The sequence below is a fragment of the Cornus florida genome, unplaced genomic scaffold (genome assembly GCF_030987335.1).
Source record: "Cornus florida cultivar Cherokee Brave unplaced genomic scaffold, ASM3098733v1 CherokeeBrave_3.0.0_Hap2_Chr05, whole genome shotgun sequence".
Classification (NCBI taxonomy): Eukaryota; Viridiplantae; Streptophyta; class Magnoliopsida; order Cornales; family Cornaceae; genus Cornus; species Cornus florida.
Window position 1 is genome coordinate 41,289,172 of NW_026775575.1, and position 72,089 is coordinate 41,361,260.

The 72,089-nt window shown below is 35.5% G+C and overlaps 2 protein-coding genes, 1 non-coding gene and 1 pseudogene across 4 annotated transcripts; 1 reads left to right on the plus strand and 3 right to left on the minus strand.

Moving 5' to 3' along the window:
- Positions 1-16,594: 16,594 nt before the first annotated feature.
- Positions 16,595-17,260, minus strand: LOC132309191 (probable 2' cyclic ADP-D-ribose synthase BdTIR). Its single transcript, XM_059807522.1, has 2 exons — positions 16,809-17,260; positions 16,595-16,703 (listed from the first exon to the last, which is right to left on the minus strand). Exons 1-2 carry the CDS (start codon positions 17,258-17,260, stop codon positions 16,595-16,597), a joined length of 561 nt encoding a protein of 186 aa, XP_059663505.1.
- A 2,914-nt stretch (positions 17,261-20,174) lies between these two features.
- LOC132310585 (small nucleolar RNA R71) lies at positions 20,175-20,281 on the plus strand. The gene has a single exon (XR_009482648.1). It is a non-coding gene; the product is annotated as a small nucleolar RNA R71 (small nucleolar RNA).
- A 7,477-nt stretch (positions 20,282-27,758) lies between these two features.
- Positions 27,759-38,327, minus strand: LOC132306351 (26S proteasome non-ATPase regulatory subunit 8 homolog A-like). 2 transcript variants are annotated; one of them, XM_059803711.1, is made up of 6 exons: positions 38,161-38,327; positions 36,700-36,778; positions 34,124-34,226; positions 30,957-31,220; positions 28,479-28,590; positions 27,759-28,165 (listed from the first exon to the last, which is right to left on the minus strand). In XM_059803711.1, the coding sequence occupies exons 1-6, from the start codon at positions 38,263-38,265 to the stop codon at positions 28,025-28,027; spliced, it is 804 nt and encodes a 267-aa protein (XP_059659694.1). In that variant the 5' UTR covers positions 38,266-38,327; the 3' UTR covers positions 27,759-28,024. The 2 variants fall into 2 exon arrangements, with proteins under 2 accessions (XP_059659694.1, XP_059659693.1); XM_059803710.1 differs by having other exon boundaries at positions 30,957-31,223.
- A 4,026-nt stretch (positions 38,328-42,353) lies between these two features.
- Positions 42,354-57,432, minus strand: LOC132306352 (outer envelope protein 61-like; annotated as a pseudogene).
- Between the last annotated feature and the right edge of the window lie 14,657 nt (positions 57,433-72,089).

Below are 72,089 nucleotides of genomic sequence, written 5' to 3' on the forward strand. Positions count from 1 at the left end.
GCAGATTCGTTCTAAACCCACAATTCTTATATCTTCGGGATCAGCCCAAAGTGTGGTTTGTTACCATTATCAGTAGCCGGGGTACATCAAGCCTCGCTGCCCACAGCTTCGACTACAGGCCAGTCAGACATCAGTGTCTACGAAAATAGGGCAGGGAGCTTGCTTCTATTACAAGGTTGTTGAATAAGTCACGTAGTGGCACAGATTCACAGATGGTACCGGCACAGTCTGTAGTGGTTCAGTCTGGTTTCAGAGTTCCTCAGGCACCACAGCCAGTGGCGCCAGTTAGCACTTATCCAGCTAGGGGCTTTGCACCTACTACTTCTTCACATCAGTCAGGCTATCATGGCAGTTCACAGTAGGGCTCAGGGGTGAGCCTATGCTCTTCCACAGGCGGATGCTTCCGTAGGGACCTCTTCAGTTCGAGGTATCTTTTCAGTTTTCAGTTCTTGGGCACGGGTTCTTGTTAACACGGGTGCATCACATTCTTTTATTTCTGTATCATTTGCATATTCATTGGGTCTGGAAGTCACACTTTGGGATAGTCTTCTCTGTGTTGACACACCAGTTAGAGGTCCAATATCTTTGGATCATGTTTGTCAGGGTTATGGTATTGAGATAGCTGGGTGAACCTTAAAGTTCGATTTCATTGTTCTCGACATGACGGGGTTTGATGTCATTCTCAAAATGGATTGGTTGTCATTCTTTTGGGCTACGATCGATTGCTTCCTCGGGAGGGTGTCCGTTTGCACTCCCAAGGGAGATTGTTTCCATTTTGTGGGAGATCAGAGCAATTCCCACCCGGTGATGGTTTTCAGCATTGGTGACTGGAGTCGCCACAAATCTTACTTGGCTAGTTTGCTAGTTGACGAGGATAGTAGTTTGGGTCGTGTTCTTCTGGCAGTTGTTGAGGATTTTGTTGATGTCTTTCCAGAGGAACTAACAGAGTTACCTCCTTTAAGGGAAGTTATTTTTGCCATTGATGTCATTCCCAATACAGCACCCATCTCTATAGCACCGTACCGTATGGCACCGGCAGAGCTTGATGAGCTGAAAGGTCAGTTGGATGATTTGAAAGTTAAGGGCTTTATTCATCCTAGTGCTTCACCATGGGGAGCACCAGTTCTTTTTGCGAAGAAGAAGGATGTGTCTTTGAGACTTTGCATCGATTATTGCAAGTTAAACCATGCTACGATCAAGAACATGTATCCTTTGCCTAGGATTGATGACTTGTTTGATCAGTTGAAAAGAGCGACATGCTTTTCGAAATTTGATTTAAGATCGGGTTACTATCAGTTGAGGGTTAAGGATGAGGATATATCCAAGACCGTTTTTCGTACACAGTATGGTTATTATGAGTTTTTGGTGATGCTATTTGGTTTGACCAATGCTCCAGTAGCTTTCATGGATTTGATGAACTATGTATACAGTGACTATCTTGACAGATTTGTGGTGGTGTTCGTTGACGACATTCTTGTATACTCAGCTTCGGTAGAGGAGCATGAGTATCACTTGAAAGTAATTTTTCAGATCCTTAGGGATAACCGATTGTATGCCAAGTTCAAAAAATGTGAATTTTGACTACCGGAGGTGAAGTTCCTTGGACATGTTGTGTCAGGGGCCGATGTTGCAATAGATCCGTCGAAGATTGAGTCTGTGATGGATTGGGAGCGTCCGAAGATAGTGTTTAAGGTTCGGAACTCTCTTAGCCTAGCCGGCTATTACAGGAGATTTGTTCAGGATTTCTCTCGTCTAACGACACCTATGACTCGACTTACTCACAAGGGAGTCAAGTTCATATGGAATGAGGCTTGTAATTTTTATCTTCAGGAGTTGAAGATCAGGTTGACGTCAACTCCAATTTTGATCATACCTAAACGTGGTTTGGGTTAGTGGTTTATTATGATGCTTCATAGGAAAGATTAGGTTGTGTCTTGATACAGACAGAGTGGGTGGTTTCTTATGGGTCTTGACAGTTGAAAACTCACGAGTTGAACTATCCGACACATGATTTGGAGTTGGTAGCGTTATCTTTGCCCTGAAAAGGTAGAGACATTATTTGTACGGAGAGAAGTTCAAAGTTTTCTCCGATCACAAGAGTCTAAAATATCTCTTTTCTCAGAAGGATTTAAATTTAAGACAGCGCAGCTGGGTTGAGTTCATGGAGGACTATGACTTTGAGTTGCAGTATCATCCAGGAAAGGCTAATGTGGTGGCTGATGCATTGAGTAGGAAGTCATAGAGTACTCTTGCTAGCATTTCTGTCCACAGATGGAAGATGCTAGAAGAGCGTACAGATCTTGGTTTACAGTTGTATGAGGATGTTTCACCAGCTATTTTATTTAGCCTTGTGGCTCAACCGGCTCTTGTTAGTAGCGTTATTGAGGCACAGTAAGGGGATGGGGAGATGAAGTCCATCCATGATCAGATTTCAAGCGGCGAGAATGTAGAAGGTTGGACCTTGCATTCAGACAGTGGTCTCAGGTACAGAGGGAAGATGTTTGTCCCTTTGTCTTGTTGTGACGTTGTTCTTCGGGATTTTCACCATTCTCGACTCGCAGTTCATCCTAGTGGCACAAAGATGTATCACAATTTGCAAAGATAATTTTGGTGGAAAGGCATGACACTAGATGTTTCTCAGTTCATGGCTAAATACCTTACTTGTCAGCAAGTAAACGTAGAGCATCAGAGACCGGCAGGTTTGTTGCAACCACTACCAGTGGCAGAGTGGAAGTGGGAGCATATCACTATGGATTTAATGATGGGACTTCCGAGATCCAAGGCAGGAAATGATGCCATTTGGGTCATTGTTAACAGATTGACTAAGACGACTCACTTTTTGCCTATGGCAGTGACAGATGACGCAGAGAGACTTAGTGGACTGTATGTGGGGCAGATTGTCAGGTTTCACGGGTTCCAGTATCCATTGTTTCGAATAGGGATCCCAGATTCACGTCTCACTTTTGACAGAGTTTTTAGGAGGCTTTTGATATGGGGCTTCATTTCAGCACGGCATTCCATCCTCAGATTGATGGTCAGTCGAAGCGTACCATTCAGATATTGGAAGATATGCTACGGACTTGTATTTTGGATTTTAAGGGCAGTTGGGAAGACTACTTACCCTGAGTTGAGTTTGCCTACAACAATAGTTACCAGACCAGTATTAGCATGGCACCTTTTAAAGCGTTGTATGGCAGACTTTGCAGATCTCCAGTGTGTTAGACCGAGGTAGGTGATGTAGTCGCCTTAAGTCCCAATATTGTCTTTGAGACTACAGAGAAGATTAAGCTGATTCGGCAACAGTTGGCTACAACTTAGAGCAGGCAGAAGAGTTATGCTGACAGGAGGAGGAGATCCTTGTCTTTTGAGGTAGGGGACCACGTCTTTCTTAAGATTTCTCCACGGAAGGGACTTTTGAGATTTCGGCAGACGAGTAAGTTATCTCCTAGGTTCATTAGACCATTTCAGATTTTGGAGTACGTCGGTGAAATTGCTTATCATTTGGCATTGCTGCCAGACCTGGATAGGGTTCACGACGTCTTTCATGTCTCTATATTCAGAAAGTACGAGCTGAATCCATCGCATGTTTTACGGTGGACAGATGTTGTTGATAAGGACGTGACCTACGAGGAGGGTCCAGTCCAGATTCTTGAATCACTGGAGCAGATCTTACGGACCAAGATGATTCCATTGGTTAAGGTCTTATGGAGACATCACGGCGTTGAGGAGGCTACCTGGGAGCTCGAATAGGTGGTTCGCTCTCGGAATCCCAATTTGTTCTCTCTTTCAGGTACGACTTGATTTCGGGGATGAAATCCTTTTAAGGAGGGTAGGTTGTAATGACCCGATCATTTTCCATCCTTTCTTTTTTCGGTGATTTTCTTTTTTTGTCCTTTTCCATATTTTGTCTTTTTCCCATTTATCGTTTTTCCTTGCATAACCTCACTTTTTGTGCTCAGATTTGATTCCGGCTTTCTATGCATCCATGATATTTGATTTCCATGATAATTGTATTTTTACTTTCGTAGAAAATACATTCTAGTTGCTTACTTTTTCGTAAAGGGCATGGATGCATACTTCTTATAATTATTCTTGATTTTGAGGTTTTAGTGTAATTATGTAAAATAATTATTTTTTATCTTGGGGACTATTTTGCAATTTAATTTGGGAGATATTTTGAAAAATGACCCTTTTGCAATTTTCAAAAAATGTGACAAGTGTCATATTCTCATGGAGCCACTTGTTGGCATTTGGGTGGGGAGATTTGGAAGCATAATCTTGTGACATTTGGAAGGTGGAGATTCACTCACTTATTGGCCTCGGATTGGTGCACTTGTTGGCTTTGATGGTTGACAAGTCTAGGCTTAGGATTAAGCCTAAGAAGGAGCCTTGGATTTGTGACAAGTGTAGGCTCACAAATGGGTCTTGCATTGTGAGTGTGTGTGAGGTAGTGTAAGAACACATAGTTAGTAGAGGAATATTAGATCCTCCACTCACCATTTTTTCACTTTCATCTTTTTCATTTCCTTTGTTCTTCAAAACCCTAGCCTAGCCACCATTGGAGAAAAGCTTGTTTAATAGCTTATTTCTTCATTTTGGTTTCCTTCCACTCACCTTAGACCATAAATCTTGGGAGACAAAAGTTTCCTCTCACTCTCTTCTTCAAAACCCTAGAATTGTTTTTCATTTTAAGCTTAGTTGTTTGGATTATAGAGATTCAATTCTCTATTGAGGTAGGGGTGGTAGTGTGTTTATACTTTAAGTGTTTTAAAATCCTTTGGGGTTTAATATATATTGTGTACATGCTTTTAATATTATAGTCTTGCATATTGTAGGAAATCCTCACATTTGACTTAGGATTTATTGATTTAAGCATATATGATATGTATTTATATTGTGTAGAATTATTGATGTCATATACAATTCTTATTGACTTGAATTGCTATATTTATTGAGATGATAATTCTACATAATCGTGGATTACTAATCGTAATTATTTTAGAAGCTTATTACTAAAATGTTAAGATTTAGTATGTAAAGTTTATTGTTGAGGCATAATTTAAATTGATAAGTTGGTGGTATTGTATTGTGCATAAAATCATAATGACGACTTGTCATTTGGTATGCCATTTTAGACTTGGAACCCTAAGACATGGTTTATGTGGTTTCAAAATACTTGTGCATTGAAGGTGGTTTATATGCCTTAATTATTGTGTATGAGTTTTGAACTTGATATATTTTGGATTCTCTTGGGACATTGTTACAAATGACATGGCTAGAGTTTGGCTCCAGTGCGGGAGGTATGAGTTCTCTCTAATTGAGATAGTGTGCAGTACGGTGGTCTTCCCAGTGGGTTAATGCCCAGAATAACCGTTTTGATCTTAGTTCATTCCAAGACGTGATGTCCAAGTCTTCCACTAATTGATTTCGCATTCAATTTCAAATTGACAACCAATGCTTAATTGTAACTTGTAATTTTTGCTATTGGCGAATTGATATTGTTAAGTACATTGATGTTGATATGTGTTTTTAAAGAATCATTTAAGTTAGCTTAGGATGATCTCTAAGAACACCTTGAACATAGACATTAAGTGGAATGCTCCATTTTATTCGTCTATATTGATCTTGCAATGATATTGAAACTTTAGGGTATACGCATATGCTTCTTCCTACGAGTAACTTGATTACTCACCCTAGTAGTTTGGGTTGTTTTACAAGTATAGAGACTATGTTCTTGGATACTCATCATCCTTAGGGGCTTATGAGCAATTTGAAGCATTTTTGTATATTGACATGCAATTGTTTAGCATGCTTTACTTTAAATGAAGTATTTTGTATACCATGGGTGTATGGTATTTTAGAAGTCAATGTAGCTTCCTTAATGTGTAATGATACTTAAGTACTTACTTTTGATACTATATATTGTCATGTATGTAATGAGGCCATGGGCCAAATATGTTTACTTTTGCACTTGTACTCATTTGGTGCCATATTTTGCTTCAAAAATATATTTTAACCAACTTGGGAGGTTTGCCATATGAAATTCTTGTAATTGACATGTATGAGGCCATGAGCCATTGTTTTACATTCAATTATTCATTTTATACTTGTTGACATGTTTACATGCTCAATCTTCCTTAAAAAGAATCAGTTTTTGACCTATGCATGTGGGTAGAATGAATCCTATAGATCCTATTGCAAACCTCACATGTTTAGTAGAGCTTTCAGCAGGATTCGAGGTGTTTCGATCGACCAAAACACCATTTCGGTCGATTGGTGCCTTTTTAAAATCAATTGAACAGTGAAAACACACGTTCTAGTAGCTAAAATCACTGTTTGGGCTCATTTTGGTCCACCGATGCCTTATTTCGGTCTACCAAAGTGACCTCCCCTCAAAAATTAGTTTTTAGAAAACTTTCTGTCTATTTCAGTCATCCGAAATTCTATTTCGGTCGACCGAAATAGCTCTCATACTCCAACCTTCCAGATTTTGTTTCAGCATTATTGTTCCGATTTCAAACGGTCATAACTTCTTTGTTTCTAATCCAAATGGGGTGATTCTTGAGCCTAAACTCAAGGATTTTGAGTCATCTTTCCTATGGTTCCAATTCCATTCTCAGATTCAAATCACAATGGGAGTTATTCATGTTTTAGTGAGGTAGTGTTAGTTTTTGCTTAAACTAGGAATGGGCTTTTTTGTGGGATTCTTGGCCAAAGTTCTTAAAACCTCTTGAAATGTTGTGAAATGATTAGATTAGTTTGTATTCACCTTGTTTGACTTGTTTATAGTCAATTTTCTCTTTTTTGTGAATTGACCATTTTGCCCCTTGACTAACGGATTTTGCCCATTTTAACTCTCGTTTGCTCTTTCGCTCTCTTTAAGTTCTATGACTTTATGGAATGTCACATTGTTGTCTTAAAGATGATTTATATCTCAAAGGACTATGGTTTTATCTTTCACTTTCGCATTTCGGATCCATTATCAGGTCAACTTTCGAGTCATCACTGACACACCGAGTTGCAAAACTTGGGCCATCACATAGTTGGTAGCTTAATGTTTGCAATGTTTTGCACTCGCCTTGATATTTCACATGTAGTCAGTGTAGTTAGCAGATATATGGATAATCCGGAAAAAGAGCATTGGCTAGCCGTGAAGTGGATTCTTTGGTATTTGAAAGGTACTGCAGATATTGGCTTAGTTTATCAGAAGAGCAGTGATGATTTTGGCAGTGTTATTGGTTTTGTGGACATCGACTACGCTGGTGATTTAGACAGAAGAAGATCTCTAACATGATACGTCTTTACTCTTTCAGGTTATGCAGTTAGTTGAAAAGCAACTTTGCAATCTACAGTTGCTCTCTCTACTACAGAAGTAGAATATATAGTGGCCACTGAAGCAGTGAAGGAAACCATTTGGTTGAGATGTTTGGTTAGTGTTTTGGGTTTGCAGCAAAGCTCAGCTGTTATTTATTGTGATAGTCAGAGTGCGATATATTTGACCAAAAATCAAATGTATCATGAGAAAACCAAACATATTGATGTCAGATATCATTTTATTCGAGATGTCATATTAGAAGGAATTACTACATTGAAGAAAATTGGCACAGCTGAAAATCCGGCGAACATGATGACAAAGTCCATTCTAGCTCTCAAGTTCAAGCATTGCTTAGACTTGGTTGGTATTCTGAAATGTTGAAATTGCCCTTAAGGGCTTAGTGGAGATGATAGTTTGTTTTGAAGAGATACGGTGGCTCATTTGAATTTTTTGCCAAGATGGAGATTTGTTGAATATTGTGGCTCAAATATCACCCATTACATCAGCAAGTGCATCACCCATGACATCATCAACTTGGCCTCCAAGAATTGTGATCGGCAGGCCAGCCTATGCTTGGTCACCAAGTTCAACAATGTTGTGTGATGATATTTTGGCTATAAATAGCCTTGCTCCCATAGTGTTTTAGCATCTAAAAATTGAGTGTGAATTTGCTCATAAAAGCAAAGCAAACTGTGTGAGAGTTTTGGGCGTAATTGGGTTTTGAATGTGAGCCACTTAGCCTTATATCTCTTTATTTCTATAGTGAAATATTTATTTGTCTTCTCCCCGTGGATGTAGGCATAGCCGAACCACGTAAATCCTTATCTCGTTTGTGTGTGTGTTTACTTTATTTTCTTGTCATTTATTTTTTTGCTCTTGTTCTCATAAAATCATATTTGATTCTTATTTCAAAACAATATTTAAAGTTAATTTGTACCATTTGAAATGATCTCCACCAGATGACCATAGGTTGAGAATGGTAGGCTTGGTACCTGGTGGTGGTTGCTAAGGGCGATTAATGTAACAGTCTACATATAAAAACAAGATATAGATAGAGAGAGAGAGAGAGAGAGAGAGAAAAGAGTTACTAGCTAGCAGTGACTGTAAGAGAAATGCAAGAAAGAGATAGACAATGAGCTTGGGGGCAGAGATAGTGGTGGCAGTGGTGGGACTATGGGCGGTTTGTTTACGACCGTTGATGATACGCTATTGGGGAGAGATGATGGAAGTGATGTGGTACGCGACGCGTCGGATCATGACAGGAAGGCCTTCTTTTGCTGTCTCAACTTATCTTCCTTACTCAACTTCTTTCCTTCCTGGCTTTTACTATTGAGCAGATCGATATCAGAGGCTGCTATATATATGTATATATATAGGTGGGCTATAAAGAAGCAAATTAGAATAAGAGCAGACGATGCTGAAAATGAAGAAATAAGAGAAAGCCCTTTTGGTGTTTATTTAATTTATTATGCTTACAAGCCCTTTTGGTGTTTTGATTTTCCATTTAGAAAGTTGGATTAATTAACGAACTGCAAAGTCCGCGTGTGTGTGTGTGTGTGTGTGTGTTTTGATGTAGTTTTTGTTCTGTTTTTATTATGTTTTTTGAGTAGAGAGGGAGTACAACCTATTGATAACTACATGCCACTGCAGTTAAAATATGTCCTTGTTAGTAATTAGCTCAAATTAAATATATCCGTTATATTATTTGTTATTTCACTTTCTCTTTAAAGAAGTTATTTAAAAGAAAAAAGATGACTGATTGGGAAGTTGTACAAGACACCCCCATGAAGAAAATTATAGATCCAAAAGGCTAAGGTACAACTTTTTTTTAGCACAATTTATGGTAACGGTCTTTTCTTTTTCTCTTTCTTTTTTTTTTTTTTTTGTTCTGTTTTTTTCTTATTAGGGTAAGCCGCAAAAAAACTCCGAATTATGTCGGAATTTGTTAATAACTTCTTTAAAGTATATTTTGTGCATAAAACTCCCTAAACATCACATTTAGTTGTAAAATAGTCCAGTGCCTTGACTATTTTTCATTAAATAATCATAATGTCATTTTTTATTGAATTAAACTTAATCTATTTTTTTATTGCAATAAATTATGAAAAAAATTTCATACAAATTTGATGGCATGCATATGCTCCATTAAATTTGCATAATTTTATTTTAATTTTTAAAATTAATTTTTTGAACTAAAATATTAAGTAGAAAATTTTAGAACAATTTAAGTAATTTTTTATGAATATATTGCACAAAAAAAAAAGTATTTTTTATTTATGCAATTTATTTTTTTATGAATATAATGTTGCTGTAGTGGTATCTGTGATGTACGGCCTGATCACTTCATACGGTATCCCACATTTTTCTTTCTATGGACCATGGGAATGTTTTGGATATGATTATGGATGGGCTAGTGCTTATCCCACTTACCATGGTAATACATTTGTGTTTGGAATAATTTATTTATTTATTTAGATATTTCGGCAGGGCTACTGTTTTATTTTTATTGAGTAATTCTTTTTCTTGGGACAATTACCCACTCACCAAAAACATTGGGTTCACGACAATCATCACTAAGCCCAATATTTGGTGGGCCACACGGGCCACTATTGCGAAAAATACTATGATTCTATTTTTATGTTGAAGACTTGATAATAAGAGTTTTGCTTTTGAGGGAGTTCCCGAGTTGCGCTCTTCATTTTGACTAATATTAAATAATTTTTTTAATTTTTATAAATTTTTAAATGTGAAAATATTCGGGAGCTCTCTCTTGATACCTTACTTGTTCTACAGATAAAATATAAATACGAATTTAAAGTATGATGCAATATTAGGATTCAATTGATTCAGATTTTATTGAAATATATATTACTCCGTATATATATGCATTATATTCTATTTCCTTTTTCCCTTCTTTCTTTATATATATGTATAGTATATTATATATATTTTTTGTTTCTTTTATTTTTTTACTTGATTTATTTCTTTTTGTCAACTTTGTTTCCTATATATTGTGTATCAATGCAAAAAATGTAGCCTAGTGTTTCAATTTTATTTCCTATATATTGTGTATCAATACGATATAAACGTATCAAGAAATCAATAAGAGAAATGTTAGCCTAGTGGCTCTTGATCTATTCATGTAAATTTTAGTGTCGAACCATATATATATATATTGTGTTATTTTTCTCTCTTCCATCTTCTTGGTTTACATTTTATATTTTCATATCATAAATTTAACAGATTTGATCTCAAATATTGGAATTAATTAATATCAAAATCAAATTTAGAACTGGTCAGACCCCATGGAGTCTGACTTGGTAAATCTATTACTTATATATACATATATATATATATATATATTTTCACAACATAAATTTAACAGATTTGGTCTCAAATATTGGAATTAATTAATATATAATCAAAATCAAATTTAGAACTGGTCAGACCCCATGGAGTCTGACTTGGAAAATCTATTACTTATATATATATATATATATATATATATATATATATATATATAATGTGTTATATAGGCGTTGCCTGCATTTGCATGTGCTTTTAGCCTTTTTCCCTTGGTCTGGTCAAAGCTGAATCCGCTTATGATGCACTATTCCAAAACTAATTCAAACTGGTCATTTTCCTCTTGACTCAGTTGAATAACATTAATGTACGTCTTGAATAATATGTATATATGTGGGTAAAAAAATAATATGTACTTTAATTCATTGATATTGCATGTTAATTTCACTCCATTAGTGTATTAAACTTTAAGGTAAAGTATAATGACACTCTTAAGGACTTTAGAGCAAAGTATAATGACACTCTTAAGATTTGTTATATGAACAACCATATATAAGTTGGCAAGTTTTTGGATAATGACACCTATGTTAGAATTGTCATCCAAACAAGGCCTTAAATGATTCGAAAAGACAAAATTGTCCCTTAAAATTAAAATCAATTTTATTATAAAATATCAAACATGTTGAAATGTCGAATTTACCCTTAAGTTAATATGAGCTACAAAATAGCGTCAATTTATTATGCTGAAATTCATTAATTTCTCCAAGGTATTACAATATTTTGATTACTATTAAATTTTTACCAAAAGTTCCTATGCATGTCTAGTTATTTTTTGAAATATTCCGTAATTTTTGGCCAAACAGATATTTTTTTAAAAATTCGACACCAGCTGCTGTCTGGAATTTTTTTTTTTTTTAAATCAAGTTTTTAATGTATTTATTTGACAGTCTTCTGGACATCAAATCATCACCAAAAATTCCATTTTTATATTTCTGTAAGTCTACTTTCCAAAGCATTTTTATTTGCTCCGTTTCGATTTCAAACGAATTTTTTATGGATTTTTTTTTCATTACTGTGTAGATTTTTCCTTCAACTAAACATATTAACTTTTCCTGCATCAAATGTTAATGATAGATAAATTGGTTCAATTCATTAAGATGTAAAGTTGTCTTCTAAATGATCAAATGACAAGTTGGTCGGTCTCTATGACAGGTGATTACAGAGTGTCTTTGTCAACTTTGTTAATAAAAATAATCACTTGCATATAACTACCTAAGAGCAATCGAGGTGCAAGCTCAAATTGACAATATGTCCATAAAGTAGAGAACAAGGGATGATGGCATGGGGCAAGAATTGAGAGGCTCGTTAGTGGACTCCACACACCATTCTCTCTCACTTTAATTTTTAAATCTCATTAAAATAAATTAAAATAATAAAGTAGATAATCAAATACTGAGCTGCACATTATAGAATTAAAAAAAATAAAATATTATATTATCATATTTTATTAAAATATGTCATGTGTCACTATACTTTACTTTTAAGTAGATAAATAACGTGTGCCAAGTACACCGGTTGCTCTAAAAGGGTTAATTTGCCCTAAACTTTAATTGCTGGCGGCTTGAATTAGTCAAATCTTTCTGGTCTTGTGGTAAATTTCCTCCCAACAGACCTGTAGGCCCCATTTGTACGTACTATGTTTCGTACAATATGATAATAGTTTGGCTTTTTTATTTTATTGCAAAATAGTTTGGCACTTTGGCCGGTTGAGTGGGTTAAAATAACAATTTTTTTGTTTTTTCTTCTTCTTCCACAGTAATTTGCTTGAATTAGAATATCGCTTGTCAGCATATTTAAGAAACGTCGATTTAACCGTTAAACTTTTGGTTGTTGCAATTCTTTAATTAACTGTGTATATCTAGATCTCACAATTTATTAATAAATAAAACAGACGTATTATTAGTAAATAAAACAAATTCATGGTTCACAAATTGTCTAAGCCTATTGTCCATTATTTTTACTTTAAAACTTGATTACACGTTGCTTTTTTAACTCTTCATAACCTAAATTTATACAAATTTTTTGACTTCCACTCTCAAAACCGATTAGAAAACTCATCTCGCACATATTAGTCATGTTAAATTGATTCAATTTTACCAAAACAACATTCGCACACATGTTTTCAAGTCACAAACCCAACAATCTTCTTTACCTTGGCTTGAATTCAATTTTCACACCCTACCCCTATACGTAGTTCCACCTTGATTGAAAATCCCTCAACCTTGAACCTAGCATCTACTTAATGCATGTCTTGAGTATATTTGTCCGTACAAAGATTGAACTTTAATTCCTTGCGGCTTAAATGAATCAAACCTTATTGGTCCTAGTCGTGTAATAAATTTCCTCCCGATAGACCGTAGGCCCTAGTTGTACGAATCAAGATCATTACGATCTATTCTTAATTGGAAAATAGTTTGGTCGTTTGGATGGGTTAAAATGGCAACTTCTTTTTTTAATTTGATTGAAATAGAACATCACTTTAAGAAATGCCGTTTTAACCGTTACAATCTTTTACGATCACTATATTTTAAGCAGAAATAAACCATGGGTATATAATTGATAAAATAAGTATTTAATAGGATGATCCTTTGCTATAGAATTGTGTTTAATATATTATTTGGATAATGCATAATTATTCACTGGTAAGTAGTTTTACTCTTTTCATTCTTTATGTGTTCTAATAATAAAACAACACATCACTCTTTATGTGTTCCAATAACAAAATAGTATATCAGCAGCTCTAATAATAAAATCAATAAAATAATAAATAAATAAATAAGTCGAATCGATCCGTTTTAATTAAGTAATCACTATTTCTCTTTTTTCTCTCACTCTTTCATCAATTTCCAAATCCACGCCCTCCTCTCTCCACCATTTTTCTTTTTCACCTTTTCTCTTTTATTTCTCTTTTTCATCGTTTCCCAAACCCACGCCCTCCTCTTTTTCCACTCTTCTTCTTCTCACCTCCATGAGACATCATCAATCAATGAGTGAACATATCTGATTCGTGTTTGGGTTCTTTTTTCTTTTTCTTCTCATGCTTTATTGAACATCATCACTCAACAAGTAAGCAAGAATTGTGGATTCAACTAGGTCTTGTAGTAGAGGTATGATTTAATTTTTTGCTTTGTACATTTAGGGTTTAATTTTTAGAATGGGCCTTTTTTTTTTTGGTTTTTAATTTTTGTTCTTGATGACCCAGGTTGAGTTTTACTTTGGGAATCAATGAAAGAAAGAGAGAGAGAAAAGAGGAAGGATGATTACCCAATTAAAACGGGTGGATCTAACTTTCTTCTTCTATTTTTAGCATTTATCTAATTTTTTATTAAAGCTGATTTGTTATTTTGTTATTGGAATACATAAAGGGTGAGTAGGGTGAAGTTACTTACCGATGAACTAAACATTATCCATATTATTTTTATGAACAATACTTGCCTACTCACCGATGAGTAGAAAATTTATACTCACCACAAATGTGGCGCATTACTAAACTGACAAGTGTCCTTACACTTAAAAAAATAAAAAATAAAATTTTAATAACTATCTAAGTTAAACCCAAATGAATATGAATCAAATTACAATTCTCTCTCCTCTCATTCTTTCTCACATTTGACAAAAATAGTGTTCTTCAGCTTCTGGATCAACCCAAATGAATATGAATCAAATTACAATTCTCTCTCCTCTCATTCTTTCTCACATTTAACAAAAGGGGTGTTCTTCAGCTTCTGGATCTTGGCTCATCTTTACCCTTATGCAAAAGGCGCTTATGGGAAGGTGAGGGAGGACCCCAACAATCGTGTTTGTTTGGTCAGAGTTGATTGCAATTACTATATCTCTCCGGCCTCTAGGTGGAGATCGACCCCCATCAAAAAAGGTTGGTAAATGCTCCAAGAACAGAAGGGTCAATTTTATTGTGGGAGTGCAATCCTCAAAGGGCTCAGTATACAACCCAGCCAAAAACTTTAGGCTCCAGATAGCTATTAAATTTTATTTTTTTTTAAATGTAAAGACACTTGTCATTTTAGTAATGCGCCACATACGTGGTGAGTATAAGTTTTCTACTCACCGGTGAGTAGGCAAGTACTGTTCATATTTTAGAACAATACTACTCACCGGTGAGTAGGAAATTTATACTCACCACAAATGTAGCGCATTACTAAACTGATAAGTGTCCTTACACTTAAAAAAATAAAAAATAAAAATTTAATAACTATCTGAGTTAAACCCAAATGAATATGAATCAAATTACAATTCTCTTTCCTCTCATTCTTTCTCACATTTGACAAAAGGGGTGTTCTTCAGCTTCTGGATCAACCCAAATGAATATGAATCAAATTACAATTCTCTCTCCTCTCCTTCTTTCTCACATTTGACAAAAAGGGTGCTCTTTAGCTTCTGGATCTTAGCTCATCTTTACCCCTATGCAAAAGGCGCTTATGGGAAGGTGAGGGAGGACCCCAACAATCGTGTTTGTTTGGTCAGAGTTGATTGCAATTACTATATCTCTCCGGCCTCTGGGTGGAGATCGACCCCCATCAAAAAAGGTTGGTAAATGCACCAAGAACAGAAGGGTCAATTTTACTATGGGAGTGCAGTCCTCAAAGGGCTCAGTATACAACCCAGCCAAAAACTTTAGGCTCCAGATAGCTATTAAATTTTTTTTTTTTTAAAATGTAAAGACACTTGTCATTTTAGCAATGCGCCACATACATGGTGAGTATAAGTTTCCTACTCACCGGTGAATAGACAAGTACCGTTCGTATTTTATGTGTTAAAATACTATTCAAGTATGTTGAAAATTTATAATGAACCTAACATTCTTACCTCCTCCTCCTCCTCTATTTTATTTTATTTTATTAGCATACCTAACTGGACCCACTTAATCCTCTCTTTATTCTTTGCCACGGTACTTTGATTTCTTTTGCCTATTCAATAATATATCCGTGTGTGTGATTGTTGTACTCTTTCTAAACGAATGCATACTACTGTATGTATGATGCTTCCCAGATCCATCCACATTACTTCGTTAAGAAATATGTACGACTGTACCTTTCCAATATATATATATATATATACACACACACACACACAACTGTATATATGGTGCTTCCCAGATCCATCCACATTACTTCGTTAAGAAATATGTACGACTGTACCTTTCCAATATATATATATATATATATATATATATATACACACACACACACGACTGTATATATGGTGCTTCCCAGATCCATCCACATTTCTTTGTTAATGCCTCACCAACGTGTTGGAAAAATAACTATAGAACGCTTTTGGACTTGGTATTGGTGGTGTGTGTGTGTGTGTGTGTCTTTTCATTACTTTTTACCATTATCTTAATTATTTGACTAAAGGAATTAAAGTATTCCAAAAAATATTAGAACAGCTTGTAATTAATTTGTGGTTAGTTTGGTTAATATATATATTCTTGAGTGTACAGAAAACAAGCTTGGTACAAATTAATAATGTATATACTTGAGCTTAAATTAATTGTGTAGTACATAGTACTACCATTGCCTGAGTACAGAAGATGAATAATTAATGAACAAATACGGGGGAGTTTCTGCATTCTTATTGAACAATAATCTACCTCACACCACATCACTCAAAGAATTGGCAAGTACAAATTAACAATATTACAATGTGTTGGTGTGTGCCTACACTTTTGTGCTTTTTTGACAAAAAGAGAACACATAATTAACAATGTGAATCATGTGATCCTAAAAGAATAATAAAAATAAAAGAGATTACATGTTTATTTATTAGCAAATTGAAGAAATGGAATGAAAAGATTGAGCAAATTACAGGTGATCGATATTGAAAGGAATGATCGATCAGGAGTTGGCATCTTGCCATCTTGTATAATCCTTCATTATTAGTTGATGCATGCAGCTCTCATTTAGGGATTTGAGGAATTTGGTGTTGAATTCGGTCTTCGTCCTGGATCTCTATCAAGCTTTCTGTCACAATGTCTGCAGCATTTGTTACCACATCTGACCAGTTCCTACATAAAGAATGGGAAAAAAAAAAAAAATTAATTAAGAACAAGAAATTAAGCTAGAATAACAAATAAACGTAAACATATACTAATAAGGTTGATTGATTTTACCCCTTAAGAGAGTCGAAGGCGAGTCCAACAGTGTACTTGGCCTCTTCAAGTGCCATAGTGAACTTCTCGAGGTCCTGAGGTGGACAAGTACCATTGTCCACCACTCGAAGCTCGGAGGGCTTGACATCACAGAAGATGGGTATAACCTTCTTCTTAGACTCCATCATGAGAGCCAACTCGTGGAGGCAGAAGTATGACTCACAATAACGCGGTGAGAAGACCGCCACGCCAATTTTACAGCCATGAATGGCATTGTTTATCTTCTCGAACAGCTTGTCCCCCGGTTTCATGTTCTTGTTGTCCAAGAAAGGATGGATATCGAGGCGGACAAGGTGATCATAGAGCAACGAAGCCACGGTTCGCTTCGTATCAATGCCTCTATGGTTAATGAAAACATCGCATGGTTTAATGATTTTTTTCTGTAGCATGTTCATGACTGCATGGCGATGCATGGCTTTGTTTTTCTTGGAAATCCTAATTAGATAGTACAAACTCTTTTGTTGATTGTTTTGTATTGATGATAGTGATATATGTGGGGATATATTGTACGAATTAAGTGAATTGGTTTGTGGGGCGTTCTATATATAGGAGTGTTTTTTAAAATAATAATAATAATAAATTCATGTTGTGTGTGAATCTAGAATTTTAAATTCACTGACTTTAACGTTGATTTTGGAAGAATTTAAGAAAGGACCATTCTCTAGGAAAACCTTGAACTGATGACCATGTGATTTGACACCCCAACAATAGCGACAAAGATCTTTGACGTTTTGACCTTTTGAATTTCTTTTCACCCTTCAAACACGTCCATTGAAGTCCGCCTCCTCGATGGCTTATGGTCCGTCCTTGTTACCAACCTCTATGACTTCGAATTAAAAATCAACTGTAAAAGCCTAAAGCAAAAAATTTCCTCTCCTCTCGTGAGAGTTCCCCTTTCTTACGAAACCTAGCCACTGCCGCCATCGCCATCATCAGCATCTCACATCTCGGAGGGTTTTGTTTGATTGGGTTGTTCCTTGCGTGTCGGGATTCTCTGTTTCTCTTTGTGTTTCAAAGATGGGTTTGTTTCCATGGGCGTTTCTATGTGGGTGGGTGTCCACTCTCGCTTTCCTTCGCCGCTCTTGCCGGCGGGGATCTGGTGTGCCGCTTGTGGGCAAATCATGTGCTTTGACTGCTAGACGGCTTCTTGGCCCATCCTTGTCGCTCTTTCCTTTTAATCCCGGTATTTTTCATGTTTTTTTGGTTGCCTTTTATGTCCTCATCTTCTCTCTGTGGTGCTTTGTTTTCTCTCCGCGAATCAGCCGCCCCATGCGTTTTTCCGTGGCCATCGCTTTCAATCACTGGATGGGGTTTGGTGGTTCCCATCTTCCAAAAGGCAGTATCCCTGTGCCTATGGTCTATGTTTTTGTTTGTGCGTGGGGGTGGTTCTATCTGACTCCTGGTGTTTCCTTGTTTCTTATGGTTGGCATTTGTGACCCTATGCGTTGTTTCTTAATGGGGGTTTTCGCCATGCGCTTGCAGGCCCCTTTAGTGGTTTTTCATGGCTCTGCTTACGCTGACTTGGGTAGTGGATCGGTTATGCTTCTGCTGTCTTGGGTCGATCTTTTTGATGCCGGCTTGCTACAATTTTGGCCGATTTCTGGGCTTCCGTTTCCGGTGAGTTCTACTGTGTTGGGTCAATCGTGGAAGTCAACGTCCAGTCTTGGGCTTGCTGTGTGTGGCGCTGAAGTTCCGCCACGTAGCTCCCAACAGTTTCTAGGGCATGTTTTCGCTGTTGTGTGGCTGTTGGTGCACCTTGGGTATTTGCCTAGCAAGGGCCACGTCTTGTGTCTTCTGGTGGGACATGTGTACCTTAACAATGGTCACGTTTTTTTGTGTTCTGTGGTCCGGATTTTTCAGTGTTGGTGGTTGTTACCAAATATGTATCCCTGGATTGGTGATTGTGCCTTTTGCTTTGGTTGTCTTTTTGTGGGTCTGTTTATTGTAGATGCCGTTAGGCTTCTTGTCTTTACCAATGAAAAAAAAAAAGTCTGCCTCCTCTTCCTCCCTCCCTCCCTCTTTTCTCTCTCTCATATTCTCTCATATTACAAACCTAGTGAAATGCTACCAAGACCTATTATTTACAGACAAAACTCAACATTTTCCAACTTACTGTCGGATGGCTGAAATATTTGTAGAGCTCTGATTTAGCTTTGCTTTGTTGCTTTTCAAAAGATGTTGATGCTTTCAAAGCATCCGGAAATGAAACATTTGGCTCAAAAGATCTTTCAAAAGCATTCTTTGAAGCATTCTCAACAATGGGATCTTTTACACTTAATGAAGAAGGAATAGAATGTAAAACGGGACAGGTGTTAATACTAGGTTGCACTGGTTCACTCTCTTCATTAGATTCACCAACTTGGTTGTCAATAACCTTTCCACTTCTCAAAGTGGTCACCGCATTTACATGTTCAAGTGTATGACCTTTGAAAGGGAAGTGATCTCCACAACAAATTGTTGCTTCGATGGGGGATTCAAAGGCATTTTTCATTTCTCTCTCGCATTCAAAGTGCTAGCTATTTGCCCTACTTGGGTTTCTAACTTTGTAATTGATTGAGAGTGAGAATAAAGCAATTGAGTATTTGCCTCCAAAGTACCGAAAGCGGATAAAACTTTCTCTTCAAATGTGGGACTTCTTGAATTACCTTGAGAATATGATGATTGATTTGGAAAATGAGAGTTTGAAAATTGATTTCCATTTAGTGCTTGGTAAGATGAACGATAACTTTATGAACCTTGGCTTTGCATAGGGGATGGAACATACTTGTTTTGGAAACCACTTTAGGGAGGGTTTGAGCCTTCCCCTTGGCTTTTTCAAGAGAAATTTGAATGGTTCCTCCACCCGGGATTGTAATAAGATAGGGATTATTCCCTTGATTCGCAAAAGTGGCATTCACTTGTTCATGGTGTTCAAACTGTTCACTATGCACATGTCCATGGGGACAATGGGAAGTATAATGCAACACACTAAAACAAGTCATGCAAAATTCATTGAAATGATGATGAATAGGGGAGGAAGACAGTTGATGAGTCGGATTTTGGTTGATCAAAAATTGGTCAAACCTTTGAGATAGAGACTTCACTTCGGCAACTATGTCATTAAAATTATCAACTTGATATAAGCTTGAATTCTTCCTTCCACCTACATTTCTACCATTTTTAGAAGACAATGATCGATGCATTGAGTTTTCACTCATACTCTCATATAACCGCCACACATCATCTTTATGTTTGTCTAAATAGGAACCTCCCATTGAGGAATCAACCATGCCTTTATGGTTATCCGACAAACTTTCAAAAAAATATTGAACTAATTGCCACTTAGGAATGTCGTGTTGAGGACATTTCCTAAGCAAATCATTCAACCGTTCCCATGCCTCATAAAACATTTCCCCATCCTCTTGTGAAAATTCACGAATTGAAGTTCTAATGGCATTGGTTTTAGACATGAGATAGTACTTTCTCAAGAATTCTTGTTGCATTTCCGCCCAAGAAGTTATAGAAAGAGGTCTCAAATTGTTAAACCAATAGTTTGTCTTATCTTTTAGGGTGAATAGGAAGAGTTTTAACCTCAAAATTTCTTCCGGCATGTCCATATATTTTACGGTGGAACAAACTTCAAAAAATTCATCCAAATGCTTATATGGTTCTTCATTAGGTAGCCCAAAATAATTGGGAAGCATTTGAATGGTTTGTGACTTGATTTCATAATGATGTGCTCTAAATGGAGGAAGTTTGATGCATGTTGGTGCATTATACTCATTAGTCACATAGTGATCTCTTAAAGCAATAGGAGGATTTGCAATTTGCGGCTCTACATAAGCCCCATGAATAACGGGAGGTGGAGGTGGCACAAAGAATGGCCTTAGTATTCCAATTGGAACTTGGCCTTGTGGTTGTGGAACGAATGGTCTAGGCATGCCTAATGGAACTTGTATATTATTATGTTGTTATTGCACATTAGGATAAAGAATGCCTTGTTGGTCTATATGACCAAGGTCTTCAACACGGTCCTCAATATGGTCGTCCATTGATGAAATGGATTCACTTAAATTACCCCTTCCCCTTGGATTACGCACAATTGATTCAAGATTAAAATTCAATGGGACAAGAGGGCGATTTAGAGATCTACGACCATGCATGCACAATGCAAATTAACACAAACAATAACTCAACAAATAGTAAATAGCAAACATTTCTCCTCCACAACAAATCAATCAACAACAAGCCTCCACATACATTGATCCCATGCTCCCATGATTTTCAACAAATGCAAGAAATGAATTGCCTCCACGCGGGCCAACGATAAACAATGAAAGTAAAATGCCTCCACGTGGGCTGACGATTTAACTAAGCAAGAGGAGTTAGAATAGCTCACAAAGGGTCCTTAAGCAACTTCAAAAGATTTTTAAGCTTTTTGCTTTGCAATTTTTTTAATTGTTTAGCTTTTATGCTTTTTGCTTAGCTTAGCTTGCTTTAAAACTCCCTTTGCTTTGCTTCTCTTGACTCCAAGTACCTAGCCAATCAAGAACAAACACAATAAGAAAACAAAGTAAAAAAAAGTAAAAACAAATAAGATAAACGGAGTACTAATTCCTAATTAATTCCAAATACAACATTGCTAATCCCCGACAACGGCACCAAAACTTGACAAGGTCACTTGCATATGCCAAAATTGTTTGTGTTTGGAGCCAAGTTTAATTTATAAAATGCTACTACCACTACTAACTACTAACGTAGCAAAAGTGAGTAGGAATCGCCCCAAAGGATTTGTAAGGTATTCCGAAATTAATGTCAAATTAGTAAATCGAATCATCAAATAAGGTTGTATTGGTTTAATTACACTAATAGTTCAATTAAAATCATGCAAATTAACAACAATCTAGAAATTAGGGAAAAGAGTATGAGAGAAAGGTCTCAGGGCTTATAGTTCACCACTAAGTTTCACTTCACTAAACATTAGCAATTGTCAATTTAAGGGGAGTTTTATGTTGTAAATTAAATGTGTGTGTGTGTCATTAATTGAAAACTAAGCATGGATGGCAAATAAACATAAATTGTCTAATCAATCTAGTGAGTAGCACAACTTATCAAATAAAACCATTAACTATTCAATTAAACCACAATTAATGCACACACAAAAATTTAGAGAAATGTATTACTTGCATTCATAAGCATGGATCATCAAACAACAAGAGTGGATTGCATACCTATCTAGGAAATTAAAGCAATTACACTACAACTATGCCAATGACATGAAAATTAAACTAATTAAGCTAAGGAGGTAGTATAATCCATCAAGAAATAAGCATGATCCATCAAACAAACCACAAGAGTAATCAATTAAGCATCATGCCTTGACCATCAGTAGATCTATAATTTCAAACACACATAGACATGCATCAAACTCATAAAAACTAGTGTTAAGCATATGAACATTCATTCTAGCATACATAGACATATGGATAGAATTAAATAATCAATTAAAAGTATTAATTCACACAAATCATTTAAAAACACAAGATCTATATGTATTCATGGTTAAAATATCAATTACAACTAAAATTCCCAAAAATCTACAAAAGACTAGGTTTAGGAAGCAAGGCTAGGGGCTATCTCTAACCCCAAGAAAAGGATTTAGCCACTCATAGTAGTGGCCATAGAACCCTCAAGCGTTGTCTTCAAGGTTGGCACCATCTTCTTCCTCTTTACTTTACTCCAAAACCCTAATTCTAGAAAGAGAAACTATTTCTATTATTGGTAAAAATCTAATTGAACAACTAGAGGAACATTTTACAATTTGGCTCATTTAATTTAAATACAATCCTTTTTGAGTAGGCAACAAGTCAGAAATAAGGTTTTTGATTGGTGAAAACTCGCAGCTACAAAAGTTGGTAGAGTCCGGGCACGCTTGGGAATTAGACAGCATATTGCCAGTAGTAACTTCGATCGATCGAACATAACTTCGATCTATCCAACACTTGCTTCGATTGATCGAAGCTAACGTGGCAAGATATTTTTGACACCTGGCAACCCTATTTATTGAGCTAGCACCGCCTTGATCTCGATCGATTGTAGATGTCTTCGATCAATCAGGACTTCCTTCGATTGATTGAAGCTTCACGGTGTAGATTTTCTGACTTTTTCCTGGATCTTATTGACCTGAAATAGACAAAAACACAAATAAGATAGATGATTGGACTAAAAATACCCTAACTTATGTGCTAAAATGCATTACATTTGAGCACTTATCACCTATCTTGTACTGTGATAACATGGGAGCAACCTATCTTAGTGCCAATCCCGTCTTCCACTTTTGCATAAAACACATTGCAATCGATTATCACTTTGTTCGTGATCAAGTCTCAACTGGTTCTCTCAATGTTTCTCATATTTCCACTCATGATCAACTCGCGGATGCCCTCACCAAACCCCTTAGTCGCCAACACTTTTTGTCTTTTACATTCCAAGATTGGCCTCTCTGATGGGAGCACCATCTTGCAGGGGCATATGAGATTAGATACGATTCCTCACAATCAGAAGTCAAATACTGTCTCTAAATCAAGCTCCAGCAGATCCATTGACTTTCCCAATCAAACACAACCAGATTGAACAATTTCCCATGAATCAAGGCTTTGCATATTAGTCACCATCCTTTGATTTAGCATCTTGTTATGTATAGCTGTAATTTAGTTGTCAATCACCTCAATCTTTGCTGATGTCAAGCCCTATATTCCTAGCTACTGTAATTAGCTTTAGCTATCTCTGTATATAAGTGTATGCACCTTGATGAGAAGAAATACGCAAACGGTTATCAAATTAGCCATTATTATTTCTTATTCTAAATTCTCTTTAGCTTTGTGGCTTGCTGATTTAATGTTTCTTGTGTGCTATTGTATACAATTGCGTTTTACAATTGAGAATTCTATTGAAATTTATTATTTTATTATATTAATTTCAATTGTAAAATTTAAAAGTTTTAATTAATTTTTGAATTATATATACTTGAATACGTCGGTATGATGTATATATATCAGGTTGTTTTTTTTGAAACCAAAGTGCAGATTTTGTGAGAACGATTCTATATATATATAAGTCCTTCTGAACCTTGATCCCCATAGTGTTAGCAATACCAATAATGGACTTGGATTCATTCCACATATATATATATATATAATTGCCAGAGAAAACTGATATATATATTGTGAGAACGATTCTATATATATATAAGTCCTTCTGAACCTTGATCCCCATAGTGTTAGCAATACCACCATTATTGGTATTGCTAACACTATGGGGATCAAGGATCAGAAGGACTTGGATTAATCAAATTTTCTAGAAGTTTTCGTTTTTCAAAGAAAAATGTTTGTTTGTTGTGATCTCAAAGAACATGATTTGCATATATATTGGTTGTTTCTTGAAGGCATAATCATATTTGTTGTTTCTTGATGAAAAGTTAAATGTCTGAATATGTCTTTGGCTAAGAATTAACTGGGAAGTGAAATGGTGTGTGGAAAACGAAATATAAGCTAATCAGTAACCTCATTTTTCTTTAGGGTCCGTTTGGTTAGACAGAAATGTATGATGGAAAGTAAATGTGAAAGAAAGTGAAGTGAAAGAAAGAAAAATCAAGTTTCCAGCATGCATTTGGTTAGCAGGAAAAAATTTCATGAAAGTTGTGGGAAAATATTATTTTACTAGTTTGGGTAGCATGAAAGAGAAAAGAAAATGATTTACTTACCAAAACTACCTTCATGATTTCAAATACTTAAAAATAAATTAATTTTATATTAGATGAATCCTCTTTATACTTAATTATTTATATTAATTTTTAACAAATAAATAGTAAAATGATGGATTATTAATAATTAGTATTATTATTTATATTCATATTTAAATTAGAACAAAGGACTGGATTTTAGTTATCAAATTCTTTTTATTTTGTGTTTTAAATAATAATTATTTATATTCATATGTAAAATGTAGTTCATTTATCATAACATACTCGTGTTTTTATTGGAATATTAAATATATCTTTTTTGAAAGTCCCTAAAAGAAACACTAAATAACAATACTCTAGGATAAAAATGGTCATACAAAAGTAACATTTTATAGTTAATGCATAATAATTTTTTGGTTCATGCATAATTTATCGATCCACTTCCATATTTTATGACTATGAACCTGTGAAAAAAATTGGAGAAACAATTCAATTGGGGCATAATAGGAAATTTGGAAATTAAATGACAGTTTTGAGCAAGAAAGTAAATTTTCTTGTGTTTTATGCGGGGAAATATTTTAGGAAAATTTATCCGATACGGGAATCCACCTTCCCCAAAATTTTCTCTTTCTAGGTAACCAAACTCCAAAAAAAAAAAAAAAATCCGTTCCTTTTCCTTTCTACCTACTTCACGCTAACCAAACAAACCTTAAGTAATTTTCTTTCCGTTTAGTCAATTCTTTCTGGAAACCAAATATTAAGCAAATGAAACACGTGATTGGGATAATTGTTTTGTAGATCAATTTATATATCATCTGCTGCTGTTGAAAGATATATTGGGAAATCTGTATATTATATCAATTAATCCTATGAAGAAACTATTTTAACCCAGAGAATTGCTTAAGAAAGAGGGATCCTCTAATACATGAATTTCTTAGTTATTATGAAGCTTGTTTTTTCGGTTTTGGACGGAGACGGAAATGGAGGTTTTAAAAGGTTGGGGGGAGAGAGAGGATACACCCACTCAAACCTGCCCCGTTAGCCATCCCTAGTTAATACTTTGATAATTGTGGGTAGTGATAATGAAGTGAGGTGATGGAAACTAGGTAATTTATTGAACAACTTAGTCGAGTGCAGAACACAAGGTCGGTGAGTTGGTTGAGGTGATAGCTCTAGAACTACGTCTCAGGTTCAACTCTTTCGAGATATACTCAATTCATTTGGTTTAGAAATGATTGTATATGTTCTTAGGAGTTAGTCTCGACTACATGATTGTGACACCCTTCGCGTAACCAAAAAACTAAAAACTAGGCTGTGCATGATGCTAGATTTTCAATGACTTGTTGGAGTTTATAGCATTTTGGATCTCATTTTTTGTGCTGGATTGTATTACACACGAAAGAACATAATGAACTTCCATGGCACAGGTGGCACAAAAAATGTCACGGTCTAGCTTTCTAGTTTCAAAAGTTGCTTACTAACTCACCTCGAAATTATTTTAATTGAATAAATTGACGTATTAGTGTGAGTTAGAGGGCATGACCTGTGTGAAATTATTAGATGATTGTAGACCATGCGATTAAGTCCAATTGAACAGTGGGCTTGACGGTGACGATTCAATTTCTGAAGTCCAATTGAACAGTTGGCTTCAGAATTTGAAAAGAAAATAAAAAATAAAAAATAAAAAATGAATGAATCCACTAATTCAATTTGTCAAAGACTAACATGGAAACCACCTAATAGCGGGCCACATTTAGACCTAGTTTGAGCTTAAATAATCAAACATATATGTATTGTCTAAGCAAACACACCATGCTTTGTTAGGTAGGAAAAAAGGAAAAGGGATGAAGGAAAGATAGGAAGGAATCAACAAGCTTTCTTCCTTCGGTAAAAATAAAAAGAAAATAAAAATAAAAAAATGATTCTTAGGAAAGATGAGTCTTTACAAATTTTCATTTTCATCTCTTTGAATATGGACAGAAGCAAATGTCTTTGTAGCTTAAGTGGCAGGGTTGTTCCCCGTTGTCCTTATGGGCCCGGTTTCGAGCCTTCGCGCCCCCTCCCCACTAATCTCTAATCTCTAATCTCTAACATTCTTGCCTTGAAAAGAATATTATTTATATGGCTGGAAGAGAATAGCTGAGACAAATAGGACTACTATTTATAGAGATTATAAATTACAATAATATCTTCTATAAATTAAATATTTTATCATAATGAGTTTTGGGTTCCCTCGTGGCAGTCCTAAGGAAATTTAAGCATGGTATATGAGTTTTGGGAATACCGTTCATAAAATGGATTGAATATTTTTATCATATTGATTTTACTGTGAAAGTCGATCTCAAACAATTGTAGCAATTGTACTATTTAGGTACAAAAATTACATATACATGTTTTATTTATTTAACTTGGAAACCAACCTACTAGCAGGTCGCATTTAGGCCTCGTATGAGCTTTTAAATAATCAACATTGATTTAACATTCTTAAATGCTTTGCTATGTTGGACCAAGAGGGGGGTGAATTGGTCAATTTTAAAACCTTCTTTTTCATAGTAAGACCAATGTTGATAAGCAAATACAATAAACTAAATACTTTATTTTTCATCAATGCATTATTCTAGTTGTGTCCCATGTCCTTGTGTTTGGAGATTTTAACACACGTTATCAAGTCGATGTAACATAATAAATGGCAAATATTAGCATCCTATTTTGATACATGTTCAACTGAAAAAAGTGAATTGTCTTTCTGATGCAAAGAGTGAGAAATCATCCACAAGCATAACCGGTTAGAGGTTTCTAAAATTTGTGCCATTATATGTTTGATACTGTAGTGATCCATTTTAAAGGTGTTACCAGAAAATGTAACAGAACCAACCTCCCAAATACTAAGAACAACCAAGTAGTCGAAAGTTAGAGCAAATCAAGATTTTTAAAAGGCCCTATGACAAACCAAGCAAAGCATATCACTTGAAGAAATGGAAACAGATTAGTCCTTGAAAAAGGAAAATCTTAACCTTGAAGTTCATTCATGTTACTTGCTGCACTACTCTCAATCATCTTTGCCTCCCAAAGCGAAGGTAGTACAAAATAGCCAAAATTCATATTGTCAGACTTCCAGCCATTTTAATCATATGCTTTACCTGTCAACATTGACGAATACAATATATCCAAAGTTCCAAACGCAACACGTGTGATACAACCAACATTTATAGATAAAGAAAAAAAGAAAAGAAAAAGAAACTAACTGCAGATTTTCCAACTTAGCAAGCAGTTAATTTAATTTTGAGTTCATTCCTACTCAATCCAGTGAAATGAATTAAAATATTATCTCCACAAGCAATGAGAGAGCCAAGACACACGAGGTCCAAATGTTTGCTCCCAATGGAAACTAAACTAGAATTCAAAAAATGATCCCGACAACATTTTCCTTTCATCAGACTTGAGTTTTATATTAGTCTCACACAATCCGCTCCAACTCCCTTGCGTAGCTGAGTGTCTGATTGATGAGCTGCAAAGATGGTATCTCCTTGCAAGGGGCAGATTCTTTTGCCCTCTGGAAAAATACAAACCCATTCTTTATCTCCCACTCGGGATGCTCCTGCAAAATTGCAAAGAAAATATTATTATTATTTTATAAGCCATGAAGGATCCCTTTATGAGAAGTTTGCAATGATAAAATCCTATTGGAATTTAAAGAATCCATAAAATAAGAATAGTGCAGAATTCTAAAACCTCTCCTACCTACTTGTATTGCCTTTGTTCTCACAGTATTTGCCTCTTCCAACTACATATATGCTTTTTTTTAGTTTTCAGAAACGGCTACTAATTCATAGCTGGCTATTATTTTCAATGCCAAATAATTATTCAGCTTAGATGTATCAAAAAGTTCAAGCAATTGCACGAAAATATACCTCCTTGATATATTCAAAAAGTTCTTGGTCAGAAGAGAACAGCAACATTTGTCGAGTATCATTAATAGAAAGAGAGTCGTAAGCCTTTTCGCTGCACCCGGCTATTTCATCTCTACAATTACAAAATGAACTATTAAGCACACAAAAATTGCCACAGTTTAAGAGTTCGAATGATGTCATAAGGAGAGAATGCTACTTTCACCTAACAACGTACAACCCAAGAGTTTAAGGCACACAGTTCAGGTTTATTTCTCTAATTAAGATTTAATTTAGAGTCAAGATTGAAACCACCCACTTCAAACTCGAGCATGGAAACATAACACATACAAAGAGGTAGGACAAATGCCATGGAAGACAACCTTAGGACAACTAGTACTACTAAAAAAATAGAATACAAGCACGTGGAAACAGTTACATTTGGCTATTGATTCCAATATTGACCTGGTTTAGCTCAAGATAGCGTATTTGGGGCTAATACAATTTATTGTAGGTACTAGTTGGAGAAATTTAAAAGTTGGGTGAAATACCCCGACCTCCCTAAAGTTTGGCCAAATATCTCCCAGCTAAAACTATTGTCAAAATAGTCCCCCACACCCCTTGAGGTTTGTCCCAATTTCTTTGACCAGGCCTGACGTCAGAGTTAAATATGTCGATGGAATATTTTATTAATGCCCAAACTACCCTTAAATGAGAGAAAATAACTCAAATGACATTGTTAGTATACCAAATAACCATTTCAGAATGTAATTCAACATATTTGCTGTCAAAACAATGTATTAAACAAATAATTCATATAATTCAACAAAACAGACATTGGCTAATAAAAATTCATCATTTGATTCATCAACAAACCACTTGTTCAAAAACAATTTGTCGTCAATTGCCCACAAAAAAAATATTTTCAACTCTGCAAAAACAATCCAAAAGGGTATATATAAGAAAGGGTAGTTTTGTCCAATTAAATTTGGTTGAAATGGTCATTTGGTATTTTAACAAGGTCATTTGAGTCATTTTCTCTCACTTAAGGGCAGTTTGGGCATTTAGAAAATATTACATTGATTAACGTTAGGGGTGGGGTTAGAGAATTTGGACAAACCCCAAGGGGTGTCGGGGTTTATTTTGACAAAGCTCAGGGGAGGCAAAGGAGTATTTTGACAATAATTTTAGGTAAGAGATATTTGGACAAACCTCAAGTGGTATTTTGACAATAGTTTTAGGTAAGAGATATTTGGACAAACCTTAAGGAGGTCGGGGGCTATTTTGACAATAGTTGGGCTAGGAGATATTTGGACAAACCTCAGGAGAGGTCAGGGTACTTCACCCTAAAAGTTTTATGGTTTGTAAGGATGAAAGGAAAGGATAAGGTTTTTGGGTTTCAATTAGGCAAAGGAATATTGATGTTTCAAGGTTGTTCTGGACTGTGAACAGTCCTAGGCTTGAATAATTGAATATGGGAAGAGATCGGGCCCTATTCTTTTTCTTTTGTTTTTTTTTTTTTTTTTTTTTTTGAAGAGCAATTTTGCTGGAATCTATGTCAAAGGTTCCTGAAATTTCTGCACAGTGCCTACTGCCTACTAGTATTTTGGGTATTAGGAAAAAGGCTAATATATATATACTTTGTTGTGGTGGTGGTGTGGGGGGTGTGAGGTGGGTTTTGGGTGGGGGGAAGGGGGTTTGCGGGCAGGGGATGAGAGAGAGAGCATGGGCCTAAAGCTGAATAGACAAAAAGAATGCTTGTAGCTGACCTAGGTAGATTCAAAACTCATTAGACCTCTTATAAACTGACAGTTGATTGCTGTATACAGAAAATTCTTGCCATATACAAAATTAAAGTAGCAAATGTGAGAAAGGAAGTATAATAACCAAGTACCAACACAATTAACATGGACTTGACTTAGCACAATTTTTAATGAAAAAGTCGTATCACTACCAATATATATATATATAATTATGCCATTAGTTAGTGTTATGACTAGTCGCTCGACTGTCTCCTATACATGAAGCTAGGAGGAGTGGCCCTGACACAGACCCAACGCTAGACTTTTTTTCATAAAAGTAACTGAAGCTTAGTAGTCCAAGGTATACCATTGCACTGAGTGTAACATACAAAGATAATTCTTCTTTCAAGTGCCCATGAAAAGAATGATATTAATGCCAAACATTTGATTCATGTAGGATATCGCCCAACTCCCTTCCAAGTTTAACTGTTGACTGCAACTGTCCACTAACAATTACTCTTGCTACTTTTCTGTAGTTCTTGGAAGAATCTAAAGTTGTGCTACCATAGAAAACTTCTACCCCAAATAATTAAATAAGTCAAAAACATGCAAAATAGTAGCAAAGATGCTGGTGCAATGTCAGATATCTTTCAACTGTTCTCAAATTTATTTATTTATTTATTTATTATGATTATTATTTTTTTTTTTCGGAATGTAAATCCTTTCAATAATTGCCATAACTTGAAGTGAAACAATTTACCTCACTGTCTTTGCCAGCAAATCCATGAAATAAACATAAGTTTCATGGGGTACTGTCTGTCTAGCAGTCAACACTCGATTGTAAGCTCCTTCCATGAAGGATTGTTCCAGTTCTACAGCATGCTTAATACAAGGATTCTCCAGAGCAGCAGCAGATAGCAATTCCAGTTCGGTGTGAAATTCAGCTATTCTATTCTGCACAAGGAGTCTCAGAAGGTTGAGACCTAAGATCGGGTACTCCTGAGGGGATGGTGGAAGACGACCACTGCTTCATAAAAGGAATCAGAAGTCATAAGCATCGCCTTTAAAATTTAAAAGGTGAGCAAGTCATACAAGAGAACTGGTGGCAGAAAAATATGAGCAGCAGGGTATTAAACAAGCAAAGATTTCATATATAAACATGATCCCTATAAGTTGTATTTGTACTTTCAAAGAGGACTTGCAGATAAAGCCACATTGACAAACCTAATTCATCAGTGAACATATGAGATAATATGCAAATTCTGAGAATTTTCAAACACAAAAGATTGGAAAAATATATATTTATGTTGAGGTGCTTTTACCTATCTACAATTGTTTTGTTGAACATTTGTCAATGTGGTATGCTTCCAAAAGTGGCAGACACATGGTACACTGTACATGCCTAAACATTCATCATATGCCAAAATCATGTACACTCTTGAAGCTAAGTTAACAACTGCCATATATTCAAAATAGCACTTACATTTGTTCATAATTTAGGTAAGTTATATCAAAATCAGCATTCATATGAAAGACAGAGTGGATATAACTTGAAAAAGAAGGCAGTTGACAAAATGGTATTCTTCTCAGTTCTCACATAAGCAAATCGGTATTTGCCTATGTTACATGGACTCGGGTACGTGTGTCGGGTCCAGGTATGTATCCACACATTGGACATGTCAAATCCCAAATAAAAGGACACATGGACACACACAGCTAAATATTCATTTTATTTAATGTGTTCATTTTGTTCTTTAAAGTAATATAGTATTTATCCGTAATATAGAGACCAAAATAGACTTATTCACTCATTTGAAGTAAAAATATAATAAAATATAATTATTGAATATATTTTTTAGGTGCATGTCGAAGCAAAAGTGTCAGACACATATCCCATACCTATGTCCGAATAATATGTGTCAGACACGGGTACTTCACCTACTTTGGAAGAGTCCATGTAACATAGGTATTTACTATGCATGCAGCATGGACAAATGAAAGTAGGGGTGCTGTTCTTGCCTAAACAATCTAACCAGTCTATGAAAGACAGAGGTTATAACTTGACGAACAAGGCAGTTGACAATATGGTATTCTTCTCACATAAGCAAACCGGGGTATTTGCTATGCATGCAGCATGGACAAATGAAAGTAGAGGTGCTGTTCTTGCCTAACCAATCTAACCAGTCTACCTCAGCATGTGAAAGATGAAATTTGACGAGAAAACCAGTTGTTGGAAGAAAATTGAGTCCTATAACAATTGAATGTTAATATGATATCCAGCTCAAATTGGAACGGTCACGTCAAGCAGTCAAGCAACTGTATCACATAAATTTCTGCACCAGTCTATCCCAGGAAAGGAAAAGAAGGGGCATTGACCAGTGGCTGATCCAGGAACCTTTTCTTGGGAAGGCCAATATACAAATAACATAACTCAAAAACAAAATAACTAAGAACTTGTCCCGAGTATTTGGGGTCAGCTACCAGAGTCCTGTTTTAAGGAAAAGAAGGGGTATGGACCAGTGGCTGATCCAGGAACCTTTTCTTGGGAAGGCCAATATACATATAACATAACTCAAAAACAAAATAAATAATAACTTGTCCTGAGTATTTGGGGTCAGCTACCAGAGTCCTGTTTCAGTCAAACTATACCCTACCATATCTTTCTTTTTTCAGATAAGTATTCTACCATATCATTTTACTATGTTGATAAATGTTAATTTTGGTTTTTCTTCCCCTAACATTACTCCAATGTGGATGACTATGACACTGTTCTTCATTAGTGTAGTTATTGGTAGTAGGCAACGTTACAAATGCCAAACCGTTTTAGTCAATTTTCTCTTATTTAATCTCCAACAGGTGCTACTCAAACCATTTAGTAAACATATTAAAATAATTGTTTCTAACTTTCCACTTATTATTTCACCATACAGTAATCTACACATTTGCATTTCAACCATACCCAATTTGTAAACATGTTACTTTTTAGCCACCATCATTCTAGACTATAAAGCATTGTTGGTTGGATAACCATTTTATACCTTCTATTTTGAGAGCTATACGTTGGCACACGATATTGATAGAAGAAGTCTTGCATTACCCAGTGGCTCGTGATTGCTAGTATTGGTTTTGGGCTTGTTTGGGGTTCAGTGGGTTACACCCAGGTCTTCCAGAGGGTTAGTTGAGGCTTGGAGAGGTTGTATAGTGGGGACCCAAGTTCTTGATTTCTGGAGGGTCACGCCTTTGTGTGTCTGGTGGTGTTTATGGCTTGAAAGAAATAGGAGATCCTTTGAAAGAAAGGAGACTCCTATTGGTGCGCTTAAGTTCTCCATCATTAATACTCTTTTTTGTTGGGTTCTAGGGAGAAATTGTAAATCAATGGAGGAGTTTGTCGATTTTTTGGACTCTTTGAGAGTTTAAAGGCCCTATTTGGCCTTGTGTTGCTTTTGAGGGATGTGTTCCCCTTTTGATCGCCTTTTTAATACAATCTCACTTATCAAAAAATAAATAAATAATAGCTCCAACCAAATCTTAATTTTTCGCAAGTATTGAAACATCATATTTAGATGCGAAATTGCATGGGAATTCAAAATTTTCAGATGATAAATGAGATTAGAATCTAAAAAAAAAAATCCAAATGAGGCAAGAGTATGTAGAAAAGGATAGAAGAAATTCAGAAGTTAGAGCATTGAGGAGCATCCATACAGATAACTAGTATTGATTTGGAAGGGGACCAGTTCTCACTCTTAGGGAGGACTGTGACAACTCCTTCCTCCACCAAACCCCGAAATAAGATCCACCATTTAGCATGGAAAGAATGTTGTTGTTTATTATATGGCTCCAAGTCAAGCAAACCATGGGAAGGGGCATTCCTGCCTCCAACCCATACCTTACTTGGAAATGACTGAGTTAAAGACAAGGAAAATTTACCCTGCATCTGTATAGTAAGGTTTCAGCTGAAAGAAGTCCCTCTCAAAGGCATCCTGATCCTCAATCTTCACACTTAGAACAACTGCATGCTCATATATATCCCCTGAAAATTGTCATGATAAGAGGAATCAGAAATGGAAGCAGCTTTGCGGAAAATGAAAGTGACTGCACCAGATATAATACATAAAACCTCAAATTGGCAATAAATCTTCCAAGTGTAAACCATGATCCTCTAGATAGCCACTTGAACATGCTCATGCATTATTACCAAACGTGGTTTTCTTGCCACAGACTATTACTTACAAACTTGTTCCTCATAAATTTAAGCCGTTAACTGGAACCTCATTGTAAGTCTTGGCTCATGCACTTCACGATGCATAATGAGATACCCTATTATGCAAACTATTGTTCAACATAACTTGTTACAGAGTTAATAAATACGGAGTAAAATAATTTATATACCATCATTCCCCAAGGTTTGATATTCCAAAATAGTTAAAACACATACTTTGAATCCATGCCAGGGGTTCACACCCAAGCCCAAAGGAACAAAAAGCAACCCAACAACATCAGTTATTGAAAGGACACTGATTATCATTAATGCAAAAAATTGGTTAATTTCACTAACACTCTCTAGGGTTTGGCCAAATATCACCTTGAAACACCTTTCGAAAATAACTATCACTTAGGTCCAATTTTACTTTTCCGTTGCTGACACTGTTAAAAACGTGTGAAAAGACAACTTTGTCCCTAATTTTTTAAATTCATTTTAATCCAAAATATCAGCAAACTTAATTGACAAAATTGCCCCATTAGTTTCTCTCTCTAAAATTGATACACTCCTCTTCTGCACACCTGTGCCCCCGCCATCCCACCTCCACAAGGACCACAACCACCACCACCCCCACTATATTAGACCACCAGCACCACCATCATCCCCACCCCTACAACCACTCTATGTTTAGGCAAAGAAAAACCACTGTGTGTATACTTTACAGTATATATATATATATAGACACACACATACATATCATTGTGAAATCTGAAGTTGAAGATTGGAGAATACAGAAACAGAAAATTGGCATCGAGCAACTTACAGATAAAACTTTTCTAAGCGAGCCTACCAACTCTATCATGTTATAACAATAAAATAAAATTGGATGCCCACCGATGATAAACATGAATTAACTGCATATAAACTATGAAATAATCGCTTTTGAATTGATTAAAGATATATTGTCAGATGAGCAAACTTTGTTAAATTTTGATTGACAATGACAGGTGAACAACTTCGTTTAATTTAAAGAGGCCCTTCAAATCTTCAACCTTAATTTGATCAAGCACTTACAGAGAAAACATGCCCTCCTAGTCAAGTTCAAATCATTACATGTTGCACTAATTGTATAAATGAAAGCCTACCAATTGATGAGTAATAGATAAAAAAATCAAACAGATTATTAAATGCGACGGAACAATGTTCTTTGAGTGTAGATCTGCCAAACGCAGTCGGGGAGGACAAAGAGGATGCTGGGAAGCGGTGGAGCTCCGTTGCCTGAGGGTTGGTAATGCTTCTCTGAAGTGTGGATTTGTCAGACGTTAGTGGTGGTAATTGATTGGGGCATTGGTACTTTGGTCGGCACAACTGTAGCTTGGTTTACAAAGTTGCTGTTTGGAAGGTGGAGGAGGTGGTTCGCAGGAGAAGAGGGGTTCGCCAGTGAGTGGTGGCGCTGTGATGGGTTTTAACTTTGAACAATTGATTCACACTCTCTCTCTCTCTCTCTCTCTCTCTCTCTCTCTCTCTCTATCTATATATATATATATATATATCATCTCTACATATATACAAACATATTACACACGCGCGCGCGTAAATATATATATATATATATTAGTCTGGGTGGTTGTTGAAGATAAGTTATAGAGAGTGACTGAGTAGAGAGAGTGGTAATTGGTGGCGGTCGGCGGCACTGGTGGTGGCGAGGGAGGGAGAAGAGGCTACATGCTATATGTGTGTGTGTGTGTGTGTGTGTGTGTGTGTACATATTCATATATATAGATACTATATTAATATCATATATATAAATAATATAATTGTAAATTTGTAAAGTATTTAGGGTATTTTAGTCTTTTTTATTTACTTATGTAAGTTAGAGAGCTCTTTTGACAAAGTCAAAGGTATTTAAGTCATTTTACAAGCTCTGACACGTGTGCAGGTCACGATTGGGGTGTGAGTGAAGGACGGAACAAACGTTTGCACTATGAGTAATAATAATTTATGACCCACCCATTTAAATAACAGATTACTACTAACACTTTCCACTTCAGATCATTGGCAATTAGAAATATGAAACAGAAGTACATAATCAATTGCCATACAAGATAGAAGTTAAGAAGCACAAAAGAAGAGAAGACATAAATGGGTATGCATCTCTCTGTCTGAGACAAAGCCCCATACAGTAAGAAGCATGTGAATTGACAAAAAACAAGGTTCATCAACAAAAGCACAACAAAAAGAAAAAAGCAAAAAAACATAAAAGGAAAACAAACAATATATCTTATAGAGTCAAAAATCATACTTGCTATTGTCAACTCATTGACTGCATTAGGTGTTTCTTCAAACAATGGTGGAAGGCTTTTAAACTCTGTCAGTAAGACCTGCAAAATGAATTGAAGATCACTCGCAGCATATGCTGATATCAAGGACTTAAAATAATAACAATGAACTTGTAAACAAGAACTTCAGTTGTGTCAGCTTATTTTTATTCACACCAAATTCAAAATTGGCCAAAACTAGAGATTCTGGTACAAAATTCCCCAGATTTGCTAGTTGCAAGAGATTGACAAATAAAGACATTCTGAATCTAGCATGGCATTTGTAATGGTACCAATAAACTCATAATCTACTGGCACTCTTACCATGCATCACTTCACCAAGAGCAGTGTATCTGCAATTTTCCTTTATTTTATTCTTTTTCGTTTTTCGTGCATCTTTCAAACAATGTGCTTTTATTTCTACCAATTATAGCGTCTCTTACTAATGGGATGTCTGTCACGCCCCATGCCCGGCCTGGGACATGAGCTTAGGCCTGGGACATGAGGTTTTTAAAAATTAAGATAATAATCTAAACTTTAATCAAGTGTGCAACAGTTCCATTTTAAATGAAATTTATTAAATAGGACAAACATTGAGTTGTTTCAACCTTGAATACTTGGTTCCTCTTTAATTTGGTAATCAAGTTATTTTTTTTTCAAGTAATTAAAATAATCAAAATTTCAAGTTGTTGATGCAATTAAATGCCTCACCTAAGCTTTCAGCAGAAAATACCAAATTTAAATTTCCTGCAACTAGGTAAAAATAATAATAATGCCCGGCCTCTCCAAGCTCTAAACCCAAACTCGAGTTACAAAAATTCTAGAACTTGAAAAAGACGATGTATTAAGCTTTTGTTAACCTCAATTTGCACAAGCACACCCTAGTAATGATAGCATTCTAAGTAGCAAAATTTCAACTTGACTTCTCAATCTATATCCCATTATGCCCTTGTCACAGAAGATGATTATTATTATTATTATTATTATTATTTTTTTTTTAAGAATTAATGGACCAAACACAAACTTCAATATTCTGGATTTGATCTTGTTACCAAAGGAGTTTCGCACAAGCATCAAAATTCTAATGCATCAGATTTTTCATACAGTATAGCAATACTAATGCTCTGGTCGATGCAAGATTGTGGAAAAAAAAAAATCTCATTTTTAAGTTGTGATTGGGAGACTAATAGGTCAGATTTCACTAGGTCCAAAGTCTTTATCAAGATTTGCTGCATCACCTATCTTTTAGAACAAATCGCTAGGACTAAAATCATTCGATTGTTGGACGATTTTGTTCCAATAAATCAGGGCCTGGAGATTTTTTAATTTCGATCAAAGCCTTGGGCAAAATAAAATTCTCAAGCAAGTTATATATATATAAAAAATAAAAATAAAAATTGGGTTTTAAAATTGTACAAAGCTAATTTTGGATTTAATCTTGTTACCTTGAGTTGAGAAAGGAGATTATCACAAGCATCAAAATCATTCCGAATGAAAGCGGCTTTAAATCGTTCGAACAATTGTAAGACCTCTGTCAGCTTCGGCTCCATCTCTCTCTCTCTTCTTCTCGCCGTTTCTCACTCCTCGACTTATAGAAAGCTTCCTTTCCTCCTTCACAAGACACCCGACACTTAACTCTTCACAGTTGGGCTTTTATTGGGCTTAGTTACTAAAGTCGAGATTGGGTTTTGCCTTGTTGGGTTGCTCCTTTTGGGTTAACTTTTATCTGACCTGAATGGCCCATTCCACTTATTGTGGCCCTATGTATAATTATAATTTTTATCTTTTTATATAAACAAATAAATAAATAAAAACCGCACTAATAACAATTGTGAAACCTTGTGTAAGATCTTTTCAAATGTGCATCGCGCATTCAAAATTCAAAAAATTTCTTATAAGAAAATAATATTAACATTATTTAGTATAAAAGATAAGTTTAACTATTTTAAGATAAAATTACGAAAGACAATGCTTGAGTTATGTCGTTTCTGAACAAATTTTGTCTTTTAATGTGATATAGCTCATTAAAAGGTCGACATATGTTTTAAAAAGGTTATAGATTATTAAAAATAAATAAATAAATTTGAAGACATTACTAAAAGGTTCCTAAACCTATTAGGATTTCGTTAATCCGTGTGTCTAATATGATGCAACTTGAACAATTAATTAAGCATCTTAATGCATTCTTTTAAGTGTTAGTATTAAGTTGACATCACTCAGTCGAACTCAAAATGTTTGAGCACAAATCATGAACTATGGTAAGGCTCAAGCATAAAGTCAACACTAAGCTTAACATTACTCACAGCTTCATACATCATCAATTCTTTCATGAGTCCATTACATTTACAACCCTTATGCTCGAGTCCCCATTACTAAGATATCTTTAAATGGCATCCTACTTGTAGACAAATCAAGCAAATGATTATTAAGCATGCATTTAGGTTCGAACTCATAAAAATGAATCTATAAGTTCAAACACGTGTCTATCATGACACCACATGGACATTATCTAGTGGCCTAATTGCAAGAGTGTCCAGCTTCCCAAGCAGGTGTGCCCGTGTTCGATTCCCTCCTCCCCTTAATTTGAAAATAAAAAAAAATAAAAAAAAAGAAAGAAAAAATATGAAAAACACCCTTAATAATTAAATTTTGAACAAATATCACCCTTAAAGTTTTTTTTTTTTTTTTTTTGGATATATAGGCACGTTAAGTTTAAAAGAATGATTAATTTGATAATGCACATGACATTTTTAAGATATAAAATTTTGAAAATAGCCTTTCTCTTCCAATAATGCCCTTGTGTATAAGAAGAAGAAAAAAAGAAAGAAAGAAAGAGCGACACTTTAGTCATTTCACATTTAATTATTTTTTTTACTCTTTTTTATTCAGTTATAGAATGACACTTTAGTCTTTTCAGCATTCGGGCTCCTATTTGCTCAAAAATTAGATGTTAGGGATTTTCCAAATAATTAGCAACCGTTTAAAATATTTTATTGATGTAATTAAGAATGCTTTGGAAGAAGGGTAATTTTGTCATTTTAATTACAACTCATATGATGAAATTACATTAGATTCCTATCATGATACAAATAGCAAAACATGTAATATAAATGAGTAAATTCCATTATATGAAAAAAAATATTTGATCATCTTTTGCTAGTCAGATTATTTTCCTCGATTTGTGAGGTTGATAATTTTGGACGTGCCCGACTGGGACATGGCTGAAATTGAAAGTGAGGTGCAGACGAATAAAAGTACAAGAGGACACATTATAACTTACATTAATAAATGTTAACTACACTAAGTGGTACCAACCTTGCTTTTTTATATATATATATATATATATATATATATATTAAGATTAATTATCATTTTATTTTACTAACCTGATTTGTAAGTAGGCCTGGTTAGTTAGCAATTTGAAATTCGTCCATTAAAGTGGGTTGGGTCAATTGAGTAATTTAGGTTGATCCATGACCCATGTTTTGTAGTGAGCTTAGGTTTTTTGGGCAACCGGCCCATGTCTCAAAGTTGGCTAAATTGATGGTAGGCTCAAATTATAGCCTGAACCCATCATGTGAATTTTTTTAGTGTCTACAAATATAACAACTCAAAGTTCATTTCCAAATATGTTGTTTTCTCTTGAGTGGATTACATTGTGATGCAATAGACTCCATCCTCCGTTTTCAAGAACAAAAATAAAAAATAATACACAATACTATTGCGGGGTTTTGGCATTTTTGATTTGAGTGTTTTATGTATTTAAAACTTTTTTTTTTTATTTTTTTTTTTTTTTTTTAGGTTTCAAACAATTTGGGGATTGAAATGATTAAGTATTGGAGCTTTTATAGGATAATTGATGAGAAAACTTGTGAAGAATAAATTACCGAACAAAATTTGGAAGAATATGCAGGCTAAGAATAGTTTTTTTTTTTTTTTTTTCCTGATCAAGCTAAGAATAGTTTACATATTCATAATTGTTGTTTTGCTTTTGAGATATGACTTATTTGTATAATTTCAAAAAAAGAAATATTTAAAAGACAAGGAAAAAAAAAAAAACTGTTTATATTGTGGTTACAGTATTGCTATTTCTCTATCAATATTGCTTTCTCATATTTCAATTCTACACTTAAATAATTCAACTTATTATTTTCTATAATTTTGAGGAATTTTCAAAAGTATTTTTTTTTTCCAATGATTTTTTATCACGTGCAATATACACGTGCACTCTTGCTAGTGTGTGTGTAGTTTTTATCAATATACTTTCATTATATAAAAGGTAGGCCATATCTGTGTTTCATTTTTCAACATTTACATTACATTCTTAAATGAAATAGTAGTTCTAATCTTAACTTTACAAATTGAATAAATTTTTTTACTAGACCAAAAAATAAAAATTTAAAATAAAAAGTAACCATTAAAAGAATTATCTCTTTTGACATGAAAAAAATCCCCCAAAAAATTATATTCATTGAAGAAATTATCTCTTTTGTCAAGATCTCAAAGAAAGTAAAGAAGGTAACAAAAAAGTTAAAGTTGTATAAAGGATAATTATGCTATTATAAATTAAGGAATGGTGCATTAATGAATTCAAAAACCTCATTGTCATTTTATTTTAAAATAAAAAGGTAAATTGAATGCAATTGGAGAAAAGTAAAGTGTGAATATAGCCTCTCATAAAAAATTATAAAAATTAGATGTCCAATGGAAATTTTTGAAAAGGTTAAAAATGAAAATTACTAATTATTCTTTCTTCTCTCTCCTCATTTTGAGCTGATAGAAAAATACCAAGTAAGCACATCCGTCCTTACTTCCTTCCTCTTTTCCATTCCCTTCCGCAAAACACTTTTGTCCCCCTCTTTTCTACCCGGAATGAATTCCCTAAATGGGAGCAAGGGCGGATATAGTAATTTAATGTAAAATCCGATTTGGGTTTGGGGCGGATGGGGTTAGTGTCGCCCCGCCCCTCACCCGACCCTATCATATATATCTCCTTTAAATTGCATTAATGCCCTTATTAAATTAAAATATTTCTATATCAGTCCCTCGTACATATATATATGTATGTTTATTTTAGCTAGGGTTAGTGCGACTTTTCACTCTTCACTCCATTTCTTCAGAAACATCTAGAGAGAGAGACTCGGTAACTCACACAAACCCTAGCCCAACTATCAGTTTGCCGCTACGACTCAAAAAGAGAAAATTTAATTTTAAACCAAACTATATGACGCTATTGTATGACACACCATCACCAATAGCTGCTATTTATTACACGAAAATAATTTTCTCTACTTTTTCTCATTCTCTTCTCTTTCATCTAATTAAAAAAAATAAATAAATAAATAAAAAACACAATCTCTTCTCTTGAAATGTCTCATTCATCTCTTCTTCTCTTCCATCGATCCTTCTTCCTTTCTACCAAACGATAACATTTTTATTTAAAATACTTATAATTATAAGAAGAATTTATAAGAGTAGGTCATTAAAAATGTTTGTTGGAGAAAGGATAATGGATGACGAACAAAAAATTAAGAGCGGAGGAAAATTATAGAGATTTTTATTCAAATAGTATTTACTATATTATAAGAAAAAGACGACATTAGATCCAATAGACATCTATTATTTATTATTATTATTATTATTATTATTATTTTGGGGATAAATCAAATAAACATCAACATTGTCATTAAGCCTGTGATTTTCCTTTGAACCAAGAACAGAAATTCCATGCGCCCCTTCTCTGTACATATATATATATATATATCTTATACACATATATAATATAATTCAACTATTGTCTTTATACGCCTATACACACTATATATGTATATATTTTAGGAGCACGTACTACTCAACTATTAACTTTATAATCACAAATATAAATGTATATATCTATTCAATCATTGTCTTTACAAGCATTCTTTCGGACTTCAAATTGAAGCAAATGAAGGACTTTGGTTATTGGTCAGTGATACATATACTACCGGAGTATGAGAACTTCTTTTCTTCTCTTCTGATACCTGAAAATCCATCGTAGAAAAGGCAGATGAGCAATATATAAAGACAAAGGCAGTGTGTAGAAAAGGCAGCAATATATAGAGAGCTAGAGAACCCCATTGAATAAGAACATTGCCGATGACAGAAAGAACGACACAGCAACTTATATATATATATATATATATAAAGACAAAAATTAAGAGATTTAAGGAAAAACTAAAGCTGTTCGAGACCAAAGGAAATAAAAGAGTGGAAATGTTTAACAAAACAATAGTGTGTTCAAAGAACACCACAATCGCAATAAGAGCATGTGATAATATGTCGGCGGAAATCGGATGGAGAGACCACAGTATTTTTGTTCAAAGAATTTTCAGTTTTCCTCGTTAGAGTGAATACGTATATACTTGAGCTTTAAAGCATAAATTATGTGGATATATAATAAATTGGAGAACAAGAAGATCTGCATTTTAACAGAGAAAGAAAGTTTAGTGACATAAATTTAAGGGTTAAATGGTCTAACGGTGGGTTTGCCTTTATTGCTCACAGATTAAATTAGTAAAAAAAAAAAAAACCTCCCCTCAGGTTTGGTTAACTTTGCCCAACACCCCTTTCGTTAATTGACCGTTAAAAGAGTCAAAAATAAACTAATTTAAAAAATATAATGTCAAAACTATCCTTGACCTAAGTCACATAATGCGGGAGTGAGAGCGAAAGTGGGAGCAGCAAAGTCCAAAATTAGTTGAGAACAGGGTGCGTCTTGAGAGCGCCTATATATTATATATTTTATGTTTGTATGTATAATTATTTTATTTGAAACATGATTATATGATTAAATATTTTTTATTACTAAATTTATTTTAATTATATATTTTTGATATTGTATTTATAAATATATTATCGTGTAGTGAACATTATTATATAAAGCAAAGCAATTTTGAATATATAAGGAAATAATTATATGGGTTCAGCTTTTACTGGAGAAAAGAAAGAGAGAGGACTGGTCCAAAGGCATTCTTAGCCTAAGCCATGAAAAGGTCTAGCTTAGAGAGACCCAAAGGCATAGGAATAAGACAAACAAGTCCATTGGGTGACAAAGGAAAGTCCTAGAAATCCCTAGATCAAAATTGTCTGCAATAGAGATGAACTCTACAATGGTAACTGAGTACCTCACCCTTCGCAGCGCTTGTAGCCATTCAGTCCGGAGGTGGTGGTCTTCGACCGGCCGTAAGACTCCATTCTACTAGAGCAACTATTGCTTCGATTCTGGTACGCCAAGCCTTCGATTGCAAGCATCTCTTGGTCAGCAACCCAAAACAAGTATATACGGCCGGAAGACTCATTCTACTAGAGCAACTATTGTTTTGGGTTGCTGACCCAGAGATGAAGTTTCTCCAATCTGATGGGTTGATCATGGTTGCATCATCCATTTTTATATATTAGATGATGATACAAAGCATAGAAAGCATGCATGAAATAACACGTGGCAACCGACAGAAACCGTTTAAATCCACCTACTCAAAATCAGTTCACGAATTTTCGAAATGGAATTCGCGAATTTTTGCCGTATCCGCGCTCAAATCGACAATACGCGCGCAGAGCGAAAATTTGCACACCATTTTCGCGAATTGTGTGACTTAGCCCTTGACTAGTGAAGATGAGATGTATGAGGCCATAAATGAGTTTGAGACCAACTAGGCCATAGATGACGTGGACCTTAACTTTTTTGATTTTATTTTCCAGTGAGTTAAATGTTTAATTGAGGCATATGCTTGGTAAAGCTAATTATATGCTTCATGCTGACTAATGTTATAGTATTTCCAATCAATTCAATTCATAAAATGAAGGAAGGCAGATGAAAAAAAATAAAAATAAAAATAAAAAAATAAAGGAAGAAGAAGAAATAAATATAAAGAAAAAAGATGACATCATATTATGAACATTACATAAAATATATTAAGTAATCGTCGATTTATATTGTTAGCTTAATCAGCTAAATTATGTATCATGACTCAAAATCAATTTCATTGGATTGATTTAAATATATATATATATATATATATATATTCATAATATTAATCAATTTCATAATAATTTCATTGGATTAATTTAAAGAAGAAATTAGGAATGAAATCAGATTCAGAACACTAGATGTTGTTTTTCGGATTTCCAATCATAGGTGTTTTCCAGATTCTTACACATATGGTACATGCACTTCTTTGATTCATGGCTTATGCTTAAATTAAAATGATATATCTAAGTTAAATTAGGTTGATATTTGTGTCCAAATAAAAATGACTTAAATTGGGAAAAGGTAGTTTTGGAATTATACTTTTTTAATTAGTTGGCTTTTGACTTTTCTAAAAGCGGGGAAGGGGGTGTCAGGGCAAAGTTAACCAAACCTTAGGGGAGGTTTAGGTGTTTTTTTTTTTTTTTTTTTCACACTAGTTTAATCTGTGAGCAATAAGGCAAACCTGATGGGGGTGTCGGTGCATTTAACCCTAAATTTAGATTTTCATCTTTTCTATTTGAAGAAAGACAGAGTTCTCAAGATATTTATAAATTAATTTTCAATTTATTTATATGTGTATATACAAGCTGGGCTTTAATATAAATAAAATGGTATACAAATGTACATAAAAATAGAATTTGTAGGAAGCTTTTGGTTTGATTAATTTTGTATCTCTTAGAATCCCAAATTGAATAGGAGTTAACAATTTTTTTTATTTTTTGATATATATATTTTGACTAGGAGTTAACAATTAAACTTAAAAAAGAAAATGTATAAAAATGTATATATAAAAATATACCAACCTGCATTCTGCTCCTCCACTGTGATAACCTCGATGGAAGTAAATTAGGTTTTGCACCTGTTGTTCATTTGGTGATTCAACTTGATCTGCTGTTCTTTGACAAACAGAAATGTGCGCCAGTTTAACTGCCAATGTAGCCTAGGCGGTGAAGGATGACTGCTAGAACGAGCATGCATATTGCCAAAAGCATACCAGGTCTTCCGAATAGCCAATTCTTTGTTTTCTTGGCACCTTCCGCTCCTCTTTGAATCCGATCTGCCCACCTCATCTGCAATAACATTTATTGAAAAATTCAACGAAGAGGTCATATCCTGTACTTATGAAGGCTAATCATATATCAGAAATTTAAGGGCAACATCAACCCCAACAAGCTCGGTCAGACACTAGCAGCAGGTGTGTTATTTTCCAGGAAAAGAGAGAGATACTATCAAGCATCAGATTGATGCAAGGCTAAATACATCAGCTGCATGGCTTCGAAACCTTGTGGATATCCACAAAACACAATCATCTAGCAAATGTATAATTCAACCAGAGTCACTACACAAGTCTTAGGCTGTCCACATATAATTACAATACTAGGCTTTAGTACTATGATGAATTAAGTGTTTGGCATAGAAACAACGGTCTTTTCAAAAAAAGCTCAGAATACACTAGAAGACCATAAATCATATACTCTGTAAAAAACATCTCCACTTGTTTTTCTAAAACATCTAAAATCTGAAAAAAAAAAAAAAAAGGTAGGACCCTCAAGAGAACGAGATTTGAGTGAATTTTGAGTGCCACATTCTTTATCAAGGCCCAAGGCTTGAAATTAAAAGAGAGAAGAATAACTGATTTCAGTTTGTACACTTAAATTTTAAAAATAATGTTTTAGTTTTATTAATTTCAAACTTTTTAAAAAGTTCTCCACTATTTTTCTGCTTTATTTAATCAAGATACTGCAATTTTTCCCCTACAGTCTAAGGTGGATGAGTGTAGTACGTATTTGAAAATCACTAGGCAGAAAGGAGAATTCAACAATCCTCTTTTCAAGACAATGTTTCCAATACAAAGACAAATTTCTAGAGATCACAAAATGTACTTTCACATAATTTTGTTAGCAAAAACTAAGGAACATCATGAAATGATCACTCACTCATGGAGATTCAAATCAACTATAGAACTGTTTCTTGACAAAGGCAATTATTTTATAAGTAAATTAACAATTTGAATGCATTTTTGTTCATATAAACATCAATTTAACTCACCAAAAGTGTGAAGGCTAAGCTAAATTGGTCAAAATATTGCAACATGAAATAAATAATTCATCAAGTATTTCAAATTTGTTCTTGTCCAAAACTTTTATTAAAGGAAAAATTAAACTCTGATGTATATAATTACATAACACTTCAAATCACATAAGCTGTAACTTAGGCAAAAATTTACCATTCTGTCGAAGTCATCTGGTGACAAAGAAGATATGGTTTGTTGAGCTTTCTCTGCATCTTCCCGAGAAAGCTTTAGTCCAAATTGTTCACTCATGTTTGCCATCATGTCTGGGCTCATATTTTTTAACATTGATGCGTACATCTGCCAATAAGCAAACAAAGATCTATACAAGTGAATACTAAAACATGCAAATTTTATTAACCAAAGACAATGCTTTAGTCTCCATGGCCATGACGATAACAGAATCAATTAAGATGAAATGCAACAAAATGATTCCATTCCAAACAGAGGATGTGTGTGTGTTTTTGGTTGGTTGCGGGTTGTTTTAATCTATATCTTTATGAAGGGTTCCAAACCAAATACCTGCTTCATAGCTGGATCCTTCATTTGGTTTCTCGTTTGTTCATGCAGATCAACAGTTGAATATGGGAAGCTTGATTGAAAAGTAGCACTTCTTGAATTTAAAAACCCATGAGACGAACTACATTGACCAACATGGTCTCCACTAACTGTGGAATTTTCCCAAGCTTCAGGAGATTTTGAAACTGTATCTGATCCAAGTCCGTTAGAATGTAATGTTGTTGTTGACACTGAATCTTTCCCTTTTAAAGATGATGCTGTTTCGAACATTTTCTGAAGCTCTTCTGCTGGTATCTTACTCATCATATCAGAAGCCGTTTTGAGCATGTCAGGTGTCACATCTGGCGGAGCTGATCCAGGTCCAAAGCTGCTAATATTAGAGTCTAAAGATCCTCTTTTAAAATTTTGGTTTTCCCCCTGAAAAGAGGAAGCGACTTTAAGCACTCTTTGAAGTTCTTCAGGAGATATCTGGCTGATCATATCTGAGGCAGTCTTAAAGATACCAGTAGATAGCCCTTCAGCTTTTCCACCACTTGGAGCAGCCAGAGTTTCCGGATCAGCATGAGAAATGACATTCTGGAAGGATCTACAAAATGTACGAGAGAGAGAAAAAGAAAATCAGCAGTGGTTGCATTTTGTTATGGCTAAATGACTCAATGATTAAACAGGATGCAAAGAGAAATGCTACAATGCTAGAAATGTCATCAAGAAAAATTAATACATTTCAAACTACAGGTACAACTTAGTTGGAATCTGTTTTATCTGGACTCGTGTATGCATGTTAAGTTCAAGTACATGTCTAAGCATCCAATCCTTTCAACCTCCAAAGCATGGGATATAGGAACACTGCTAAAATGTCAAGTTTCCAAAGATCGAGTATGGGTACTTGAAAAAGAAATATTAAGAGAGAATAAATGTGAACACATTTGGAGAATTATAAGATTACATTTTAAATTTAGGTCCCTTCTACCCTTAAGAGATAATTAGGGGCAAAACATTAGTTTACAATGGCAGAAGGGCTCAAATTTCAAAAGCAATGTCGAAAAATTATAAAAAAATATCAGTTTGTTGAAAAGAAAGTGTCTTTCCCACATATCACAGAATGAGAAAAAGAAACAAGATGGTGTTCCCACTTTCCAGTTTGAACAAGAGAAACTTCTTCATGGACGACCACTTGAATTTCCAGCCATATTTAAAATCATCAAGTTGCAATAGCAGAAAATGTGTATTTTCCAGCACCGGAAAAATAATACCAATTAGAAATAGTTGAGTTGCAGAAGGTACATACAATTCATTTTCTTCCTTCCCTTCCTTCTTCTTCTCTTGTTTTAACTTTTCCACACCCGTCTCTGATACCAGTCTCCATGATGTTCCATCTCGACTCAAGTATTCATTATAAAACAAGCATATTCTGACATAGGTTGGAATTGTGATATATAGATCTCACAACAACCACTGCAGTCTTAAACAACTCCATTTACTAGCCTCGCGTATAATTTCATGCAGGTAGGGAAAATTGATATTGCCCACTTAATGCTCTAATGTGGCACCAGGAGTGGTAGCAAGTACACCACGACCCATGGTAATAACATGGACATCACTGTAGAATGTCAAAGCTCTTTACTTGAGGAGATGAGGATTAACCTTGAGAAAGCTTACCTTCTTTTATTCATCCCGATAATTTCTACATTTTATAGAACCCCTCTATTTTATAGTTTCATAACCACTCATATAATCCAAGAACTTTATAAATTGCAATTATTTTTATTATTGGGAAATTGTGACGTTTTCAATTTGTTTAAATTGCCATTATAGTTTCATAACAACATTGCAGGATACCTCCCTCTAGAGGGGGGCAATTGTAACATTTTCGATAGTTGAGGGGGGAAACTTGCAAAAACTTGTATGGCATAGGTTTTTTTTGGAAATGAACCCTTATTTTTGGGTAATATGTTGACAATATACCAATGTTTAATATGGACTTGACTAATTAATAATTATGATCTAACTAATATAAGAAGCAAGTAAAAGTGCAAATTATGTTCATAAATAAGCATAATAAAACTAGGATAAATACACAATAAACACATATGACTTACAAGTGTTATTTATGTTGTTTATACTCATGCTTATGCAAGCCTTCAATGAAGAGTAATCAACGCCAAAATTATAGTTACTTCTAGAAACAAACTTTACAAGAACAACAATAATAGTAGAACGGCAACCTTCAGACATATCAAGGCCAAAATGATTGACAAGAAAATAAGAGAAATGATATTTTTTTTGAATAGTTCAGTAAAGAAATTTACTGCTCTTGTATTGATCATCCGGACGGAGGGAGAGAGATTTTTAATGTAAGACATGAGATAATGATGATTAATGATTCTTTATGTAATGCAAAAACCTGATATTTTCTGAATCATCTTTTAGAACCTGCAAACACACTGTATTGGTTAATGAAGCCCCACTCTCTACCCCAGGTTGACTATTGAGGCAGCCATAGGTTTCTTGTGGTTGTGACGCCGATTCTGTAGATGAACTTTCACACTCTTCAGACAGAACAGTCTTTTCTCCAGTTATTTCTTCAATAACCAAGCCTATTAAACCAGAAAGAAATCAAGTCCTAATATATATCAGAAAAGGAATATCAAATATGTATATTAGACTGCAGGACCCAAAAATATGTTCAGGGGAAACTTGAATGAAGGAAAACAGCTTACTTCTTGGTGCATGCTCGCTGTCTTCTGTCATCAATCTTTCCTTGGCATCCCTTATCAGATAACGAAAATTAGAACATCATGCCAAATGTAAACCTTGTTTCTTTTTCTGATATCACAGTTGGTATATTTAAACAATATACTGAACAAAGGGCAATGGACATCATAAGGGCAGACTATGAAAAAGGTGATTTCAAGAAGGAACTAAAAAAAAAGCTAATAATCAACCTGATCTACTAATTGCAAGAGCACTAATCGAATTGGCAAAAAGACTCAAAAACACAAAATTTGGTTAAAAGGTAAAGGGTTGATCCACTTTCAGAACTACGTATAAATTGCAGAGATGAAACCACAGTGGATAATACTATCTTTGGCCTAAGGAGATAAATGCATTAATAATAAAAAAAAGTCAAACATTAGGGGAGAAAAGCCTATAATGGACTGTCAAAAATAGCAACTGATGCAACTTTTGGCATATGGCTTATGAATCAAACGGCTTAAAATTACATGTATGTAATATATGTATGGAATGGTAAAAATCCTCAGCAGCATTCAGTTTAAAAACTCGTACCTCAAGACATCTGCAATAGTTTCATCATGAGGGGAAACATCATGTGCTTTACTAAGTCAGAGATGGCATCCTAACATGATTTGAGAAGTTTATCAGATAACACAAGCAAATATGCAGACAACACAAGCAAATCTGCAGACCATTAAAAGTTTAACAACTTAAAGAAGCACAATTTGGTAAACAATGCTAACAGTCATATGTAGACACTCACTTCTAGTACACCTAATTCTTTATATGCTTGACCCCTCCGATAAAGAGCTTTGACATTGCTTGCATCATGTGCCAAGACCTGAAGTAATAAAAATCCACAACTATTTCTGTTCTTCAAAGAGAGGAAAATAGATGCACTTGACTGATAACAAATGAAGGTACATATCTTCTCTAACATTTTTGCAGAAAGAAAATAAGGCAAAATAAATAAATATATAAATAATACTTGGGGAAAAAATAAAAAAATATGTAAAAGACAGATATGTGTCCTCTAACAAGATTTATGACACTACAACATAAAATAGTGAATTAAGTTTTACTTAACTGTCCAGTCTCCACTAATCTGTTTTGCTGTCAGTCATTAGTTTGAGATATTTAAGTTGAGGCATCATCGTGGTTACAAACTTAGACCGCACATGTGATGACCATAGGAAAATTTATATATATATTGACTTGCCCATACCTCGGTGCCTTCTTTTATGCACTCATCATACTGTTCTGTTTTCAAGTAACATGACATCAAGTTAAGAGAGCATGCCAACAGGATGCTTCTACCTTCGGATGCTGGAATGCCTTTCAGGTTTTCCTTTGCCTATAGACGTTAGAAGAGAGAGGTGGAGGGGATAAATGAAAATTGCAGTGTTGCAGAAGGTCAGATTTTCCACTTGCCAAGGAAACCAACAGATGCAACATGAAAGTTGAATCAAACACGAATTATAAACTTACAAGTAAATATTTTTGCAAGGCATCTTTAAACCTTCCCTGACTGTGAAGTTCATTCCCCTACCATAACAGAAATGGATCAACTTATACATGACAGATACGAATATATTACTGAAAGAGACTGATTCAATGAAAGAGATTGGTCAAATGAATAACTAAAGTAATATGATTTGGTGTCATGCTTTATAATTTGATAAAAACGCATAATTGTAATTGAATGCGCAGAAAGAAATTGGGCGAAAAATCACTTCATTTAGATGTGTGTTCATCATGCATTGTACATAAAAATTGTTGTGTAGAACACATAACTTCAAAATTTTATACCTTCCCCTTTATTCTTCTTCTTGAACCATTAACATGAAAATCAGAAAAAGTCAATGTGCCAAGAAGTGGAAATATAGATAGTTAAATGCAAAAATTACAAAACCCAGAAGAAATTTAATGCCAGAAACTGATGGGAAGTTAAAGGTCTACGGTGAAAAATCTGTAGAACAACTTCAAACCCATCAATCTATGCACTTTATAAAACATGCATTAACAACAATATACTCTAAAAGCTTAAGCTGTTAGAGATGGAGTAACTTTAACATTTAAATCCTTCCACACGCCCCCTCACGTGTGGCCTTCTTTTGATCCAACACGTGTTTTCAATTTTAATTTTTAGTGAGGTTTGAACTCAAGACCTTTGGCTCTAATACCATGTTAACAACCATATACTCTAAAAGCTTGAGCTGTTAGAGAAGGTGTAACTTTAACATTTAAATCCTTCAACAACATGAAAATCATTTTTGCACAGGTAAGATAAGTTAATGGCAAGTTGGCAACATCTAACTAGTTTATTGCTCAATGCACTGAGATAAAAAGAAGGAAACGAATATCCAGTAAGTTTTAGCCTAGGTTAGAGCCATTTTAGCTGTTTTATTAGTGAGGAAAGGATCTAGGAAAGAATACCATTTTTTTGATTTGTTTCACATTCTCCAATCTTAAGTAAGTCATATTCTACCCATCATTAAAAAAAGCAAAGCCAATGAAGTAGAGGGAGATAATAATGTATATTTCAAGCAAAACTAGTAGATAGGTACGCATGACCCGTATTTCAGACATATTGCCATGTCAGAGATAATAGAACGGATTTTTATTTTCATAATTCTCTCTCTGTCTCTCTGTCTCTGTCTCTCTCTCTCTCACACACACACCCCTAAAGTAAAAAATTTAAATAGGAGTAAGAATGGCTAAGAGACTAGGGCTTTCTGTGATCCTAATATGCTATGTTGCAGCTCTGCAAAGGCGGTGGTAGTTATAGCTGGTAGAGGCAATGGCTAAAGACTAATGTCACCTTTGGAGGAAAATGATGGATTCAAATTGAAGAGCCAAGTTAGGCTTAGCCCAAATCAGCTTCGACTTTTGGGCTTACTAATATCTCTCTCTCTGTGATCAGAATGTTGTGTCACTGTGGTGTTGATATCACCTCTCTCCCTCTCCCTAGTTTTCTTTCCTTTACACTTTTGCCCCCATCTTTTAAGGAAAAAAAAAAAAATTATGCAACAATTCTACATGTCCTCGTGTCCCTTTTGTGTCCTTCACATGCCAATTGTTTAGAAAGAAAAAATAATAATGGACACATTTGGTGCAATTCCAACATGTGTCTAGCTGTGTCCAGCACACCAATAAATATGTTTGTCACGTTTGTGTCTGACACATGCCGAACACCACCAAAGCCACATAAGGACGTAACAGTGCTTTCCAAACATCTACCACCGTGACATTTTTCACTAGCAAATAAAGCTTTCCTTTACCGTTTTTGGTGCTTTAAAAAAAAAAAAAAAAAGTTTGCAGAGGAAAAATGGAAAACAATAACTTTGCTTGAAAAGTGTAGAAGCTTTCCAATAAGGAAATTTAGGCTCTGAACCTCTAGCATTGATTAGCATGTTCATCTCTTACATGGACTATAGATTCTTCATCCCGTGCTACAAAAACAATCCAGTTTCTCACCTCCACCAGGACCCCCAACCGCACAGAGAGAGAGAGAGAGAGACCCTCACTCAGAAGGGGAGGGAGGAAGAGAAAAGGAAAGGCACTGAAATCTTAAAAAATACTGTTTAAAGTAAGAGAAATAATTCACATTGATATAATATTTGGCGACTCGGAAAAGAAATGGAACGCAAGAATTTACTAAGAACAACCAGAGTCTGGTAAAGAGTATTGAAGAAGTAAAAATTAGTTCATTATGGCCAGATTATCAGATATAATATAAACCCAGAATTTGAGAACAGCGTCTAAGCACATTTCCAAATCAGTACAAATGGCAACTTTATTTTTGTCTTTTGGAAATATATATATATATATATAATATTTGGCGACTCGGAAAAGAAATGGAACACAAGAATTTACTAAGAACAACCAGAGTCTGGTAAAGAGTATCGAAGAAGTAAAAATTAGTTCATTATGGCCAGATTATCAGATATAATATAAACCCAGAATTTGAGAACAGCGTCTAAGCACATTTCCAAATCATTACAAATGGCAACTTTATTTTTGTCTTTTGGAAATATATATATATATTTCCAAAAGACAAAAATAAAGTTGCCATTTGTAATGATTTGGAAATGTGCTTAGAAGTATATATATATATATATATTCAAAAGCTAAGACTTTGGATGGTGAGAAGTTACCTGTTTTTTCAGTATCTGAGCTGCATTTATTTCATAAGTCATCTGTGCATCACCACGTGCACGCATAGCAGCTATCTCTTCAGGTGTTGCATTAGCGACCTTCTCACCAATCTCAGCCATCTCCTCTGGACGGGTATATTTCAACTGTTCTGCAGCATTCCTCAAGTCTTGAGGCCTCATGCTCTTCATGCTTTCAGAGGCCATTCTCATCAACTCAGGATTACACATCATCTGCAATGTCAATGATCATGACTATCAATAACAAACACTTACCATTGAACTAAAAAAAAAAATCATAACCAATAGATAAATAGAAACAATCAAAACCCATTCGTTCTATATGGTTAAAGATTCGATATCTCTGAATCATTGATATATACCCTGATAAACAAGGATACTTGGGCTCTCTCTTAGCTTAGTTGATTAATGGCTCACAATTAAGCACTGAAGCTAGAAATATTTTAAGTTACATGCACTCTCCTATTTTCCCCAACATACCAATGTCGATACAACAAAATCTGGACTTGGATATCCTCAGCGACAAAGGTATGGACTTGGATATGGAATTGTGTGACTGGCAAAAGAATCTAAATCTGCTGCCCAAGTCCTCTACATGTGATGATACAAGAAGAAGAAAAAAATATCAGATTTGATGGCTTTCTATTTCTGATATAGATGGATAACCCCCTTTTAATGAAATCCCATTTAATTTACATGAAAATATTCTATAAGAAATTATGTATTCAAATGTTTAGGACATGTCAACGTATCCATACCCAACTTTTAGACACAATTCAAGCAAGGTTCCATATCCTAAGTTTAGGATTCATGGAATCGGACGCTTTTTCATAGACCCACACCCAATACATATACATGAGTAGTAACATAGGTACTTAAAATTTCCAAACATGTCCCAAGTGTAATGTAATCTGAAGCCTAGCTACACAAATTATGGTACTCGCAATTGCAAAATAGAAGAATAACGAACTTTCTCAGATTCATTTCTCTCGAAAGCTTTTTTTTTAGAAAAAAGGGCTAGCTAAGTGCACGAGCCTCTCACAATGGAGGGTCATTTGTACGCAGCATTACCTCCACATGTGGAGGTGGTTGTTTCCGTTTCGAACCGTGACCTCTAGGGTCATAATGGAGCAACCTTAAAGTTGCGCCTAGGCCCGCCCTCTTGAAAGATAAATTTTCTATAATCCAGCATGTAACCAAATCCAACTAATCTCAACCAATAAACACTTTTTTTTTCTTTTTTTTCTTTTCTTTTTTTTTTTCTGATAACTAATCTGAATTGAGGAAGTAAAAGCTGCCTTTATGTATGTATGTACATTTTTTTTTTTGCATTGGGGGGGGGGGGGGGGGGGGCGCGGAGCAACCTTAAAGTTGCACCTAGGCCCGCCCTCTTGAAAGATAAATTTTCTATAATCCAGCATGTAACCAAATCCAACTAATCTCAACCAATAAACACTTTTTTTTTCTTTTTTTTCTTTTCTTTTTTTTTTTCTGATAACTAATCTGAATTGAGGAAGTAAAAGCTGCCTTTATGTATGTATGTACATTTTTTTTTTTTGCATCGGGGGGGGGGGGGGGGGGGAGGGAATTGGTGCAGCTAAAATTTTCAATATGCCCATTTCACTGGTTTTAATGTTCTAAATTCGGAGTATTTGAAAAGTGAAAACTATAAAATACTAAGAATAAGCATATTTGAGGCAATATATGGTTCCCTTATTCTATATCTTCAATATAATGAAATTAGACTGTGAAAAATAGTGTCTATTCAAGTTTGAGCACTAGAAAGTGTGCTTTTCAATTCATAATGGGTCAACTAATTTAGAATTTTCAGACTCAGATATTCCAATAGATACAGTTCAAACAAACACTGGTAACAACTCAAAAAAAACTAGGGTCTCATACACACTTCAAAACTAAGTGTAAACTAACAAAACTTTAAACAACAAGCACAATCCAGGGAAAAAAGAAGCGAAAAGAAAATATATATAAAAAAAGGGAAAAAAAAGTTGGAGATTGTCATGCAATTTGGGACAAAATCAGGAACTTTAATTGAATTTTTTCTTTGCCATGCACTAATTTGTGAAAAATGCCACAAATGTTAGCACATAATGTCAAACTGACACAATCCTTATGCCATAAGAAAATCTCAAGTACTATGAAGTAAAAGTGAGCCATTTTTAGCTGATCATTTTAATTCAAAAACGACCTCAAAATCACAGATAAAGCAAGATATCTACCTTTCTAACTTTTGCCACTTAACTCCTTTTGATCTAAAGGGTTCCACCCATCCAAAAAAATATCTAAAGGGTTCCAAAAGTTGATCCTGGAACTTTTTTTCAATAAATTCTGTTCATCAATCAAGTATATGCAGTTAAGCAACTCAAATTGCAAAACCAATTTTCGGAGTGACTATTTATGGTGATTTGGATCATTATAATAACACCTGTTTTAAAATGTTTAATAGATTAATCAGTTGAACAAAAATTCAATCTTTGACAAATTCAATCCAAAATCAAGTCAAACACCAAAAACTAAAACCCCATGCATGACTCAAAATTATAAATTAAGAATGAACCAACCAAACACAAAAGCCAAAATAAAAAATGAAATACTTTCATGATGCTTCTGAAAAAAAAAAAAAAATTACAAATAGGATTTTGACTGTGTTTCTGCATTTGACTTGAACTAAATTTACATGACAAAAAAATAAGCTACTAAAAAACATATATTTGCTCCAAGTCAAAATCCAAAAGCATCATAAGAACAACAATTCACATGCCCAGAATCATCATACCTAACTGTCATTAAAATAACTAAAAAATTGAAAATTTACATATCTAACTAAATAAAAACCACACAATTTGGTCAAAAAGGGAGAGACCTGTTGTTGAATTCTGGCCAACTCAGTGGGTGACATGCGACTCATCTGTTCCTGAGCGAGGTTGATCAACTCAGGATCCATCGTACCGTTGTAAATTTCTCGAACTCCTTCACCGGAGATAGAAACCGAGAATTGAACCAATGTAACAAAAGCTGATTCGAACTTCGATTCAAAGTGGAGAATTAGGGTTCATGAGCAATCGAAGGCGAACGAAGTCGAGAAATTAAAAATTGCGCTATGGATGGGGTGACGATGCAACAATCGGTGACAAGCGTCAACAAATTATGTACAATATATAGGTATCGGTCTCAACAATTATATGTAAAGTGCATATAAGCCCCTGTTAATTCCGAAATTTGTAAAGAAACCCCTTTAGTGTGTGTAGATAAATGTAGATATATATATATATACACACACGTTTATCACCGAGTGATTAAGCAAGCATTGTTCTTTTTATATATATATATATATATATTTTGGTAAAAAAAGCTCTTAACTTTCACGATTTCATAGATTATCCCTTCAATTTTTACTTTTGCACATTACCCCCTTTAAAGTATTAATAAATACTGCAAATAACCCTTTGCGATTTTAAGTTATAAAATTTATATAATATCCTTTCAGGTAAACTGAAATAATAATATAAAAAAAAACACCTCAACACTTTCAGTATTTTGTAGATTACACCCTTAACCTTTTTTTTTTTTTTTTTTTTTTTTTTTTTCGGCATATAAACCCCTTAAAGTATTAAGAAATGTTGTAAATCACCCCTTGAAACTTAAGGAGAGTTTTTGCCGTTTAACTTATTTTTTATTTTAATTTTTATTTCTTCAAGAATAAAATGGTAAATTAGAGCCACCTTTAAAGTAATTTAATGGATTTGGAGTAAGTTGCAACCTTTATATAGTTGGAGGGTTATTTGCATTACCCAAAGGAGGTATTTGTAAATCCTTGAAAGTTGAGGAGATTTTTTTGCAATTTACCTTATCTATATTTTTTTTTTGAAAGATCTAGTAAATTAGTTTGTTTGTATTTTATTTTTATTTTTTTAACAAAAAGTTTCACACACCCTCAACATTGCTCCTCTAAAAATTTGAACTCTCCATCTCCCCTAATCATACTATCTAAATCAATGGGTAAGGAGTGAATTTTTTAATGAAAATAAAGTTTTTATTAGGACCAAGGGAGACGGTTGCAACAATTTTAATATAATCCCCTTCAAGTGATGAGATGCCACAATCATAATTGTGATCACTTCTTTCCCTAAACTAATGAGATATCGCAGTTGTCAAAGATAATTGTGACTAGCTACTTTTCTTAGAAAGAAGATCTAATTTTAAAAAATTGAAATCAGGTGAAGTTTTGGAACACATTTTACACTAACATACTTTTGCAAACTAATTATATTAGGGTTAAGTGTAGAAAACCCGTATAGATTTTGTGCACAATACATTCCTCTTTTTCAATAAGGTGCATGTTATAGGTGCAATTTCTCACACTCGAACACTTAAAGAAATAAATCAAGAGGAAGTATATGAAATATGGAAGAGACAATAGACAATTTTTCAAGAGAGAAACAATGATGGGAATTTGATGCCTTTCTATTCTCATTCATGCTCTATTTATAAGCTTTGTGCAGATAATTACATGGAGCCGTTATTAGCAGTTTTCTAGACGTGAGTGTTTATGCTTACTGATCGTGCGCCCCTTTCTTTTATGGTGGGCGTTATGGAGTTATGGGCTAATTGTGATTTGGCTGACCCTTTGATTCGTTTTATGTCAAGTAGAGCTTCCTTCGTTAATTAGGCCGACTTGACATGTTTGTGGACTTTTCGTTATTAGGCTCCCAACTGATAATGGGCTTCTGGGTGGTTTCAATTAGCAATGCACTGCACTTTTATTGCCACGTGGTATGTGGTGGTTGGTGGGGAATTTTCCCTCCACATTTTGTCCCTAATTCTTTTTTATAAATTCAATTCATATATGGAATTGTAATTGTTTTCAGAAAGTGGAGAAGTTTTTACGGCTGTTTATCATTGCCATTTATGCTCCCGATTTTTAGGGTCTCGTGCTTACCTTTTAGTTATCTGTTTCATCTTGTCTATATATGATGTGCCCTCATTACTTGGATATCTACATCTGCAATCTTATTCTTGATTCTAAGCAAAAGTCTATCCGCCACCGCATAATCCTCTTCTCGTCCGTTAAGGTTAGTCATTTTCTTATTCCCTTTCTGTCATTACGAGTCAAACAAGTAGTGAACGAACCAATAACGTTCGTGTGTTCGATTCCGAATCAGGGACGCCAGTGGTGAGTTCGAGTGGTGATGTTGAGGGGCCGATAATTCTTCCCCCCGATATTGTAAAGAGGAAGTCTTTCTCTATTGCATAGTTGAGAAAGAAGAATCATGTCCCTTTGGATATTACCCTTAAAGAATATGATCACAATCTGAATTTTAGTACCAGTGAGGGTTTGGAAGAGGGCGAGATGCTTTTTTTGTCTTTACATTTCCTTGCCTTTCGATTTCCCCTTAACCCTTTCTATCTTCGGGTTCTGTCAATGTTGGATTTGGCTCCCCTTCAGGTTAACCCTAACTTTTTTCGTACTCTCTCTTGCCTTCTTTCTCTGAATAGGGTCAGAGGTTTGAACTTGAATCGTGCTGATCCTCTATTCTGCTATACCCTTAATAAAATAAAAGGTGAGGAGGGTAGGTTTCATTTTCACTCTAGGACGGGTAGGACTCTTTTTACTCATCTTAACACTTCTGATAAAGAGTGGAAAGATAAAATTGTTAAGGTCGGAGGGGCGTGACACTTCTCTGCTGCTCGGGATTTTCCTATTCGGACGACCTTTCATGCCCCATCTGTTCCTGCGTTTAACGATTCAGGTGAGTCTTCTTGCTTTGTTTGTGCCTTATAGCAGTTTTGTTATATTTATGACTTCTTAGGCCATAAAACTGACTCTTTTTCTTTAAAATTTGCAAATATCTGACTCGAGTATTTGCGAGTGCACATCTGGGGCGACGTTCCCTCTACTCGGGTCTTGCTCTCTTCTTCCCTTCTTGAGGCATTTTCTAGGGATGTTCCTATGATTATTCAGAATCCTGAGGAACCCATTGACCTCGAGGTCTCTGATACCGAAGCAAATCTTGTTTCGCCTGGCCCTCTTCTTCTTTCCCAATCTATAATAGAACTCCCTCCTCCCAAACCTTGTACGACCAGGAAAGAGGGGGAGGCAGCTACCAAGCTTCTGTAGGAGAGGAAGAATACTTTTGTGGAGGCCAGTAAGTTTTTCCCTTCTCAAAAACAGAAGGGGGTTCAATCTGGGCAGGGGCATAAACGTCCTTCTGTGAGGGATGATCCACCTTCCAAGCACTCTAAGCTTATGGCTGGGGCATTTAGTGGCAAAGGTGTTTTAGTCCCAGGCTCTACTGACGTCGCTAGGGGAGATTTTACGGGGTCTGCCGAAAGGTGGTTCCCTGAGATGCTAAAAGCTGATGGCTCCCCTATTACCATCAGTGATTTTGGAGCAAAGGACCCGGAGACATTGATGGGTTTAGCCTGAGGGATGTGGCCACCCAGGGATGAGATTTTGCAACAACAGATGAGTGTTGATGATCTGCTTTCTCTTACTCCCAAGTCTATAATGGAGGTAACCCCTTCCAATTCCTCTCTGTTTTTTTTTTTTTTTTTTTTACTTATCTATTTTAGCTTCTTGAGAACCCTCTGCTATTCTTCTACAGAGCTCTTTTTTGATGTTTGCTTTCATGAAGAAGCTGTTAGCTGACTCTCTTCAGGCGAACCAATCTGCTGCCCTTCAAAAGAGAGTAGACCTTTTGGAGGCTTCCCTTGCCGAAGCAAAAAAAAGAGAAGGTTTAGCATCTCAAGTCAATTGAGCACTTTGATAGAAGGGCCAAGGAGCTCAAAAACAAGGCGGCTGAGCTTGGCCTTCAGCTTGGGAAGGCAAATTCCTTGATTCAGACCTGCAAGGAAAGGGGTTTGGAAATGTTCAACCGCTTTTCCTAAGTTGCCAATCGCCGTTATGCCAAAGGTTTTAGGCTTGGCTTTGCTTAAGGACAGCTTCCCTCTGAGGAGAGAGACTATGGTGATACTGATGAGCACGATGTCAAGCAGGGGCTCTTGATTACTAGTGAATATGCCGAACCCTCTACTGGTTCTAGGGAGATTGAGTTTGCTGCACTGCTGAAGGGTGAAGTGGCTACTGAGGTTTTGCCCCCTCTTCATTATCCTTCGAGTTCTCAAGGGCTGCCTTCTTCAGCACTTGTTGTGCCTTTTTCTATTCAAGCTAGGGTGGACCTGGCTGATGCCTTCACGCAAAAGTTTAATACGGAAGGTGGAGCTTTAACTGAGGAGGACCCCATGAATGAAGAATGATTTAATGTAACATTTATATATTTTAGTTTATTTTTTTATTTTTTTTTGTAGAGGTGTAGGGTATGTCCTGCCTTCACTGTAAACTATATATATAAGTTTAGTTTTTTTTTTTTTTTTTACTTCTTTTGATTACTCATGTTTGTTTGAGTCTTTAATGCGGATCTTAATAAGGCGTTCGGCTCTTGGGGCCTTCGCCTATTTTTGCGATCGGTTCTTGTGGCCGTTTGGCTTTTTTAACTTGATCAAGTCTAATTAGGCGTTTGGCTCTTGGGGCCTTCATTTATTTTTGCGATCAGTTCTCGTGGCCGTTTGGATTTTTTAATTTGATTAATTTTCTGATCAAGTCTGATTGGCCTATTTTTGCGATCGGTTCTTATGGCCGTTCGGCTTTTTTAAGGTGATCAATTTTCTAATCAAGTCTGATTGGGCGTTTGGCTCTTGGGGCTTTCGCCTATTTTTGCGATCGACTCTTGTGGCCATTTGGCTTTTTTAACTTGATCAATTTTCTGATCAAGTCTGATTAAGCGTTCGACTCTTGGGGCCTTCGCCTATTTTTGCGATCGACTCTTGTGGCCGTTCGGCTTTTTTAACTTGATCAATTTTCTGATCAAGTCTGATTGGGCATTCGGCTATTGGGGCCTTCGCCTATTTTTGCAATTGGCTCTTGTGGTCGTTCGACTTTTTTAACTTGATCAATTTTCTGATCAAGTCTGATTGGGCTTTCGGCTCTTGGGTCTTCGCCTATTTTTGCGATCAACTCTTGTGGTCATTCGGATTTTTTAACTTGATCAATTTTCTGATCAAGTTTGATTGGGCATTTGGCTCTTGGGGCTTTCACCTATTTTTGTGATCGGCTTTTGTGGCCGTTCGGTTTTTTTAACTTAATTAATTTTCTGATCAACTCTGATTGGGCTTTACGCTCTTGGGGCCTTTGCCTATTTTTACGATCAGCTCTTATGGCCGTTCGACTTTTTTGGACTTGGTCAATTTTGTGATCAAGTCTGACTGGGCGTTCGGCTCTTGGGGCTTTCGCATATTTTTGCGATCGTCTCTTATGGCCATTCGACTTTTTTAAATTGATCAATTTTTTAATCAAGTCTGACTGGGCGTTCAGCTCTTGGGGCCTTCACATATTTTTGCGATCGACTCTTGTGGCCGTTCGGTTTTTTTTTTTTTTTTTTTTTTTTTTTTTTTTTTTTTTTTTTGGGACTTATGAAGGTCCAAACACAATAAAAGTTTTTCGATGTAGGAACAATCTATTTTTATCGAGCTGTCGTGGTCAAAACGGTTCTCTCCCTTAATAATAGGTCTATAATGGGTCTCCATTATTAAGGGGGTTAACCCGCTGACGCTGAAGTCCAGTGGTTATGTTTTAACTATAAAATAAATAATTCCTTTTTAGTCAATGTGGGACATTGATTGATTTGAAAAGGAATTATTCGCTTGAAAGGATTTGACGTCAAAAGAAAGCGGGGAAGGCTCTGAATTACAAATCCACGACGACGGGCTCCGTTTGTTTATGGATCACATAATTTAGGGTCCTTACCCGCTGATTATACACCAACTGGGTTGTACTTTAAGTACTTTAATAACGAAAGTAACTTTCCCTTTTTGGTCGATGTGGGACCCTGGGTTCTAAAAACAAGAAAACATATTTTATTTGAAAAAAATGTGTGGGGAGTATGTGGAGACCTATAACAATAGGACATTTCGATGTCGTAAATGGGTTCCCATTATCAAGGGGTCCCACTCACTGATATGTAAGTAAATCAAATAATCTTATAAGAAAAGCATAGAAGTATATTTTCCAAACGATGTAGGACATCGTTATTTGTGGATGAAGTAATTTTGTCTTTTTATAATAAGACAAAAAGGTGTGAAGTGGAGACCCCTGATAGTGGGTCCCATTGTGGGTCACCCACTATCTGGGGTCCACTCCACTGTTTACATTTTTTGTTGTTTTTTTCTTAAATAACAATTAAGAGTTTCGTTTTTATTCTATGTGGGACTTTCGAATAAGACAAAAGATAACTTTATTTATTCACAAAAATAAAGTACTGGAAACCATTGTATGATTACTCTACTGAAAATACATTTTCAAAGTCATCGCATTCCTTAGTCTGGCTATTTCAGTGCCATCCAGGTGTTGGAGTTTGTAAGTCCATTTTCTAATCACATCTGAGATTCAATATGGGCCTTCCTAATTGGGTTCCAATTTGCCGACATACTTTTCTAACTTTAGAAGCAATAGGTCTCCTGGATTGAAATTTCTACGTCTAACTTTCTTGTTGTAGTTGTTTGCCAGTTTTTGTTGATAGGCAGCTAGCCGAATAGCCGTTGCTTCTCTTTTTTTCTTCCAAGAGATCTAGATTCTGCTCCAGAAGTTGGTCATTTGACCCCTGTTCCCAAGCTAGGCTTCGGATGGTAGGTGTTATTATTTCGGTAGGGATTACTGCTTTAGTTCCATAGGCTAAAGAAAAAAAAGTTTCACCCGTAGGGTATCTCGGAGTAGTTCTGTATGCCCATAGGACGTTTGGCAATTCATCCAGCCACTTTCCTTTTTTGTCCTTGAGCTTCTTTTTGATGTAGGTGAAAATTGTTCTATTGGTTATCTCTACCTACCCATTGCCCTGTGGGTGGTACACTGCTGACATTTTTTAGCTGATCCCGTATTTGTTAAAGAAACGCTGAGTTATTGATTGTTCAGATTTGAACCATTATCCATAATGATGGATTTTGGTATTCCGAATTTGTATATTAGATTGTTCTAGATGAATTTTCTCACCTGAACGTTAGTTACACTTGCGTATGCTTCTGCCTTTACCCATTTAGTAAAATAGTCAGTGGCTAACAGGACATACCTTTTCTATGATGTGGCTGGTGGTAAAGGTCCTACCATGTCCATTCCCCATTGAGCGAATAGCCAAGGGATACTCATTGCGTGCATTTCTTCTGGGGGTTGATAGATGAGAAGGGCATATTTTTGACATTTGTCACATCTTTTGGAATACTCTTCGGCTTCTCTTGCTATGTAGGGCCAGAAGTAACCTTGAGTCAAAGCTTTGTGAACTAGTGATCTGCCCCCAGAGTGATTTCTGCATTCTCCTTTATGCAATTACTTCAAAACTTTCCTGGATTCTATGGGGGTCAAGCACTTGAGGTAGGGTCCTGAGTGCAATCGCCTAAAGAGCTGTCCCCCTACAACTGAGTACCTTGCAGCCTTTATTCTTAGCTGCCGAGCTGTTTCTTTGGAATTAGGGAGTTCCCCTCTTTCAAGGTATGCTAGAATAGGATCTATCCAGCTTGGTTCCCATGGAATGACTAGCACTTGTATCCCTCTTGTGATACTCGATGTGTCCAAAATATCAATGGGGATGACTCTGGTCAATGATTCGACTGCTATAGATACCGCGCAGGCCAGGCAGTTGGCGATCGGGTTTTCTTCCCTTGGGATTTGCCGAAATTCAATTGTGTCAAAATACTTTGCTAGTTTTTCAACTTCTTCTCGGTATGCACACATTCTTTCTTCTCTGGGGATATATTCTCCTGTCACCTGTCTGATTATGAGCTGTGAGTCATTGTGAGCTCGAAGATGTTTTACTTAAAGTTTCTTGCCAGTCTGAGCCCTGCCAATAGTGCCTCATATTCTGCTTCATTGTTTGTAGCAGGGAATTCTAGTCGAATTGATTGTTGGAGTTTGGTCCCCTAAGGGGTTCTTATTTCTAAACCTACCCCAGCTCTGTTTTGGCTCGAAGAGCCATCGGCATATAACTCCCATAGGGGTTTTCTGTGATTTGTTGTTCTTCTCCTGGATCAGTATTCAAGAGAAAATCTGTAACCACTTACCCCTTCTTTATAATGCATGGTTTGTATTGAATGTCAAAGGAGCTTAACTCAATTGTCCATCTGGTAATTCGGCCCAAAATATCTAGCTTACTGAGAATTGCTCTGATTGGATGTGTCGTGGGGACTATTATCCGATGAGCGTCGAAGTAATGCCGAAGCTTCCTTTTTGCTTGGACTAAAGCGAGGATGACTTTTTCTGCCATTGAGTACCTGCTTTCTGCGTCGGTTATGGTTATGCAGGAATAAAGGACCGGGTGTTGCTTCTTACCCACTTCTCTTACTAAAGCCGAACTGGTCGTTATTGGGATATTGCTAGATAGAGATACAACGGTTCTTCGAGTTCCGGGGCAAATAAAATTGGAGGGTTTGTTATGTATTCCTTGAGTTTTATGAGAGCTTCTCGCTGCTCTGCTCCCCAAATGTCTCATTTTCTTGCCTTGATTACATCGAAATAGGGTTTGCATTTCTCCGACAACCTGGATATGAAACGTTTGAGAGCTTCTATTCTCCCAGTGAGGATTTGAACTTCTTTCACGGTTTGGGGTTCTTTGTATTGTAGCAGTTTTGTCAACTGGGTGGGGCTTGCCTCTATTCCTCTATTCTTCACCAAATGGCCAAGGAACTAGTTTAAGGACACCCTGAATGAACACTTTGCTGGATTTAACATCATTTTATTCTCCTTGAGAATGTCGAATACATTTTGCAGATGTTGCAGATGATCTTTCTTGTCCTTGCTTTTTACAACTATGTCATCTATGTAAGCCTCAATTGTTCGACCGATCTACTTTTTGAACACTTTATTGATTAGCCATTGATAAGTTGCCCATTCGTTCTTTAGTCCGAAGGGCATTACTTTGTAACAGTAGGTCTCACGTTTGGTAATGAAAGAAGTCTTCTCTTCATCCAAATAGCCCATTGGGATCTGGTTGTAACCTGAATAAGCATTAAGGAAAGTTAGTTTCTCATACCCGGTCGTAGCGTCAACCATCTGATCAATTTTGGGAATGGGAAGCTATCTTTCAAGTAAGCCTTGTTCAGGTTGGTGAAGTCGATGCATACTCTTCATTCGCCATTCTTCTTCTAGACAACAACTACGTTTGACAACCATTGAGGGTATTGGACTTCTCTGATGAATCTTGCTTCCAAGAGTCGGTCGACCTCTTCAGCGATGATTTTGTTCCTTTCAGGGGTGAATCTTCTTTACTTTTGTTTCATTAGGTGATGGCTCGGGTCCACGTTTAGGCTATGACACACTATCCATGGGTCAATTCCTGGCATGTCCCAGTGATTCCAAGCGAAGATATCGGCATTTAGCCTTAGGATTTTTGCCAGCTCTTCCTTTTCCTTGGCTGATTGGAGCGTCCCTATATAGGTTAGTTTATACTTATCCCCTGCGACTATCTGAATGGCCTATAATGGTTCTTCAGTTGGACGTTCCTCTTCTGACTCCTTACTCTCTTCGGGAGAGGAGGGCCTGGTAATTGTTATTTCAGCAATTGCTTGCCTTTATCTGTTGGACAAACTATTGTGTGGTAGCACTCCTTTGCCACCACCTAATCCCTCCAAATATTGATGACTTCTCAACCATTTGGGCTAACACATCTCATGACTTGATACAGAGTTGATGGGACTCCTTCCATATGGTGGATCCACCCTCGACCCATTAACAGGTTATAGGTTGGGTGGATGTCCACAATCACAAAGTTCTCTTTCAAAGATCTTTTAGCTGCAGTGACTGTCAATGTGATTACGCCTTGGGGCTCCACGTTTCTTCCATCAAACCCTACCAAGGGGTTTCCGGTAGGGCGGATCTAATCAGTGGCCAACTTCAGTTGATCGAAAGTCCACTTTATTTTGATGTTGGCATTGCTGCCCGAATCAATCAGTACGCATCTAACCAGGCAATTGGCTACTAGCAGACTGATCACTAGTGGGTCCTCATGTGGATGTTGTATCCTCCTGAGATCTCCCTCATGGAAAGAAATCTATGTAGGACTCAGTTTACACTCAACAACGTTGATTTCGCCGATCTTTTGTAACTTATGGGCTTGATTGAGTTGAATCCTGTAAGAATTCTCTGGTTATTTGTCCTCTTTTGGACGACTATGAATCGTATTGATTACCCGAACGGGATGGTTGTCTACCGCAACCTTTGGAGTTGGTCGTGTTCGCTCAAGTTGCCTTTGTTGTCCTGGGTTAATCAAGTAGTCTGCCAATTCACCTTTGGCCACTAGTGCCTCCACCTACCTTCTCAAACTCCTGCAGTCATTGGTTAAGTGGCCAAAATCACTATGGAATACGCAGTGCTTACTTTGGTCTCTCTGCTCCATTGGCTGTCTAATCAGTGGAAGGATCCGAAAAATATTTCTGCCCTTAGTCTCTTGGTATAATCTGGCCAGTGTCACTTTAAGAGGTGTGACATTTTCGGCTATTCAAGATTTCTTCTCAGGGGCTCTTCCCTCAATGCTCGGGGGTTCCTGTTGGCTCCTTGAGGTGCTCGGTTGTTCCTTCAGTTGGCTCTCCACAGTAGCCAGAGTTGCTTTTTGCTATCTGGTTACTTTGTTTTCTTCGAGTCTGATGTAGTTTTGCGCTCGTGAATTCAACTTTGAAGTGTTAGTCGGAGTTTTCTTCACTAGAGAAAAATGAAAACATGAACCTTGTACCATGGCTATCTTGAATGCTTCTATGGCCGTATCTTGATTACAATTCGAAATTCCTGAAGATTCTATATTGAACCAAATGAGAAATATTTGCAAGCCTTCTCCCTCCATCTGCCGAATCATAAAGAGACTGGCAATGATTTTTTTTTTTTTTTTTTTTGTTTCTTGTTCCCGCAGTATTGGGCAAGAAACGCAATGCATAGCGTCTCAAAATTCGAGATCGATTTGCACGGGCAATTTTTGAACCATTCCAGGGCTACCCCTGTCAGGCTGGATGGGAATATCTTACACATGAATGGATCATTGCGTGCCTCTAGCGTCATTTCCTAAGTGTAATGATTGAGGTGCTGGAAAGGGCCTCCAGTCCCATTGAACTTGATGAATTTTGGTATTGTAAACTTCTTGGGTCTTGCAACCCGTTCTATCTCATCCGTAAAGGGAGTTTTTACTATTGATGTAGTGAATTCTCTCGCCATGTCCTCGGGTGTTTGGGCCTTCAGCCCTCTGATTCGTTAGTCCATTTACTTTCAGAACTTAGCGATAAAATAATTTCCCGATGATTGTTGATTGGCAACCGGGACCTGTAATGACCCGGTTATTTTCCTTTCTTTCCTTTTTCCTCGAATTTTACAGATAAATTTTTTTTCTGTTGTCTTTTATTTTCTGTGTTTGGTTTCTCATCTTTTGGTGTCATCTTGAGTGCTTGGGAATGGTTTCTGAAACTCTTTCCTTTGGATTGACAACTTCCTTTGAGGACCGAGTCATTTTCACATTTTCATTTTTTTGGACACTATTCACTTTTCGTCTTTTTCCCATTTGGCACTTTGTTGGCACAACCTCACTTTTCATGATCGAAGTTGAGTTTTGACTTCATGAGTTTTCATTCCAGTTGATTTCCTCAAAACGTATAGCTTTACTTTTGGAGAAAATCTCGTCGGTTGTTTCCTTTTTCCGTAGGGGTGTGGATGAAGGGATTCTTTAGAAATATTGATGTTTCTTGGGGTGTTTTTCATAAATATCTTTTGAAGATATTTATTTCAGGGAGTTTTAAGAAAATGAAGATATTTTCATTCTGGGCCAATTTTGCAATTAACCCTTTTTGTAGGGGCCATTATGCAATTAACAAAATTTATTACAAAATGCCTCGTTTTGAGCCTGAATCCTTGTACGGGATTCATTTTCACTTTTTATCGAGTCACGTACTCTTAGAATTGTCTTCTGGTTATTTTCTCCAGTTTTAGGATTTCTGACCCCAATTGTAGCTGAACTTGTTCGGGACATATCTTTCAACTCGGGACTCGGTTTTCGACGTCGTTTCTTCCATTATTCATTCATTTTCATTTTGGTTCTTTTTCATTCACAGTGTTTTTCCGTTTGAGTGTGTTTGCGCAAATTTCACTTTTCTGGACCTGACGGGACTCGTTCGGGGCACTTTTAGGGTTTTTCTATAAATAGGGGGTTAGTAAATGAAAAATCAGATTTTCTCATCTCTTTCCCCTCTCTTGGCTGGTATCCATGGCTGCCACCTTCTCTCTCATCCTTTGGACTTCTTCCCGTTAGTAAAATGTTGTGATGCCTTAGTGTTTAATGTTCGCCTTGACGAGGCCTTCAAATCCAATCGATTGGAATCCCGTTTTGGCCATTTTTTGAGTTCGGGTTTGAAGCCAAGTTTTGATTTTGGTGTGACCTCCTTAGGGTTTAATGTTCACCTTGTTGTCCCCGATAAAATCCTGAAGTATCGTCGGATTCTGGGCGGTTTCTATTTGGTGGCTTTTGAGATTTTCATCTCAAATTGAAGTAGGGGATGTTGTAGGTTTATATATGTGTTGTATTGATGGCTTATAAGCATATACAACTTGTGAGCATGCCTTTATATTAATTCTAGAATTTAATTTAATTATTTTCTTTGTATAAGATTTAATTCACATGGAAGCATATAGCTTAGAATTAAAATTAGGTATGCTATTAAATTAGGCCTTGATATGTTCGTTAACATATATTAATTTGGGAGTATTTGAATAAGTATTGAAACTTTTATTTAACAATTTTCTTTTATGAAAGTTTAATTCACATGGTTGTAATGAGCATGAAATCAACTTGTAATGTGATATTAAAATAGGTCTTAGTATGTTCTTCAACCTATGTTAATTTGAGGACATTTGGAATTGTTTAAAAATCTAGAGGAAATTAATTAATTAGCTTAATTAATTTTATTTTAAGTGTTTTAATCACTTAATTTGTTATTTGATGTGATATATGTGAAGACCATGCTATATCCTTTAACATATATAAATTTGAGGCTATTTGGAATTGATTTGAAATCTAGAAAATTTAATTATTTTATTTAATTAAATTCTTACTAATTGTTCCATGGATTTAATTATATTCTAGAAGTTGACTTTATGTTTAAATCATGAACTTGGACTTGTTGTATATTCACTTGGTTATGTTTTGAGCATTGGATAACATTGTTGTTATATTTATATTCATGAGGACATGTTTCCTTCATTGAATATATTGTTGTCTTGTGTAATGAGTTGCACACTTTGTATTTGACATTTTTTTTTATGCCATAATAGTTGTGGACTTAGAGCATGTATTATATGTGTTTCTAAATTTTGTTGTGCATGGTAGATAGTTTATTATCTTGTATATACATAATGTTATTTACGTTGTTGCACAACTTGTTGATTTTGGAAACTTGGGATGTCGTTGTTATGACTGTGGCTAGGGCATGGTTCTAGTACGGGGGATTATCCCTCTACAAGTCTAGTGCACACATAAGGAGGTTACCCGTGGGCTAGTAATCCTAAAGTAGCCATGTTGTCGGTCTGATCCCGCGTGATGTCCGAGTATCCACTTTTGTTTAATTTCGCAATTTCGTTTTCAAGTTGATAACTTTTAGTATTTATAACTTGATGTTTCATATTAGAGGTTCCAATTATGTTTAATTATAGCACTTTGGTTAACTTTGCAATTTTGATTACATGTTGGTAACTTTGATAATCTATATTTTGATGTGCTATATTGGAAACTACAACTATGTTGCATTATATCATTTGTTGATTTTGAGTTTTAAACTTCAAGTTGATAAATTTGAGAATTTATATATCATTGTAATGTATTGGAAGTACCAATTTTGTTGAATTGCATGATAATTCATTCTTACCAAGTATACTTGTATATTGAATATTTCGTTGCGTTGTACCACATGCTTCTATGTTGTTTAAATTGCATGAATAGCGTGGTTTATACTAGAAATTATCTAAAGTAACTTAGGATGCTCCTTGAGTCTCACATTTGACATAGATGATAGGTGGCATGACCGTATGAATTGATATTATCAACTTAATAAAATTGTAAAACATTAGGTCTTTGCATGTTCATTCCCTACGAGTAACTTGTTTACTCACCCCAAAGTTATCAGGTTATTTTTCGGGTACAGATACCTTGATTCGGGATACACAATATCCCTAGGTCGTTTCATTGAATTGAAGTTCATTTAAATGTATTCTTGTTTACATGCAAATGTCAGCATGTTGGAGTTTTACTTTTGAAGTTCTAATGCTTAGCTAGGTTAAATATGCTGTTTAGCCTTATGTATGTAAAGTGTACTTAGATACACTATTTGGAACCTATTTGATATGTATGACATGAGGTCAAAGGTCACAAACTTTAAAGTTCAAGTGTATGCATTTAAATTTCAAGTTTTACCTTTGAAATGGATTTTTTCTAACTTTAAAGGTTTGGCATGTGATTAGGAGTAAATGATATGTAATAAGGTCATGGGCCATTGTAACATATTTTAATACGTAAAGTACATTTGTTTGCATGCTTGCACCGCTTTAAATTTTGTTTGCATGATGGGGATTGAGGGTTGGGTGAAGCCTCATCATTTTTTATGCAAAACAGGTGTTTTTGCATTTTCTCGAGTCATTTCGGTCGACCGATGACTCTTTGGATTTAATTTGAATAGTAAAAAGTCATTTCCAATAGCTTATGTACTATTTGGGTCACAATCGGTCGACCGATTCTTCATTTCGGCTAACCGAAGTGACTTTTCCTCAAAATTCAGTTTTTTGGTGAT

What these genes read in the sequence shown, in the direction of transcription:
- LOC132306351 (XM_059803710.1), bottom strand. Translation starts at nt 38,265, where the DNA reads ATGGAGCCGAAGCTGACAGAGGTCTTACAATTGTTCGAACGATTTAAA. An exon ending in CCTTACTATACAGATGCAGG is followed by an intron (nt 31,224 to 34,123) that starts GTAAATTTTCCT and finishes CCTTTTATGAAG; the next exon opens with CAGTGGTCGTCTTCCACCAT. An exon ending in TTGCTGGCAAAGACAGTGAG is followed by an intron (nt 28,591 to 30,956) that starts GTAAATTGTTTC and finishes TTGTAATTGTAG; the next exon opens with AGATGAAATAGCCGGGTGCA.
- LOC132309191 (XM_059807522.1), bottom strand. Translation starts at nt 17,260, where the DNA reads ATGCATCGCCATGCAGTCATGAACATGCTACAGAAAAAAATCATTAAA. An exon ending in GCCTTCGACTCTCTTAAGGG is followed by an intron (nt 16,704 to 16,808) that starts GTAAAATCAATC and finishes TTCTTTATGTAG; the next exon opens with GAACTGGTCAGATGTGGTAA.